The sequence below is a fragment of the Rhinoraja longicauda genome, chromosome 28 (assembly GCF_053455715.1).
Source record: "Rhinoraja longicauda isolate Sanriku21f chromosome 28, sRhiLon1.1, whole genome shotgun sequence".
In the NCBI taxonomy this organism is placed as follows: domain Eukaryota; kingdom Metazoa; phylum Chordata; class Chondrichthyes; order Rajiformes; family Arhynchobatidae; genus Rhinoraja; species Rhinoraja longicauda.
This window is the reverse complement of record NC_135980.1, coordinates 30,498,611-30,561,110: the sequence shown is the minus strand read 5'-3', so window position 1 is coordinate 30,561,110 and position 62,500 is coordinate 30,498,611. Positions and strand designations below refer to the sequence as shown.

Sequence of the window (62,500 nt, the reverse complement as noted above, 5' to 3'; positions counted from 1 at the left end):
CAGCAGCAATCAGCAGCAGCAGCAATCAGCAGCAGCAGCAGCAATCAGCAGCAGCACCACCAAGCTGTGTTGCTTGGGAAGTATTGTGTGGGGATAGTAAGGAGTAAGACCTGTGTGATCTCCCGGACAAGTTTCGATCGCCTAGCTTGGGGTCGGAGAGGAATTTCCCGGATTTTTTTCTCCCAAATTGGCCTGGGTTTTTTATCCGGTTTTTCGCCTCTCCCAGGAGATCACTCAGTTCTTTTGGGTGGGCGGTTGGAACGGTTGGAGTAGCGGCCGGGCGGTAGGTTTAGTAACCGAGCACGGGGTTTGTTTGGGGAGTATGAGTGCCAGGGCAGTTTTTTGTTCTGGGTGTCGGATGTGGGGAATCTGGGAGTCTGATAGTCTTCCAGACATCCACATCTGCGCCAGGTGTGACGAGATGGGGCTCCTAAGGGACCGTATTAGGAACCTGGAGCGGCAGATTGATGACCTCCGTCTGATCAGGGAGAGTGAGGAGGTTATAGATAGGAGTTACAGAGAGGTGGTCACTCCAAGACCACGGGACGTAGACAAGTGGGTCACTGTTAGACAATAGACAATAGACAATAGACAATAGGTGCAGGAGTAGGCCATTCAGCCCTTCGAGCCAGCACCGCCATTCAATGCGATCATGGCTGATCACTATCAATCAGTACCCCGTTCCTGCCTTCTCCCCATACCCCCTCACTCCGCTATCCTTAAGAGCTCTATCCAGCTCTCTCTTGAAAGCATCCAACGAACTGGCCTCCACTGCCTTCTGAGGCAGAGAATTCCACACCTTCACCACCCTCTGACTGAAAAAGTTCTTCCTCATCTCCGTTCTAAATGGCCTACCCCTTATTCTCAAACTGTGGCCCCTTGTTCTGGACTCCCCCAACATTGGGAACATGTTATCTGCCTCTAATGTGTCCAATCCCCTAATTATCTTATATGTTTCAATAAGATCCCCCCTCATCCTTCTAAATTCCAGTGTATACAAGCCCAATCGCTCCAGCCTTTCAACATACGACAGTCCCGCCATTCCGGGAATTAATCTAGTGAACCTACGCTGCACGCCCTCCATAGCAAGAATATCCTTCCTCAAATTTGGAGACCAAAACTGCACACAGTACTCCAGGTGCGGTCTCACCAGGGCCCGGTACAACTGTAGAAGGACCTCTTTGCTCCTATACTCAACTCCTCTTGTTACGAAGGCCAACATTCCATTGGCTTTCTTCACTGCCTGCTGAACCTGCATGCTTCCTTTCATTGACTGATGCACTAGGACACCCAGATCTCGTTGAACTCCCCCTCCTCCTAACTTGACACCATTCAGATAATAATCTGCCTTTCTATTCTTACTTCCAAAGTGAATAACCTCACACTTATCTACATTAAACTGCATCTGCCATGTATCCGCCCACTCACACAACCTGTCCAGGTCACCCTGCAGCCTTATTGCATCTTCCTCACAATTCACACTACCCCCCAACTTAGTATCATCTGCAAATTTGTTAGGGGGGGCAAGGAACAGAGACAGGGACTAGGGAGCACCCCGGTGGCTGTACCCCTTGGAAATAAGTACTCCTGCTTAAGTATTGTTGGGGGGAACAGCCTACCTGGGGGCAGCGACGGTGCCCAGGCCTCTGGCAAGGAGTCCGGCCCTGTTGCTCAGAAGGGTAGGGAAAGGAAGAGGAGAGCGATAGTAATAGGGGACTCTATAGTGAGGGGGTCAGATAGGCGATTCTGTGGACGCAGTCGGGAGACCCGGATGGTGGTTTGTCTCCCTGGTGCCGGTGTCCGGGATGTGTCTGAGCGTGTCCAGGATATCTTGAAAGGGGAGGGAGAGGAGCCAGAGGTCGTGGTACAAATAGGTACCAACAATATAGGTAGGATAAGGGAAGAGGTCCTGAAAGGAGAATTTAGGGGGCTAGGAAGAGAGTTAAAAAAAAGGACTTCCAAAGCAATAATCTCAGGCTTACTGCCTGTGCCACGCGATAGTGAGAATAGGAATGGAGTGAGGTGGAGGATAAATACGTGGCTGAGGGACTGGTGCAGGGAGCAGGGTTTCAAGTTTCTGGATCATTGGGACCTCTTCTGGGGGAAGTATGACCTGTACAAAAAGGACGGGTTGCATCTGAACCTGAGGGGAACCAATATCCTGGCGGGGAGATTTGCTAAGGTAATTGCGGAGACTTTAAACTAGTACGGTTGGGGGGAGGGACTCAAACACAGATAGCTAATAGGCAGTGTGTGAGGCAGGAGGCAGAAAAGGGAAACACTCAGACCCAATATGTAGGAGAGAAAGAAGGGAAAAGAAATAAACTGAGAATAAGAAATGATGGGTCCCTTAAATGTGTATATTTTAATGCTAGGAGCATTGTAAGAAAGGTGGATGAGCTTAGAGCCTGGATTGACATCTGGAAGTATGATGTTGTGGCGATCAGTGAAACATGGTTGCAGGAGGGTTGCGATTGGCAATTAAATATTCCAGGATTTCATTGTTTCAGATATGATAGAATCGGAGGGGCAAGAGGTGGGGGTGTGGCATTGCTTGTCAGGGAGGATATCACAGCAGTGCTTTGGCAGGACAGACTAGAAGGCTCGATTAGGGAGGCTGTTTGGGTGGAACTCAGAAATGAGAAAGGTTTAGCAACACTTATAGGGGTGTATTATAGACCGCCAAATAGGGAACGAGTATTGGAAGAGCAAATATGTAAGGAGATATCAGATATTAGTAGTAAGCACAGAGTAGTGATTGTGGGTGATTTCAATTTTCCGTATATAGACTGGGAATCACATTCTGTTAAAGGACTGGATGGTTTGGAGTTTGTAAAATGTGTGCAGGATAGTTTTTTGCAGCAATACGTAGAGGTGCCTACCAGAGAAGGGGCAGTGTTGGACCTCCTGTTGGGAAATGAGACGGGTCAGGTGACGGAGGTATGTGTTGAGGAGCACTTTGGGTCTAGTGATCATAATGCCATTAGTTTCAATATCATTATGGAGAAGGTCAAATCTGGACCAAGGGTTGAGGTTTTGGATTGGAGAAAGGCTAATTTTGAGGAGATGAGAAAGGATTTAAAAGGAGTGAAATGGAAATTTTTGTTTTATGAAAAGGATATAATAGAGAAATGGAGGATATTTAAAGGTGAAATTTTGAGAGTACAGAGTCTTTATGTCCCTGTTCGGTGGAAAGGAAAGAATAATAATTTGAAAGAGCCGTGGTTTTCCAGGGAAATTGGACACATGGTTCGGAAAAAGAGGGAGATATACAATAAATATAAGCGGCAGGGAGTAAATGAGGTTCTTGAGGAATATAAAGAATGTAAAAGGAATCTTAAGAAGGAAATTAGAAAAGCAAAAAAAAGATATGGCAAGTAATGTAAAAGTAAACCCCAAGGGGTTCTACAGATATGTCAATAGCAAAAGGATAGCGAGGGATAAAATTGGTTCATTAGAGAGTCAGAGTGGACAGCTATGTGCTGAGCCGGAAGAAATGGGGGAGATATTAAACAATTTCTTTTCTTCGGTATTCACCGAGGAGAAGGATATTGAATTATGTGAGGTAAGCGAAACAAGTAGAGTAGTGATGGAAATTATGAGGATTAAAGAAGAGGAGGTACGGACACTTTTGAAAAATATAAAAGTGGATAAGTCTCCAGGTCCTGATAGGATATTCCCTAGGACATTGAGGGAAGTTAGTGCAGAAATAGCAGGGGCTATGACGGAAATATTTCAAACATCATTAGAAACGGGGATGGTGCCGGAAGATTGGCGCATTGCGCATGTTGTGCCTTTGTTTAAAAAAGGTTCTAAAAGTAAACCTAGCAATTATAGACCTGTTAGTTTGACGTCTGTGGTGGGAAAATTAATGGAAAAGATACTTAGGGACAATATATATAATTATTTGGATAAACAAGGCCTGATTAGAAACAGTCAACATGGATTTGTGCCTGGAAGGTCATGTTTGACTAATCTTCTTGAATTTTTTGAAGAGGTTACCAGGGAAATTGATAAGGGCAAGGCTGTGGATGTTGTCTATATGGACTTCAGTAAGACATTTGACAAGGTTCCACATGGAAGGTTGATTAAGAAGGTTAAATCGTTGGGTATTAATAGTGAGGTTGCAAGATGGATTCAACAATGGCTGAATGGGAGATACCAGAGGGTAATGGTTGACAATTGTATGTCAGGTTAGAGGCCAGTGCCTAGTGGAGTACCCCAAGGATCTGTGTTGGGTCCACTGTTGTTTGTCATTTACATTAATGATCTGGATGATGGTGTGGCAAATTGGATTAGTAAATATGCAGATGATACTAAGATAGGTGGAGTAGTTGATAGTGAGGTAGATTTTCAAAGTCTACAGAGAGATTTAGGCCTTTTGGAAGGGTGGGCTGAAAGATGGCAGATGGAGTTTAATGCTGATAAATGTGAGGTGCTGCATTTTGGTAGGACAAATCAAAATAGGACGTACAGGGTAAATGGTAGGGAATTGAGGAATGCAGTGGAACAGAGGGATCTGGGAATAACTGTGCATTGTTCCCTGAAGGTGGAATCTCATGTGGATAGGGTGGTGAAGAAGGCGTTTGGTATGCTTGCCTTTATAAATCAGAGTATCGAATATAGAAGTTGGAATGTAATGTTAAAATTGTACAAGGCATTGGTGAGGCCGAATCTGGAGTATGGTGTGCAGTTCTGGTCGCCAAATTATAGGAAGGATGTCGACAAAATGGAGAGGGTACAGAGGAGATTTACTAGAATGTTGCCTGGGTTTCAGCACTTAAGCTACAGAGAGAGGTTGAACAGGTTGGGTCTTTATTCTTTGGAGCGTAGAAGGTTGAGGGAGGACTTGATAGAGGGACGGACAGAGTTGACGTGGGTAGGCTTTTCCCTTTGAGAGTGGGGAAGATTCCAACAAGGGGACATAGCTTCAGAATTGAGGGACAAAAGTTTAGGGGTAACATGAGGGGTAACTTCTTTACTCAGAGGGTGGTGGCTGTATGGAATGGGCTTCCGGTGGAAGTGGTGGAGGCAGGCTCGATTTTATTATTTAAGAGTAAATTGGATAGGTATATGGATAAGAGGGGATTGGAGGGTTATGGTCTGAGAGCAGGTAGATGAGACTAGGTCAGAGAGAGTGGTCGGCATGGACTGGTAGGGCCGAACGGGCCTGTTTCCGTGCTGTAGTTGTTATATGGTTATAGGTTATATCTATTGAAACGTCACCCATTCTTTCTCTCCAGAGATGCTGCCTGACCTGCTGAGTTACTCCAGCATTTTGTGATACTTTCGATTTGTACCAGCATCTGCAGTTATTTTCCCACATAACAGACTGAATAATAAATATTGCTCAAGGGCAAAATAAAGATTCTTAGTTCATCCAGCCCATTCAATCAATCACGGTAAACATCTCATGTTTCGCTTGGCCAGCTCACAGTGGTACCATTATTGATTTCTCTAACCCCGACATTCCCTCTCTCTCTGCCCCCTCCCCCACCAGTCACACCAGCTTCTCGTTCTCACCCAGCAAACAGCTACCAAAGTTACCTTTACCATCGTTACTTTTTGCATATCATTCATTCATTTGTTCTATATCTCTCTCTACATCCCCATATATATATACCTCTCATTTCCCTTCCCCTGACTCTCATTCTAAAGAAGGGTCTCGACCCGAAACGTCACCCATTCCTTCTCTCCAGAGATGCTGCCTGTCCCGCTGAGTTACTCCAGCTTTTTTGTGTCTGCCTACACTTCCTTCCTACACATGGCGAACATGTGGGTAAGTTCACTTCAGATTCTGCACACAAACTGACCCTGCTAAACCAGCCTTTGTCGTTTAACCCTTTCAGCCCCGGTGTCATTCTGGTAAATGTTCATAGGTTCTAGGAGCAGAATTAGGCCACTCGGCCCATCAAGTCTACTCCGCCATTCAAGGGAATCATAGTCTGTGTTACACACCCGATCAAAGAGGCCATCCTGTGAGCTTTAGACTTTGGAGATACAGCGTGGAAACAGGCCCTTCGGCCCTCTGAGTCCATGCTGACCAGCGATCACCCCGTACACTAGCACTACCCTATACCCCAGGGACAAGGTCACGAGCGATAGGAGCAGAATTAGGCCATTCGGCCCATCAAGTCTACTCCGCCATTCAGTCATGGCTGATCCATCTCTCCTTCCTAACCCCATTCTCCTGCCTTCTCTCCATAACCCCTGACACCCGCACTAATCAACAATCTATCTCTCTATTTACAATTTTTACCAACGCCAATTAATCTACAACAAACCTGCACGTCTTTGGAATGTGGGAGGAAACCGGAGCATCCGGAAAAAACCCACGCAGGTCACGGGGAGAACGTACAAACTCTGTACAGACAGCACCCATGGTCAGGATTAGTGTGCGGGGATCGCTGGTCGGCGCGGACCCGATGGGCCGAAGGGCCTGTTTCTGCGCTGTACCTCTACACTAAACCAAACTAATCAACAGTATCACAAAATGCTGGAGTAACTCAGCGGGACAGGCAGCATCTCTGGAGAGAGGGAATGGGTGACGTTTATCGTCGAGACCCTGCTTCAGACCGATCAATACCAATCTTCACTGGACAGTGGACAGGAGGCCCACCTACCCCATCTAGTGGTGGCTCAACATGTTGCACCCTCTGGACCTGCAAGTTGTGTCTTGGTCAAAGATGAGCACGTACATAGAAACATAGAAAATAGGTGCAGGAATAGGCCATTCGGCCCTTCGAGCCTGTCCGCACCGCCATTCAATATGATCATGGCTGATCATCCAGCTCAGTATCCTGTACCTGCCTTCTCTCCATACCCCCTGATCCCTTTAGCCACAAGGGCCACATCTAACTCCCTCTTAAATATAGCCAATGAACTGGCCTCAACTACCTTCTGTGGCAGAGAATTCCACAGATTCACCACTCTCTGTGTGAAGAAATGTTTTCTCATCTCGGTCCTAAAAGACTTCCTCCTTATCCTTAAGCTGTGACCCCTGGTTCTGGACTTCCCCAACATCGGGAACAATCTTCCCGCATCCAGCCTTTCCAACCCCTTAAGAATTTGATATGTTTCTATAAGATCCCCCCTCAGTCTTCTTTTCTCTTACATTCCATTTGCAACTCCGGAGGAAGCCCTGATAGTCATAGAGTGACACAGCGTGGAAACAGGCCCTTCGGCCCAACTCGCCCACACCGGCCAACAATGTCCCAGCTACACTAGTCCCACCTGCCCGCGTTTGGCCCATATCCCTCCAAACCTGTCCAATCCATGTACTTGTCTGTTTCTCAAACGATGGGATAGACTAGACAATACAATACAATACAATACAATATATCTTTATTGTCATTGCACCCAGGGGTACAACGAGATTGGGAATGCGCCTCCCATACGATGCAATAATTTAAGTAATTAACAGCAACCCAACGAAACAAAACAGTTGGAACAGTTTTTAGACAGGGTAAAGTGCAAGTTGATCTATGCGTTGTGGCCATCCGGCTCAGCAGGACCGGTTCATAGCAGCTATGGCCCTGGGGATGAAGCTGTTCCTGAGTCTGGAGGTGCGGGCGTAGAAGGCCTTGTATCGTCTGCCCGATGGAAGTAGTTCGAACAGACTGTTGCAAGGGTGTGAAGAGTCTTTGTGGATGCTGGTGGCTTTTCTGAGGCCTCAACTACCTCCTCTGCCAGCGCGTTCCATACACCCACCCACCACTCTACTCCCTAGTGTTTGAGGCTCATTGAGGAGGCGCTGTGAACTGTTTGCGTGCTACTGTGTTTCTTTTTTTTTTTCTCCATTGGAACCTAATCAGATGTGCAGCACTTTGGTCAACGTGGGTTGTTTTTAAATGTGCTATACAAATAAAATTGACTTGACTTGACTTGACCCTTTGTGTGAAAAAGTTACCCCTCAGACTCGTATTCTTGATAGAAGGCACAACATGACCAGACCCCTGTCTAAATGAAGCCTGAACCAGAGGCCCCATCTTCCCTCACTGCCAAATGTGAAAGACAACAAACCCTTGCCTGAAGAGCTGGGGCTGCATCATTAGTGATTGGAGCAGAATTAGGCCATTCGGCCCATCAAGTCCGCCCCGCCATTCAATCATGGCTGATCTATTTCTCCCTCCTAACCCCATTCTCCTGCCTTCTCAGCCGCACTAATCAAGAATCTATCTATCTCTGCCTTAAAAAATATTCATCGACTTGGCCTCCACAGCCGTCTGTGGCAAAGAATTCCACAGATTCACCGCCCTCTGACGAAATAAATTCCTCCTCACCTCCTTTCTGAAGGTACGTCCTTTTATTCTGAGGCTGTGCCCTCTTGTCCTGGACTTGATCCAACACAGCTTGGTGGGGGAACAACTCTGCCCATTAAATTGCAGAGTTGTAGATGTAGTCCAGTCCGTCACACAGACCAGGCTCCCCACCATTGACTCCATCTACCACTTGACTCTCGCTTAGAAAAGCAGTCAACATGATCAAAGGCCTGTCCCATGTCGGCCATTCCTTCTTCTTCCTGCTCCCGTCTGCCAGAAGGTACAGAAACCTCAAGGCTTCTTCCCCTCTGCTATCAGGCTTCTGAACGGTCCTAACATAAGCTCGGAAAATGAACTGCAGATGCTGGTTTAAATAGAAGGTAGACACAAAATGCTGGAGTAACTCAGCGGGTCAGGCAGCATCTCGGGAGAGAAGGAATGGGTGACTTTTCAGGTCGAGACCCTTCTTCAGACTGATGTCAGGGGAGGGGGAGGGACAAAGATAGAATGTAGTCGGAGACGGGAAGACTGGTGGGAGAACTGGGAAGGGGGAGGGGATGGAGAGGGAAAGCAGGGACTATCTGAAGTTGGAGAAGTCAATGTTCATACCGCTGGGGTGTAAACTACCCAAGCGAAATATGAGGTGCTGTTCCTCCAATTTGCGCTGGGCCTCAGTCTGACAATGGAGGAGGCCCAGGTCAGACTGGGAGGGGGAGTTGAAGTGCTCCCATAAGCTAGGGTGCTGGTCCAGTCACCTCTACCCCATGGTGGACATGGAGCTTTGGCTGAGTAACTGCGCTACAATGCTGAGAACTACACCCTACATCTTCCCCTTTGCTCTATCTATTGCACTTGAGTTTGCTACTGATTGTATCTATCTGTGGTATCACAACATGATGGAGTAACTCGGCAGGTCAGGCAGCATCTCTGGACAATCTCAGCTCCTGAGATGCTGCCTGACCTGCTGAGTTACTCCAGCATTCCGTGATACCTTCGATTTGTACCAGCATCTGCAGTTATTTTCCTTACAGTATCTATCTGTGGTATACCTATTCACAAAATGCTGGAGTAACTCAGCAGGTCGGGCAGCATCACAGGAGAGAAGGAATGGGTGACGTTTCGGGTCGAGACCCTTCTTCAGACTGATATTTCTGATCTGTTTGGATGGAATGCAGAACAAAGCTTTTCACTGTAGTTCAGTGCGTGACAATAATAATAAACCTCAACAGTTTCTTCCCGGCTGTTATCAGGAAACGGGCCCATCCTATCACCAACCTGACCTCCCATCTACCTCTTTGGAGACCCTCGGACTATCTTTGATCAGACTTTACCTTGCACTAAACATTGTGGCCATTATCCAGTATCTGTACACTGTGGATGGGCTTGATTGTAATCTTGTACAGTCTTTCCACTAACTGGTTATCACGCAACAAAAGCTTTTCACTGTACCTCGGTACACGTGACAATAAACTAAATTAAACTAAACTAAAGTTAGGGCGGCACGGTAGCGCAGCGGTAGCGCAGCGGTAGAGTTTCTGCCTCACGGCACCACAGATCCAGGTTCCATCCTGACCACAGGGTGCTGTCTGTACGGAGTTTGTACGTTCTCCCCGTGACCTGCGTGGGTTTTCTCCAAGATCTTCGGTTTCCTCCCACACTACAAAGACGTCCAAGATTGTAGATTAATCGGCTTGGTGTAAATGTAAATCGTCCCTAGTTTGTGTGTAGGATAGCGTTAGTGTGCGGGGATCGCTGGTCGGCGCGGACCCGGTGGGCCGAAGGGCCTGTTTCCGCGCTGTATCTCTAAACTAAACTAAACTAAACAGCTTTTGACTGTACTCTGGTGCACGTGACAATAAACTAAACTGGTTCTCTCTACAGTAATGCCAACATTTCCTCTTCAATTAACATTACTGAACAAAATGACCTGATTTTTATACAAGGTAGACACAAAATGTTGGAGTAACTCAGCGGGTCATGGCAGTACATCTGGAGAGAAGGAATGGGTGACGTTTCGGGTCGAGACCCTTCTTCAGACGGATTCACCCATTCCTTCTCTCCTGAGATGCTGCCTGACCCGCTGAGTTACTCCAGAATTTTGTATCTACCTTCGATTTTAACCAGCGTCTGCAGGTTTTTTTCCTGCTGTGATTTTTATACAAATTGGCTCGTGTTTGTTTCTGAGTAACCAATTAATTTGACTGGGCGGGACATCGGCGATATTAAACACAATACACATTAGCTGCATACTTAGAATAATTTAATTTGGCACTAATTTAGAAACTGTATAAACTTCTACTAAAAATAATTGCAGCTAGAACAGACGGCAACTCTTCCGCAAGTGGGGGGGGGGGTGGGGAGATGGAGGAAGTGTGTCTGGTTTATACTGGCTAACGACAGTCACGACCTGGAGTTTCCACACACTGGCCTCCTCCACACAGGCTCCGGCCCCACCTCAACACGGAGGCTACTGTTCATCCTCTGGGTATGGGTCACAGGGCTCCACCAGCGGCCTCTTCCCGCTCGACGATTCGGTCCCCTCTATCTCGCCCGCCTTCTCTGACGGGACCTGAGGAGGCAGAAAGGACAAATGGACGTGCGTTTACGGGCGCAGCGGTAGAGTCGCCATCTTGGAAAACATAGAGAAATAGGTGCAGGATCAGGCCCTTCGAGACAGCACCGCCATTCACCAGTGATCATGGCTCATCATCCACAATCAGTACCCCGTTCCTGCTTTCTCCCCATATCCCCTGATTCCGTTAGCCCGAAGAGCTAAATCTAATTCTCTCTTGAAAACATCCAGTGAATCGGCCTCCACTGCCTTCTGTGGCAGAGAATTCCACAGATTCACAACTCTCCGGGTGAAAAGGATTTTTCTTCGTCCCGGTCCTAAACGGCCGACCCCTTATTTTTAAACTGTGTGACCCCTGGTTCTGGACTCCCCCAACATCGGGAACATTTTTCCTGCCTCTAGCCTGTCCAATCCTTTCAGAATTTGATATGTTTCTATAAGATCCATCTCTCATCCTTCTAAATCCCAGTGAATTTCCAGTGAAGGTTATGGGGAGAAGGCAGGAGAATGGGGTTAGGAGGGAGAGATAGATCAGCCATGATTGAATGGCGGAGAGAATTTGATGGGCCGAATGGCTTAATTCTGCTCGTATCGGCTTCTAACCTCACAGCGCCAAAGACCCGGGTTCGATCCTGACTACGGGTGCTGTCTGTACGGAGTTTGCACGTTCTCCCCGTGACCTGCGGGGCCTTTCACCAGGAGCTTCCGTTTCCTCCCATGTTCTAAAGACGTACAGGTTAATTGGTTCTGGTAAAAATTGTGAATTGTCCCGAGTGTGTGTGTGTGCAGGATAGTGCTTGGGTGCAGGGATCGCTGGTCGGTACGGACTCGGTGGGATGAAGGGCCTGTTTCCACGCTGTATATCTAAAGTAAAGTAAACTAGACCACAGGCCCAGCGCTGTAAATTGCTGATCATACATTAGACCGATGGATTAGTCTGCTGTCCAACCTTCACTGTCTCTGACTCTGGGAGTGTTGGACAGGGCACTGCAGAGGGCAAGTGGTGACCTGGAGCTCACTCACCTGGTGTTTCAGGTAGGAGAGGAAGGTGTCCCAGCCCACAGTGAGAACGTTCACGTACAGGACACGATACTTTGGAGACAGGAAGTAGAAGTTGATTATCTGTGCAGCAGGCCAAACCATCCAGTCCATCTACAGCACAAAGGGGGAAGTGAGATATTAGCTCCACACCAGGGGAGCCCCCCCACACACGCCCTCCCCCCTCCACACACGCCCTCCCCCCTCCACAACCCCCCCCCACACCAGAGGAACCCCCCACACACGCCCTCCCCCCTCCACACACGCCCCCCCCCACACACCAGGGGAACCCCACGCCAGCCCCCCCTCCAAACCCCCCCCACACACGCCCCCCCCTCCACACACGCCCCCCCCTCCACACACGCCCCCCCCCCTCCACAACCCCCCCCCACACCAGAGGAACCCCCCCACACACGCCCTCCCCCCTCCACACACGCCCTCCCCCCTCCACACACGCCCCCCCCCACACCAGAGGAACCCCCCACACATGCCCTCCCCCTCCACACACGCCCCCCCCACACACCAGGGGAACCCCACGCCAGCCCCCCCTCCAAACCCCCCCCACACACGCCCCCCCCTCCACACACGCCCCCCCCTCCACACACCTCCCCCCTCCACAACCCCCACACCTTCAACCCCCCCCCCACACACGCCCTCCCCCCTCCACACACGCCCCCCCCCCTCCACAACCCCCCCCCACACCAGAGGAACCCCCCCACACACGCCCTCCCCCCTCCACACACGCCCCCCCCCACACACCAGGGGAACCCCACGCCAGCCCCCCCTCCAAACCCCCCCCACACACGCCCCCCCCTCCACACACCTCCCCCCTCCACAATCCCCACACCTACAACCCCCCCCCACACCAGGGGAACCCCCCCACACACGCCCCCCCCTCCACACAGCCCCCCCTCACCCCCCCCATCCCGACACCAGCCCCCCCACACACACCCCCCCCTCCAAACACCAGCCCCCCCCACCTACACCCCCCCCCTCCACAACCCCCCCTCCACACCAGGGGAACACCCACACCTGCCTGCCCCCACAAACAACCCCCTCTCAACACCCACCCACACCAGCCCCCCTCTTCGACACACCTCCCCCCCCACACACACACCCCCACGCCAACCCCCCCTTGACACGCCAGCCCCACCCCCACGCCAGCCCCTTCCCCCCACGCCAGGGCCTCCCACAACAGCACACCCAACCACTGCACCCGTGTCGAAGACAGACACAGGGTGCTGGAGTAGCTCGGTGGGTCAGGCAGCACGTCTGGAGAAAAAGGAATAGGTGAGAGGGTTGAACGTGGATCTCCGGCGCTGTGCGGCAGCAGCAGCTCTATCGTCACGCCACCCAGCCGCCATCTTCAAAGGACAGGAGCTCTTGATTCCATGACTGTACCCGATAAAATTCCCAGAACTTGCTGCGGAATTCCCTCATGCAGTTCATGGCACTTTGTCCTTCCAACATTCCCATCCCTGCAAGGACACGTGGAAACATTCATTGTCACCGCACACACTGACACCACCCTACACACACTGACACCACCCTACACACACTGACACCACCCTACACACACTAACACCACCCTACACACACTAACACCACCCTACACACACTGACACCACCCTACACACACTTACACCACCCTACACACACTAACACCACCCTACACACACTAACACCACCCTACACACACTAACACCACCCTACACACACTAACACCACCCTACACACACTAACACCACCCTACACACACTAACACCACCCTACACACACTAACACCACCCTACACACACTAACACCACCCTACACACACCTAACACCACCCTACACACACTAACACCACCCTACACACACTAACACCACCCTACACACACTAACACCACCCTACACACACTAACACCACCCTACACACACTAACACCACCCTACACACACTAACACCACCCTACACACACTAACACCACCCTACACACACTAACACCACCCTACACACACTAACACCACCCTACACACACTAACACCACCCTACACACACTAACACCACCCTACACACACTAACACCACCCTACACACACTAACACCACCCTACACACACTAACACCACCCTACACACACTAACACCACCCTACACACACTAACACCACCCTACACACACTAACACCACCCTACACACACTAACACCACCCTACACACACTAACACCACCCTACACACACTAACACCACCCTACACACACTAACACCACCCTACACACACTAACACCACCCTACACACACTAACACCACCCTACACACACTAACACCACCCTACACACACTAACACCACCCTACACACACTAACACCACCCTACACACACTAACACCACCCTACACACACTAACCACCCTACACACACTAACACCACCCTACACACACTAACACCACCCTACACACACTAACACCACCCTACACACACTAACACCACCCTACACACACTAACACCACCCTACACACACTAACATCACCCTACACACACTAACACCACCCTACACACACTAACACCACCCTACACACACTAACACCACCCTACACACACTAACACCACCCTACACACACTAACACCACCCTACACACACTAACACCACCCTACACACACTAACACCACCCTACACACACTAACACCACCCTACACACACTAACACCACCCTACACACACTAACACCACCCTACACACACTAACACCACCCTACACACACTAACACCACCCTACACACACTAACACCACCCTACACACACTAACACCACCCTACACACACTAACACCACCCTACACACACTAACACCACCCTACACACACTAACACCACCCTACACACACTAACACCACCCTACACACACTAACACCACCCTACACACACTAACACCACCCTACACACACTAACACCACCCTACACACACTAACACCACCCTACACACACTAACACCACCCTACACACACTAACACCACCCTACACACACTAACACCACCCTACACACATTAACACCACCCTACACACACTAACACCACCCTACACACACTAACACCACCCTACACACACTAACACCACCCTACACACACTAACACCACCCTACACACACTAACACCACCCTACACACACTAACACCACCCTACACACACTAACACCACCCTACACACACTAACACCACCCTACACACACTAACACCACCCTACACACACTAACACCACCCTACACACACTAACACCACCCTACACACACTAACACCACCCTACACACACTAACACCACCCTACACACACTAACACCACCCTACACACACTAACACCACCCTACACACACTAACACCACCCTACACACACTAACACCACCCTACACACACTAACACCACCCTACACACACTAACACCACCCTACACACACTAACACCACCCTACACACACTAACACCACCCTACACACACTAACACCACCCTACACACACTAACACCACCCTACACACACTAACACCACCCTACACACACTAACACCACCCTACACACACTAACACCACCCTACACACTAACACCACCCTACACACACTAACACCACCCTACACACACTAACACCACCCTACACACACTAACACTATCCTACACACACTAGGGACAATTTTTACATTTATACCAAGCCAATTAACCTACAAACCTGCACGTCTTTGGAATGCGGGAGTAAGCCGAAGATCTCGGGGAAAACCCACGCAGGTCACGGGGAGAACGTGCAAACTCCGTACAGACAGCGCCCGTAGTCGGGATGGAACCCGGGTCTCCGGCGCTGCATTCGCTGTAAGGCAGTAACTCTACCACTGCGCCACCGTGCCGCCCAAGTCAATATTCCAAGTCACTTATCCTTCCTCTCCCAGTCCCCACAACAGCGAATACTTATAGAGTCACAGAGTGATACAGCGTGGAAACGGCCATCGGCCCAACATGTCCACACCGACCAACATGTCCCAGCTACACAGGTCCCACCTGCCTGCGTTTGCCCCATATCCCCCCAAACCTGTCCTATCTAACTGTTTCTTAAACATCAGTCTGAAGAAGGGTCTCGACCCGAAACATCACCCATTCCTTCTCTCCCGAGATGCTGCCTGACCCGCTGAGTTACTCTGGCATTTCGTGTCTATCTTAGGAGGGATATGGATCAAGTGCAGGCAGATCGGATCAGTTTCACTCGGTGTCATGTAATAAAAAAGGAACTGCAGACGCTGGTGTACACCAAAGACAGACACAAAGTGCTGGAGTAACTCAGCGGGACGGGCAGCATCTCTGGAGAGAAGGAATGGGTGACGTTTCGGGTCGAGACCAGACTGAGTCTGTAGAAGGGCCTCGAATCTGAAACATCCCCCATTCCTTCTCGCCCGAAATGCTGCCTGTCCCTCTGAGTTGCTCCAGCATTCTATGTCTGTCTTCGGTTGAAACCAGCATCTGCAGTTCCTCACCACACATTCAATCCTGACCCTGTCTCCATTTCCTGGGATCAGGCTGGGGGAATGGAGGGAAGACCATGTAATAGGAAAGATATTGTCCCTCCCAACTCCATTCTCCTGCCTTCTGTCCATAACCTCTGAGACCCGTACTAATCAAGAATCTGTCTATCTCTGTCTTAAAGATATTGTCAAGCTTGAAAGGGTTCAGAAAAAATTTACGAGGATGTTGCTAGGACTAGAGGGTGTGAGCTCCAGGGAGAGGTTGAGCAGGCTGGGTCTCTATTCCATGGAGAGCAGGAGGATGAGGGGAGATGTTATAGAGGTGTACAAAATCATGAGAGGAATAGATCGGGTCGATGCACAGAGTCTCTTGCCCAGAGTAGGGGAATCGAGGACCAGAGGACACAGGTTTAAGGTGAAGGGGAAAAGATTTAATAGGAATCTGAGGGGTAACTTTTTCACACAGAGGGTGGTGGGTGTATGGAACAAGCTGCCAGAGGAGGTAGTTGAGGATGGGACTATCCCATCGTTTAAGAAACAGTTGGACAGTTACATGGATAGGACAGGTTTGGAGGGATATGGACCAAGCGCAGGCAGGTGGGACTAGTGCAGCTGGGACACTGTTGGCTAGTGTGGGCGAGTTGGGCCGAAGGGCCTGTTTCCACGCTGTATCACTCTATGACCAGGACTCTCTGGGCCCCAAGGTAAGGCGATAACTTACCGGAGAAATAGATGAGGCCGAAGATGGGTGAGGCGATGAGCTGGTCGAGCAGGACCTTCTTCAGCACCAGAGTCATGCCTCGCCCTGGGAAGCGACTGTCCAGCGCCTTGTACCAGAAATGGCTGAAGGGGCCGATTAAACATCCCGTGACAAACATGCGCCCTGCGGGAAGAGGAAGGGGCAGAGAGCCATCAGAGCCGAGAGAAAACACGGGCCAGAAGGGTCTCGACCCGAAACGTGGCCCATTCCTTCTCTCCATGGATGCCGCCCGTCCCGCTCAGTGACACAGGACAATATACAGACGGCCGATTCATCGACAAAAAAGCCCGCGACGTCGTTGGGAGGAAATGGAGAACGAGCAAACTCCACACAGACAGCACCCCACGTCAGGATCGAACCGGGATCTCTGGCCCTCTGAGGCAGCAGCTCATAGAAACTTAAAAAATAGGTGCAGGAGTAGGCCATTCGGCCCTTCGAGCCAGCACCGCCATTCAATATGATCATGGCTGAACATCCACAATCAGTACCCCGTTCCTGCTTTCTCCCCATACCCCTTGATTCCGTTAGCCCCAAGAGCTAAATCTAACTCTTTCTTGAAAACACCAGCATTCTGTGTCAATCTTCGGCTCCAATACCCTTCTGGTATTTATTTAACTCTCAGTTTCCGGGCATCACCAACATTTATTGCTCAATCCAAATCTCCAGTGGGCTGGTGGTGACACAACACAAGATGCAAAACTCTGAACCAAAGGTGTTAAAAAAAGAACTGCAGATGCTGGTTTATACCCAAGACAGGCACAAAGTGCTGGAGTAACTCAGCGGATCAGGCAGCATCTGTGGAGAACATGGATAGGTGACGTTTCACAAAGTGCTGGAGTAACTCAGAGGGTCAGGCAGCATCTGTGGAGAGAAGGAATGGGCGACGTTTCGGGTCGAGACCCTTCCTCAAACATGTTAGGGGAAAGGGAAACGAGAGATATATCATCAATATTATTTTATCTTATATATAATAGAAGAAAAAATATAATATAAAATAAAATAAGATCATAAGGGATAGGAGGAGAATTAGGACATTCGGCCCATCAAGTCTACTCCGCCATTCAATCAAGGCTGATCTCTCTCTCCCTCCTAACCCCATTCCCCTGCCTTCTCCCCATAACCTCTGACACTCGTACTAATTAGCAATCTATCTATCTCCCCCTTAGAAATATCCAGACTTGGCCTCCACAGCCGTCTGTGGCAAAGAATTCCACAGATTCACCACCCTCTGACTAAAGAAATTCCTCCTCATCTCCTTCCTAAAGGAACGTCCTTTAATTCTGACGCTGTGGCCTCTGGTCCTCGACTCTCCCACTAGTGGAAACACTAGTTTCTAATTCTGAAGAAGGGTCTCGACCCGAAACGTCACCCATTCCTTCTCTCCAGAGATGCTGCCTGACCCGCTGAGTTACTCCAGCATTTTGTGTCCGCCTAGTGGAATCTCCCTCACCACATCCACTCTATCCGGGCCTTTCACTATTCGGTAAGTTTCAATGAGGTCCCCCCTCGTACTCCTGATCTCCAGCGCGTACAGGCCCGGGGGTTACGGGGAGAAGGCAGGAGAATGGGGTTAGGAGGGAAAGATAGAAGATTCAATTTATTGTCACGTGTACCAATTAAGGTACAGTGACATTTGAGTTACCACACAGCCATGCTAAGTGAAAAGCAACAAGACACAGCCACATAAAGTAACATTCAACATAAACATCCACCTCAGGGGATTCCACATTCCTCACTGTGATGGAAGGTAATAAAGTTCCATTCAGTCAGAGAGTTGTGAATCTGTGGAATTCTCTGCCTCAGAAGGCAGTGGAGGCCAATTCTCTGAATGCATTCAAGAGAGAGCTAGATAGAGCTCTTAAGGACAGCGGAGTCAGGGGGTATGGGGAGAAGGCAGGAACGGGGTACTGATTGAGAATGATCAGCCATGATCACATTGAATGGCGGTGCTGGCTCGAAGGGCAGAATGGCCTCCTCCTGCTCCTATTGTCTATTGTCTAAAGTTCAATCATCTTCCTCTTTGTTGACCCGCGGTCGGGGCTGTTGAACCGTCTGCAGTTGCCGCTGCCGACTGCCCGAAGCTCTCGCGTCAGGGCGATCAGCCACGATTGAATGGCGGAGTAGACTCGATGGGCCGAATGGCCAAATTCTGCTCCTGGGACTTATGAAGATACGTTACAACGGTGGCGAAGCTCCAGAGGCCCGTTGCTTACCTGTGCGAGACCATTCCCGCCTGTGGATAGAGTCCCGTCGGAGTTCCCGGGTCTGTTGGATGATGTCTCCGGTTGCCATCAGACCTCCGCAGCTGACAGTGTTGGTCAGCAGCAGGTACCGGCTGCTGAACAGGGGCTTCCAGTAGCCGATGAGGCGGATAAAGAGTCCCGGGTTTCGGGGCACTGACATCCTTGGCACCAAGTGGAGTTTGGGGGGTTGGAGGGAGTGGGCAGCAAATCTGAAGACCCAAAGAGAACAGCCTCAAGCCCTTGCCTCCACGGCCAATCGTTCAAGCTTATCTCCAAGGGATATCTCTCACTTCCCACACATTCTTCCAGCCTCCATTTTGAGCTCTTCAATGTCACCCTGAATCTTTGTGCCCGTATATAACATGAGAAATTGTGACCAGCAAAACCCTGGCGACAACTGTTAACAGCATAAACCACAGATTACAATCTGGCCTTGACAACTTTAGCAGCTGCAAAAGGCAGATCCATACATTTAATATTTAATCTGCATCGGGAATTATTGCTTGCAATGAATGAGCAGGCAATTTAAATTCTTTCTGGCTGATAACCTTTCCCCACTTTGCCAAACACATTCAAGGTGTGATCCTGTGGAAATCTTGCTCTCAGATGCAGTGAAAATTCTAACAATGGCAAATTTGAATCACACCTGGGCCCTGTCAAAAAAGTGTGCTCCCCCTCTGTCTCTTTCTGAAGGTTGTACCTGAACAGTTACAAGAGAATCAGTCTGAGGAAGGGTCTCGACCCGAAACGTCGCCGTTCCTCCTCTCCAGAGATTCTTGCTGCCTGTCCCACACTGAGTTACTCCAGCATTTTGTGTCTATCTTCGATTTAAACCAGCATCTGCAGTTCTTTCCTGCACAGTGACAAGAAAGCCTCACACTGAGGGTCTGTCAATCTAGGCTGAAGAAACAGGAGCTAAACTCTGAGCCTCAATGCACCGCCTCTTCACCTATTTGTGTTACTTTCTTTCCGCCCCTCCCTCCTTCCCTCCCTCCCTCTTTCCCTGCCTCCGTTCACACACCTGCCTGGCCCACCCGTCACCTCCCTCCCATCCTCTGCCCCTGAATGCTTTCCTCACACCTCTGTATCCCACTGTTTACTTCAGTTTCTAACTTGGGTCTCCCTGTCCCAAATACATATCCCTCACCTTTTACCTACACCTGTGTGTAGGAATTCCTATTTCAGACCCACGTGCCCTGAATCCCAGGACTTTGACCTTCTCCCTGCCTCTCCCTGCCTCTCCCTGCCTCTCCCTGCCTCTCCCTCCCTCCCTCCCTGGTCTAAGAACCCACTTCTATCCTTCTCACTTCCCCTCTGCCCCTCAATCACAACCTCCAAGCCACCGATTGTCACCCTGTATATTCTCTGCCTCTCTCTCTCTCTCTCTCTCTCTCTCTCTCTCTCTCTCTATCTCTCTCTCTCTCTCTCTCTCTCTCTCTCTCTCTCTCTCTCTCTCTCTCTCTCTCTCTCTCTCTCTCTCTCTCTCTCTCTCTCTCTCTCTCTCTCTCTCTCTCTCTCCTTACTTTTCTTTATTCCTCTGACTCTTTTTTCTTTTCTTTTCTCCCCCTCCTTGCTTCCTCTTTCTTTCCCCCTCTTCCCCCCTCTCTCCTCTTCCCCCCTCCTCCTCTCCCCTCTTCCCCTCTCTCCTCTCTCCCCCCTCCTCCTCCCCCTCTCTCCTCTTCCCCCTCTCTCCTCTCCCCCCCTCCTCTCCCCCCTCTCCTCTCCCTCTCTCCTCTTCCCCCTCTCTCCTCTTCCCCCTCTCTCCTCTCCCCCCTCCTCTTCCCCCTCCTCCTCTCCCCTCTTCCCCCTCTCTCCTCTTCCCCCTCTCTCCTCACCCCCCTCTCCTCTCCCTCTCTCCTCCCCCTCTCTCCTCCCCCTCTCCCTCTCTCCTCCCCCTCTCCTCTCCCCCCTCTCCTCTCCCTCTCTCCTCTGTCCCTCCTCTGTCTCTCTCCTCCCCCTCTCCCCCTCTCCTCTCCCTCTCTCCTCCCCCTCTCTCCTCTCCCCCTCTCCTCTCCCTCTCTCCTCTCCCTCTCTCCTCCCCCTCTCCTCTTCCCCCTCTCTCCTCTCCCTCTCTCCTCCCCCTCTCCTCTCCCCCCTCTCCTCTCCCCCTCTCCTCTCCCTCTCTCCTCTCCCCCTCTCCTCTGTCTCTCTCCTCTCTCTCTCTCTCTCTCTCTCTCTCCCTGTGTCAGAACCCCCCCACGTGTTTCCCAACCCAGAAGTGCGCGCCCCAGTGTAGCGAGTTCTCGGCGCGGTGACGTCATCCCGCGCGGATTGACGTCGGGCTCGCCCAATGGGAATCCGGGGTTCGCAATGGGCGGGACCGCCGTGCATTATGACGTCATTGGCTATTCTGCATAAATTAATATTCAAATCAGCGACGTCCCCCAAGGTTGTCAAGTCAAGTCAATAGACAATAGGTGCAGGAGGAGGCCATTCGGCCCTTCGAGCCTGTACGCACCGCCATTCAATGTGATCATGGCTGATCATTCTCAATCAGTACCCCGTTCCTGCCCTCTCCCCATACCCCCTGACTCCGCTATCCTTAAGAGCTCTATCTAGCTCAGAGAATTGGCCTCCACTGCCTTCTGAGGCAGAGAATTCCACAGATTCGCAACTCTGACTGAAAAAGTTTTTCCTCATCTCCGTTCTAAATGGCCTACCCCTTATTCTTAAACTGTGGCCCCTGGTTCTGGACTCCCCAAACATTGGGAACATGTTTCCTGCCTCTAACGTGTCCAACCCCTTAATAATCTTATATGTTTCGATAAGATCCCATCTCATCCTTCTAAATTCCAGTGTATACAAGCCTAGTCGCTCCAGTCTTTCAACATATGACAGCCCCGCCATTCCGGGAATTAACCTAGTAAACCTACACTGCACGCCCTCAATAGCAAGAATATCCTTCCTCAAATTTGGAGACTGAAACTGCACACAGTCAAGTCAAGTCAAGTTTATTTGTCACGTACATATACAAGACGTGCAGTGAAATGAAAGTGGCAACGCCTGCGAATTGTGCTAAACTACAAAACAGAATAGAAAAAAAAATTTAACACAAAAAATAAATTAATACAGTAAATTAAATTAGTCCCTGGTGATATAAGAGTTAACAGTCCTGATGGCCTGTGGAAGAAACTCCGTCTCATCCTCTCTGTTTTCACAGCGTGACAGTGGAGGCGTTTGCCTGACCGTAGCAGCTGGAACAGTCCGTTGCTGGGGTGGTAGGGGTCCCCCATAATGTTGCTGGCTCTGGATCTGCACCTCCTGATGTATAGGTCCTGCAGGGGGGCGAGTGTAGTTCCCATGGTGTGTCCATCCCTTGGCCATGTGGGGGGGTTGGGGGTTGGGGTTGGGGGTTGGGGTTAGTGTTGGGGTTGGGGGTTGGGGTGGGGGTTGGGGGTTTGGGGGTGGTGGTTGGGGTTGAGGTTGGGTTGGGGTTGGGGTGGGGGTTGGGGGTTGGGGTTTGGGGTTTGGGGTTTGGGGTTTGGGGGTGAGGGGTGGGGTTGGGGTGGGGGTTGGGGTGGGGGTTGGGGGTTGGGGTTGGGGTTGTGGGTTTGGGTTTGGAGTTTGGGGGTTGGGGGTGAGGGGTGGGGTGGGGGTTGGGGGTTTGGGGGTGGTGGTTGGGGTTGAGGTTGGGTTGGGGTTGGGGGTTGGGGTTTGGGGTTTGGGGGTGAGGGGTGGGGTTGGGGTGGGGGTTGGGGGTTGGGGTTGGGGTTGTGGGTTTGGGTTTGGAGTTTGGGGGTTGGGGGTGAGGGGTGGGGTGGGGGTTGGGGGTTTGGGGGTGGTGGTTGGGGTGGTGTTGGGGTGGGGGTTGGGGTTGGGGGTTGGTGAATTAATGTATTGTGTTGTAATTGTAATTGATTTACTAGCCAAGTATGTAAAAACATACAAGAATAAGAAGGGCCTCGAGCCAACCAGTCACCCATTCCTTCTCTCCAGAGATGTTGCCTGACCCGCTGAGTTACTCCAGCATTTTGTGTCTAGCTTCGATTTAAACCAGCATCTGCAGTTTTCTTTCCTACAGATTTAATCGGGGGACAGTCAGACTGGTTGGAGAATGAGGAAGGGGAGGGATGGAGACGGAGAGAAAGCAAGAGTTACTTGGTTAGAGAAGTCAATATTCATACTGCAGGGGTGTAAATGATGATATCAGACTTTGCTCAGACCACATCTGCAACACTTCGTGTATGATTTTGGTCTTCTTTCCTGAAGTTCACTGAACCTGCTACAGAGGGAGTGCTGCTGTAGCGACCATAGAGAATGGTCCAGGTCGTCGAACCCTCGGATTGGCCAGCGAGGTCACGTGGGAACGCGACCATGAGGATTGGTCCAGCAAACGACATCGCTGATTGGCCAGCGATGTCAGGTGCGCGTTTGGCGCCCGTTTTAGCCAGTTTGGCGAAGTCTTCAAGGAAGACAGTAAGTTTATATTGGTTGTCCTGTAACTTGTTGTTTTGATTCTGTATTCGTGTATTGCGGCTGCAATAAACTTCGTCTACAACTAGCAAGTTTCGGACTCGCCATATTGGTGACCCCGAACGTGATCTGGACGATCACCAACTGAGCAGGAACCCGACGCCTCGTTGACGATGACCGAGCAGGGCACACCGGAGTCAAGCGCGGCAGGCGTTCATCTTCCGTTATTTTGGACGTACGCACCGCAAGCTTGGTTTATCCACGCCGAGGCTCAATTCCACATAAAGAAGGTGTCGGACGATTCCACGAAGTACTTCTACCTCGTCAGCGCTCTATCGCCGGACACAACCAAGCGCATGATGCGGTTTATCATAACTTCACCTGCGGAAGACAAATACGAAACCATGAAGAAGGCATTACTGCGAACCTTCGGGTTAAATAAGCATGGTGGTGCGGCAAAACTTCTGCACCTACCGGAGCTTGGAGACCAACTGCCTTCCGTCCGCATGGCTGAAATGATGGTGCTAGCCGGTGAGCATACGGATTGCCCGATGTTTGAACAGGCATTCCGCGAGAAACTTCCCGAGGATGTCAGACTGCTGCTTACGGATTGTTCTTTTAAGGACCCCGAAGCATATGCAGCGAAAGCGGACGCGCTCATAGCGGGAAAAAACAAGGCCAGTGATTCCATCAACAAAGTCTCGACATCGGTGACCACGCCACAGCGACGGAAAGATGGCGCCACGTCTCCCGCCAATTCCCCGAAAGCCCGCCAAAAAGATCCGCACAAGCGCGGCTGGTGCTATTATCACCTACGATGGGGTAACGAATCCCGCAACTGTCGTTTGCCTTGTACCTTCGCGGGAAATGCCTCGGCCGATCGTACATAGGGGCAGTTACGATTGGCCAGAACCGGCGCCTCTATGTCCATGATCGATTCACAGACACAGAATTTTTGGTAGACACCGGAGCCATCGTCAGCATAGTGCCGCCGACCGACCTCGAAACCAGATCGGGTAAGACAGGTCCCACCCTCATCGCGGTTAACGGCAGCCCAATTCGCACTTTCGGCACACGGAAGATGTCCCTTGCTTTAGGCCTCCGCACGTACGAATGGCCATTCATCATAGCCGACGTCAAACAAGCGATCCTGGGCGCAGATTTTCTCTGGGCTTTTTCACTGGTTCCTGATGTCCGCGGTAACGACCTCCGACCCGCTGCTGAAGACGAGCACGTCGCTCCGGCAATCGCCTCCTAGCCCAGCCCTACTGTCCAGGCCGTCGTCGCGGCCCCCGACTCGTATGCTGCGATTCTGGCAACGTTTTGCTCGTCCAACGTTTTGACGCACCTTCAGCTAAGCACGGTGTAGTCCATCACATCCGCACTGAAGGCCCTCCCGTTTTCGCTCGGGCCAGGAGACTACCGCCAGACAAACTGGTGGTGGCACGGGCGGAGTTCAGGAAGATGGAGGAAATGGGAATTGTTCGTCAGTCCGACAGCCCGTGGGCCTCGCCGTTACACATGGTCTCCAAGGCATCTGGGGGGTGGAGGCCATGTGGCGATTATCGGCGTCTCAATGCTGTCACCACGGCTGATCGCTACCCCATACCGCACCTACAGGACTTTTCATCTGGGCTGGAAGGAGCGGTGGTGTTTTCCAAAATCGATTTGGTGCGAGGATACCATCAGATTCCGGTGCGACCGGAGGACATACAAAAAACTGCAACTATTACTCCGTTCGGGTTGTTTGAATGGTTGCGTATGCCTTTCGGTTTAAAGAACGCGGCACAGGCTTTCCAGCGACTGATGGACCGCGTGGGCAGGGGTTTACCCTTTGTGTTTATTTATTTAGACGACATCCTGGTAGCCAGCCCCTCAGTGCAAGAACACCAGGCCCATTTGCGGACCGTGTTCCAGCGGCTCCAAGACCACGGGCTCATTATTCAACCCTCCAAATGTCAATTCGGCCTGCCTGCTCTCGATTTTCTAGGTCACAGAATTACCTCTGCCGGCGCTGTCCCTTTGCCAGAGAAGGTGGAGGCTATCCGGGCTTTCCCCAGGCCTACCACAGTAAAAGGGCTGCAGGAGTTCGTCGGCATGGTTAATTTCTACCATAGATTCGTTCCGGCAGCGGCGCGAGTCCTGCGCCCACTTTTCCAATGCCTTGCAGGTAATCCGGTAGAGTTGTTGTGGTCCCCGGCCGCAGAGTCGGCTTTTACGGCAGCTAAGGCAGCCTTGGCAGACGCCACCATGCTGGTCCATCCGAGCCCCTCCGCCCCCACGGCCCTGACGGTTGACGCCTCTGACGTGGCGGTGGGCGGGGTTCTGGAGCAGCAGGTTGGTGGCCGTTGGCAGCCTTTAGCGTTTTTCAGCCGGCAACTAAATTCGGCCGAGCTGAAATATAGCGCATTTGACCGAGAGCTTCTAGCTCTCCATTTAGCTGTCCGTCATTTCAGGTACTTCCTCGAGGGCCGCCCATTTGTGGCATTTACGGACCACAAGCCATTAACATTTGCTTTTTTGAAATTGTCTGACCCATGGTCGGCCCGCCAGCAGCGGCACCTGACTGCTATCTCAGAATTTACCACAGATGTCCGTCATATCGCGGGTAAGCTGAATGCCGTTGCTGACGCCCTGTCTAGACCTGCTTTTCCCCCTATTTCGGCGGTGGACTGCGAAGTGGATCCCCAGGAGCTCGCGGAGGCACAGCTCCTGGCGGATACCGTTTCGACATACCAGTCCACCACTTCGGGATTGAAGTTGGCCCAGGTAGCTTGTGGGTCGGAGGGCACGAAAGTCTGGTGCGATGTTTCTCTTCCTCGTCCTAGGCCGGTAGTACCGCCCTCCCTTCAGCGCCGGGTTTTCGATGCTATTCATGGGCTAGCACACCCGTCCATCCGCTCCACCTCTGCCTTGGTGGCAGCGAGGTTTGTCTGGCATGGCCTGCGGAAACAGGTAGCGGGATGGGCACGTTCCTGCGTGCCCTGTCAGACCGCTAAGGTCCAGCGCCACGTCCAGCCCCCCGTACAGGATTTCGAAGTCCCGGCTTTTCGTTTTTTCCACATCCACGTGGATTTGGTCGGGCCTTTGCCTTCCTCCCGGGGCTACACCCACCTCCTCACGGTGGTGGATCGGTTCACCCGGTGGCCAGAGGCTTTCCCATTGTGTGATATCTCGTCAGCGTCTTGTGCTAGGACTTTGGCCCTTCACTGGGTAGCTCGTTTCGGGGTCCCGGCAGTTATTACAACTGACAGAGGACCACAGTTCACTTCGTCCCTCTGGGCCGCGCTGGCGGAACTGTACGGGTCCAAATTGCAACCCACAACTGCATATCACCCCCAGGCAAATGGACTCGTAGAAAGGTTCCACCGCCAACTTAAGGCGTCCCTCTGTGCAAGGCTTGAAGGCCCAGACTGGGTAGACCAACTCCCTTGGGTTCTGTTGGGCATCCGGACGGCTCCTAAGCCAGATCTCGGTGCGTCGTCCGCAGAGCTGGTATATGGCTCGACCCTTCGAGTACCTGGAGATCTGTTTCCGGACACTTCAGCCCTGCTCCCTACAGTCCCATCAGCGTTAGCAGCTCTCCGGGAACGGGTGGGCTCCCTGGCTCCAGTGCCGACTTCACGTCATGGGTGTCCCATGGTACATGAACCGTCTTCCCTGAAGGACTGTGAGTTTGTTTTTTTGCGTAAAGATGCCCATCGCGCCCCGTTGCAGAGGGTCTATCAAGGGCCGTTTCGGGTTTTACGTAAGGGAACGGCTACTTTCACCTTAGACATGGGCGGCAAGAGTGAACTCGTCTCGGTGTCCCGGCTCAAACCTGCCCATTTGGACCCAGATCAACCAGTCCTGGTCGGTCAAACCCCTAGAAGAGGCTCAGGTGCGCGTTTGGCGCCCGTTTTAGCCAGTTCGGCGAAGTCTTCAAGGAAGACAGTAAGTTTATATTGGTTGTCCTGTAACTTGTTGTTTTGATTCTGTATTTGTGTATTGCGGCTGCAATAAACTTCGTCTACAACTAGCAAGTTTCGGACTCGCCATACTGCAAAGATTTACCAAACCAGTTCCTGGGATTGGCAGATCTGCCAAATGAATTGGTTAGCTGACAACTGTTCTCCAGAGGGGAGAGGGGAGGGGGAGAGAGAGAGGAGAGGGTGCTGCACCAATGCAGGAGAGGTTTAGGCCCGACGGGTTCACTTGGTCTAGTTTTTATATAAATCTGTGCTTTGTATGCCAATGTCCTTTCTGTTTTAAATTGTATCTTTGTTTAGACATGTGTTGACAAAATGCTGGAGTAACTCAGCAGGTCAGGCAGCATCTCAGGAGAGAAGGAATGGGTGACGTTTCGGGTCGAGACCCTTCTTCAGACATGTTTAGACATGAGTCTGAAGAAGGGTCTCGACCCGAAACGTCACCCATTCCTTCTCTCCCGAGATGCTGCCTGACCTGCTGAGTTACTCCAGCATTTTGTGAATAAATCGATTTGTACCAGCATCTGCAGTTATTTTCTTATATATGTTTAGACATGTGTTTGTTTTGATTTCATTCTGCATTCAATTGCATGAAAAGTGCAATATAAATAAAAGTTATTATGTTATTATCATAATATTCCATCTTGGTAAGGCTTCGAACATTCTGTTAATACTCCGTCACTGAACTCTTTGATCCACAAATTCCCAAATTCCCAGCCTGAAATCCACACATCGCTCCTGCATCCTCTGCCTGTTGATCTAACAGCTTAAATTCACGTGTGGGAATGATGTCTAGGTGGCAGTGTTGCACAGTTAAATCCCACAGTATCCATCAACGTCCTTGGTCTGTTAACCCTAAACGGTTGTAATCATTTGCCAGGGATTGCTGCTTTGAAAATCACAAACGCCACTTACAGCAAGGAAAAAGGCACAGAAGTGCAATGGGGACAATCAGCAAGAAAGTGAAAGAGAAAGAAACTGAGACAAAAATAGAGATGAAGATTGAGAGAAGATAGAAAGACACAAAATGGAAGATAGAAGGGACTAGGAAGAATAGAAGGGCAGCATCTCAGGAGAGAAGGAATGGGTGATGTTTCGGGTCGAGACCCTTCTTCAGTCTGAAGTAGGGTCTTGACCCGAAACGTCACCCATTCCTTCTCTCCTGACCTAGATGCTGCCTGACCTGCTGAGTTACTCCAGCATTTTGTGAAATAAATGCCTCCGATTTGTACCAGCATCTGCAGTTATTTTCTTACACTAGGAAGGTTAGAAGGGTCGCGAACAGAAACGTCACAATTCCTTCTCTCCAGAGATGCCGCCTGTCCCGCTGAGTTACTCCAGCACTTTGTGTCTATCTTCGGTGTAAACCTGCATCTGCAGTTCCTTCCTAGACACAAAATGGAGGTGGGAGATAGGTAGGGATGCCAACTGTCCCGTATTAGCCGGGACATCCAGTATTTTGGGCTAAATTGGTTTGTCCCGTACGGGACCGCCCTTGTCCCTTATTAGTCCCATTGTCCTGTATTTGGGAGTGAGGAAGTTGGCAACCTCTACAGATAGGCAGGGCAGCAGAAAGAGATGCAGAGGGGAAGAGTAGGATGAGAACCTGTATTGGAACAGTCCGTTTCAACTTGCAGATGGGAATGGTAGTATAGATTCAACGTGACCCTGCACCCATTCACTGTAACACTCTGACATTCCCTCAGCACTCCAGTCTCACATCGATAAGGGCCCAGCCCACCACTGCCACACACCTGCCTTCCCAAACCCATCAGTGTTTCACTCTGACACACCGCACAACTGATTGTAACACTGCTGTGTAAAACTGGAACCTTCACCAGACTGAAGAGCAAAGATACTAGAGGAGCAGGATGGACCACTCCGTTGAAATCGTCTATACTGAAGCGTAGTGCGCAAAGGAGCCATTTTAGTAAGCAAACCCCGCCGTTCGCTCTGCCTCTCGCAGTGTAACCAGTGTTTGGGGGAACAGTATGTGTGATGACACCATTAAAATGCAGAATATATCTCATCTATCAACTCACAGATGTTAGTTATTTTTCCTTTTAAATGTTTCTGCAAGTTTCTGCCGACTAAAATGGCGCCGTGACCTACTACGGATTTTAGGGTCGAGTTGTCTATCTTGCTCCTCTAGTATCTTTGGTGAAGAGAGACACAAAATTCCGGAGTAACTCAGCGGGACAGGCGGCGTCTCTGGAGAGAAGGAACGGGTGATCAGCCGTGATCACATTGAATGGCGGTGCTGGCTCGAAGGGCCAAATGGCCTCCTCCTGCACCCATTTTCTCTGTTTCTATGTTTCCAATATGATCACCCCTCGTCCTCCGGCACTCCAAGGAGTTTTCCATCTCCCTGTAAGAAGCTGATGTATACCTCAGTGCAACACTGGCTGGTATACAGTGTAACACTGGCTGGTATACTCCAGTGTAACACTGGCTGGTATACTCCAGTGTAACACTGGCTGGTATACAGTGTAACACTGGCTGGTATACAGTGTAACACTGGCTGGTATACAGTGTAACACTGGCTGGTATACAGTGTAACACTGGCTGGGATACAGTGTAACCCTGGCTGGTATACAGTGTAACACTGGCTGGTATACAGTGTAACACTGGCTGGTATACAGTGTAACCCTGGCTGGTATACAGTGTAACACTGGCTGGTATACTCAAGTGTAACACTGGCTGGTATACTCCAGTGCAACACTGGCTGGTATACAGTGTAACCCTCGCTGGTATAGTCCAGTGTAACCCTGGCTGGTATACAGTGTAACACTGGCTGGTATACAGTGTAACACTGGCTGGTATACAGTGTAACCCTCGCTGGTATACAGTGTAACACTGGCTGGTATACTCCAGTGCAACACTGGCTGGTATACTCCAGTGCAACACTGGCTGGTATACTCCAGTGCAACACTGGCTGGTATACTCCAGTGCAACACTGGCTGGTATACCCCAGTGGAACAGTGCCTGGTACAAGCAGCATACTCTCTTGCCCAGTCTTTTTGTGTGTTGCCTTTGTCCTGTCGAGAGTCACTTCCTTCAGCATCGTTCCTGCTTCCTCTCATTGTCAGGGGGACGTCTCCGCACCTCGCAGTCAAACTGTCAACGTTATAAACGAGGGCCCTTCCTGTGGCATGCTGGGAGGGAGAAGCTCGTTTACTTCTGGCCTCTGGAGATCCACGTCTGGCAGGAAAGGTGGGCGACAGGCGGACAATAGGAAAAGGACACTCATGTTTACACTCGGCGGGAGGCGGACACGGCAGAACGACTGAGTCCACTCACCAGTGGAGGTCGTCCAGTGGCGGTCCCATCCCACCCATCCTGCCCACCGGAGCCGAGGCAGACCTTCCCCAGGAGCGGGCAGGGCCGGTCAGCGATCTCCAGCCATGGACCACAACAGCTACTCAATGAAGAAACTGGGCTACCAGGCCAAGGACCAGCACAGGCCCAAGTCCAACAACTGCAGCTTCTACGTCAGGTACTGCCTGCTGTGCACTAGCATCATCCAGCTGCTGATCATCCTGGGGCTCGTCCTCTTCATGGTCTATGGCAACAACCACAGCAGCCAGCAGTCCCACCTCAAGAACACTCACAACCAATCCGTCCAGTTCATGGAAGAAATCAGGAAACTGCAACATTTCCAGGGCATCCAGACGAGGGTTCTGAACATGTGCCAGTACAGGAAGGGCAATCTGACCGAGCGGCTCAACAAGGTGACCGACAATCTCCGCACCTGCGTCAAGCCCAAGGCAAGTCCCACTTTACTCTTGACTTTACAAGGATTGTAGCAGCCTGGCCATCCACCAGCCAGGGTAATGTGTATCGCACATAGACACAGAGTGCTGGGGGAACATAACATGAAAGTGGTGCAGTAATTAATGCCTGGGGTAGACACAAGATGCTGGAGTAACTCAGCGGGTCAGGCAGCATCTGTGGAGAACATGGACTGGGTACGTTTCACAGAGTGCTGGAGTAACTCAGCGGGTCAGGCAGCATCTGTGGAGAACATGGACTGGGTGGCGTTTCACAGAGTGCTGGAGTAACTCAGCGGGTCAGGCAGCATCTGTGGAGAACATGGACTGGGTGGCGTTTCACAGAGTGCTGGAGTAACTCAGCGGGTCAGGCAGCATCTCTGGAGAGAAGGAATGGGTGACGTTTCGGGTCGAGACCTTTCTTCAGAGAGACTCTTTTTAGTTTTTACTTCAGTTTAGTTTAATTTATTGTCACTGATACCAAGGTGCAGCGAAAGGCTTTTTTGTTGCGTTCTAACCAGTCAACGCGAAGACTGTACGTGGTCACAATCGTGACACCCACAGTGTACAGATACAGTATAGAGGGAATAACGTTTCGTGCAAGGCAAAATCCAGTTTAGTTTAGTTTCATGTGTACAGTGAAAAGCTTTTTTCGTAGCGTGCTATCCAGTCAGTGAAAATATTATGTTGAAAGACTGGAGCGACTAGGCTTGTATACACTGGAATTTAGAAGGATGAGAGGAGATCTTATCGAAACGTATATGATTATTAAGGGGTTGGACACGTTAGAGGCAGGAAACATGTTCCCAATGTTGGGGGAGTCCAGAACCAGGGGCCACAGTTTAAGAATAAGGGGTCGACCATTTAGAACGGAGATGAGGAAAAACATTTTCAGTCAGAGAGTTGTGAATCTGTGGAATTCACTGCCTCAGAAGGCAGTGGAGGCCAATTCTCTGAATGCATTCAAGAGAGAGCTAGATAGAGCTCTTAAGGATAGCGGAGTCAGAGGGTATGGGGAGAAGACAGGAACGGGGTACTGATTGAGAATGATCAGCTATGATCACTTTGAATGGCGGTGCTGACTCGAAGGGCCGAATGGCCTCCTCCTGCACCTATTGTTTATTGTCTATTGCTATTATACACGATTGCAATCAAACCATCCACAGTGTACAGATACAGGATAAAGGCAACAACGTTTGTTGTCCCCTTTATCCTGACACGGTGGCACAGCGGTAGAGTTGCTGCCTCACAGCGCCAGAGACCCGGGTTCCATCCCGACTACGGGCGCCGTCTGTACGAAGTTTGTACGTTCTCCCCGTGACCTGCGTGGGTTTTCTCCAAGATCTTCGGTTTCCTCCCACACTCCAAAGACGTGCAGGTTTGTAGGTTAATTGGCTTGGTGTAAATGTAAATTGTCCCTGTTGTGTGTAGGATAGTGTTAGTGTGCAGGTTGATCACTGGTCGGTGCAGACTCGTTGGGCCGAAGGGCCTGTTTCCGCGCTGTACCTCTAAACTAAGCCGTCCACAGTGAACAGATACGGGATCAAGGGAATAACGTTTAACGGAAGTCCAGTTTAGTTTTGTTTAGTTTCACGTGTACAGTGAAAAGGTTTTGTAACAGATGCTGGTACCAATCGAAGGTATTTATTTCACAAAATGCTGGAGTAACTCAGCGGGTCAGGCAGCGTCTCGGGAGAGAAGGAATGGGTGACGTTTCGGGTCGAGACCCTGCTTCAGAGTCTGAAGAAGACCCGAAACGTCACCCATTCCTTCTCTCCCGAGATACTGCCTGACCTGATGAGTTACTCCAGCATTTTGTGAAATGAATACCTTCAGTGAAAAGGTTTTTTGTTTCCTGGTATCCAGTCAGTGAAAATACTGCACATGGTCACAATCGAGCCGTCCACAGTGTACAGATACGGGATCAAGGGAATAACGTTTAGTGCAAGGAAAAGTCCGAATAAAGATAGTCCGAGGGTCTCCAATGAGGTGGACGGGAGGTCAGGACCGTTCTCTAGTTGGCGAGAGAGAGGATGGTTCTTTCTCTTTTATTCTTGAAATAATTAAAATTGTGCGGGATCTCCAGGTGGTGAACAGGTTTACACCAAGCACAGGAGCATGAGGGTGACCTTGTAGAGATGTACCAACTCATGAGATGACTAGATAAGGGGAATGCACTGAGACTTTACTTTAAACCTTAGACTCTGGAGACACAGAACAGAAACAGGTCCTTCAGCCCAACGAGTCCGTATTGACCAGCGATCAATCCGCACACCAACACTATACTACGCACAAAACGCTGGAGTAACTCAGCGGGTCAGGCACCATCGCGGGAGAGAAGGAATGGGTGACATTTCGGGTCGAGACCCTTCTTCAGACTGATGTCATGGACATTCCCCCTCCCTTGACTCTCAGTCTGAAGAAGGGTCTCGCCCCGAAACGTCACCCATTCCTTCTCTCCCGGGATGCTGCCTGTCCCGCTGAGTTACTCCAGCATTTTGTGAAATAAATACCTTCGATTTAAACCAGCATCATATCATATCATATCATATATATACAGCCGGAAACAGGCCTTTTCGGCCCTCCAAGTCCGTGCCGCCCAGTGATCCCCGCACATTAACACTATCCTACACCCACTAGGGACAATTTTTTTTACATTTACCCAGCCAATTAACCTACATACCTGTACGTCTTTGGAGTGTGGGAGGAAACCGAAGATCTCGGAGAAAACCCACGCAGGTCACGGGGAGAACGTACAAACTCCTTACAGTGCAGCACCCGTAGTCAGGATCGAACCTGAGTCTCCGGCGCTGCATTCGCTGTAAAGCAGCAACTCTACCGCTGCGCTACCGTGCCGCCGTGCTACCGTGCCAGCATCTGCAGTTTTTTTTCTCCTACTATCCTACGAGGGACAATTTACAATTCTATCGAGGCCAATTAACCTACAAATCTGTACGTGGGAGGAAACCGGAGCATCCGGAGAAAACCCACGCAGGTCACAGGGAGAACGTACAAACTCCGTACAGACAGAGCCCGTAGTTGGGATGGAACCCGGGTCTCCGGCGCTGCATTCGCTGTAAGGCGGCAACTCTACCGCTGCGCCACCGTGCCGGGCGCAAGTCTTTTCCCAAGAGAACCAGACGACATTGGTTTATGTTGGGGTGGGGGTGGGGGGAGGGAAATATTTAAACAGGTACCTGAGGTGTAACATTTTTTACACAAAGGGTGGTGGGTGTACGGATCGAGCTGCTGGAAGAGGAAGTTGAGGCAGGGACTATCACATCGTAGAAGAAACTTTTGGAGAGGTTCATGGACAGGATAGGTTTAGAGGGACATGGGCCAAATGTGGGCAGGTGGGACTAGTGCAGATGGGACATGTTGGTCAGCGTGGGCAAGTTGGGCCGAAGGGCCTGTTTCCGTGCTGACCCAATGAAGTGAGTTGCCAGGGGACTTGATTTAAAATCAGCAATTGGTGAAAGGCAAGCTTGTAAAGATATTTTCACTCAAAATATGTCAAAGGCTTTGAACTTTAAACTTTGGAGACACAGCATGGAAACAATAGACAATGGACAATAGGTGCAGGAGGAGGCCATTTGGCCCTTCGAGCCAGCACCGCCATTCATTGTGATCATGGCTGATTATTCAAAATCAGTAACACGTACCTGCCTTCTCCCCATATCCCTTGATTCCGCTAGCCCCGAGATCTCTATCTAACTCTCTTTTAAATTCATCCAGTGAATTGGCCTCCACTGCCCTCTGTGGCAGAGAATTCCACAAATTCCACAACTCTCTGGGTGAAAAAGTTTTTTCTCACCTCAGTTTTAAATGGCCTCCCCTTTAATCTTAGACTGTGGCCCCTGGTTCTGGACTCCTCCAACATTGGCGGCACGGTAGCGCAGCGGTAGAGTTGCTGCTTTACAGCGAATGCAGCGCCGGAGACTCAGGTTCGATCCTGACTACGGGTGCTGCACTGTAAGGAGTTTGTACGTTCTCCCCGTGACCTGCGTGGGTTTTCTCCGAGATCTTCGGTTTCCTCCCACACTCCAAAGACGTACAGGTATGTAGGTTAATTGGCTGGGTAAATGTAAAAATTGTCCCTAGTGGGTGTAGGATAGTGTTAATGTACGGGGATCACTGGGCGGCACGGACTTGGAGGGCCGAAAAGGCCTGTTTCCGGCTGTATATATATGATATGATGATATGATATGATATGATATTGGGAACATTTTTCCTGCATCGAGCATGTCCCATCCTTATATAATTTTACATGTCTCTATAAGATCCCCTCTCATCCTTCGAAACTCTGGGATTTCCCCAGGGCAATGTTGTTATTTTAAAGGTGCTGTAGAGAAGGCAGGTTTCCTGTTGATCCTGAGGCATGTTCTATTATTTCCAACTCTGACTGTTCTTCTCTGTTCCTGCTTCCTCTCACAAGCCTCACACCACCTCTCTCTCTCTCTCTCTCTCTCTCTCTCTCTCTCTCTCTCTCTCTCTCTCTCTCTCTCTCTCTCTCTCTCTCTCTCTCTCTCTCTCTCTCTCTCTCTCTCTCTCTCTCTCTCTCTCTCTCTCTCTCTCTCTCTCTCTCTCTCTCTCTCTCTCTCCCTCTCCCCCTCTCCCCCTCTCCCCCTCTGGCTGGGTGAGGTCACGTGGGGCGCGGGGCGGTGACATCACCCTTTGTCCCGTATTTGGGAGTGAGGAAGTTGGCAACCCTCTACTACCCCACTGCACATCTCTCTTGTCTCCCGAAAAATGTTCAGCTTCCCTTTCCAATAACATGCATGGTATTTACAGCATGGAAACAGGCCACTCGGATAGCACAACAGCCCCAGAGACACGCCAGTGCAGTCTGAACACTCGCCTCAGTGCGCCACGATGCTAGGCGGCCACCAGGGTTGCCAACCGTCCCGTATTAGCCGGGACATCCCCTATTTCGGGCTAAATTACTTTGTCCATAGGTTCACTAGGTTAATTCCTGGGATGGCGGGACTGTCGTATGTTGAAAGACTGGAGCGACTAGGCTTGTTTACACTGGAATTTAGAAGGATGAGAGAGGATCTTATCGAAACGTATAAGATTATTAAGGGGTTGGACACGTTAGAGGCAGGAAACATGTTCCCAATGTTGGGGGAGTCCAGAACCAGGGGCCACAGTTTAAGAATAAGGGGTCGGCCATTTAGAACGGAGATGAGGAAAAACTTTTTCAGTCAGAGAGTGGTGAATCTGTGGAATTCTCTGCCTCAGAAGGCAGTGGAGGCCAATTCTCTGGATGCATTCAAGTGAGAGCTAGATAGAGCTCTTAAGGATAGCGGAGTCAGGGGGTATGGGGAGAAGGCAGGAACGGGGTACTGATTGAGAATGATCAGCCATGATCACATTGAATGGTGGTGCTGGCTCGAAGGGCCGAATGGTCTATTCCTGCACCTATTGTCTATTGTCCCGTACGGTTGCCTAGCAACCCGCCTCCCGGCCCGGGCGGCCGCCATTGGTGGAGCGGGAGCACGTGGCCGCTGGCTGGGTGAGGGCACGTGGGGCGCGGGGCGGTGACATCACCCTTTGTCCCGTATTTGGGAGTGAGGAAGTTGGCAACCGCTGGGCAGGAACCACACTGAGAGGTTGTTGTGCACTCACTGATAATAACACTGGTGTCTTTTGGTCCACAGAATGGCAGCAGGCACCAGTTCGTTTCTTATTATCACGGTAAGTCGTAGGTTTGGGGGGGAAGACTTTGCCTTGGTTTAGGTCTTAAGGTCGTCAGGGAGTTTAGAAGAATCAGGGGGGGACCTCATTGAAACATTCAGACTAGTGAAAGGCTTGGGTAGAGTGGATGTGGAGAGGATGTTTCCACTAGTGGGAGAGTCTAGGACCAGAGGGCACAGCCTCAGAATTAAAGGACATTCTGTTAGAAAAGAGATGAGGAAACACTTCTTGAGTCAGAGGGTGGTGAAGCTGTGGAATTCTTTGCCACAGACGGCTGTGGAGGCCACAAGTCAGTGGATATTTTTAAGGCAGAGATAGAAAGATTCTTGATTAGTCCAGGTGTCAGGGGTTATGGGGAGAAGGCAGGAGAATGGAGTTAGGTGGGAGAGATAGATCAGCCATGATTGAATGATGGAGCAGACTTGATGGGCCGAATGGCCTAATTCTACTCCTATCGCTTATGACCACAGAACGGGGTACTGATTGAGAATGATCAGCCATGATCACATTGAATGGCGGTGCTGGCTCGAAGGGCCGAATGACCTCCTCCTGCACCTATTGTCTATTGACCTCATGACAGACACACAATGCTGGAGTAGTTCAGTGGGTCAGGCAGCATCTCTGGAGGGAAGGAGTGGGTGATGTTTCAGGACTAACTTCAAGTAACCCTTGCGTTCCTTTCCTCTCTGTCCCTCCCCGTCCTAGTTCTCCAACTTGTTTCACTGCCCCCCTGATTAAATATTACCGACTGTATGTCACGTTGTCACCTTCTCTCAGCTAACAATGATGCGTTGTTAGATCGTTGTTACATCTCCTTTGATCTGTGTTTTCACACCTTACCCTTTCATGCCTCTGTGTCCCCCACTCTCCCCTGACTCTCAGTCTGAAACATAGAAACAGAGAAAATAGGTGCAGGAGGAGGCCATTTGGCCCTTCGAGCCTGTACGCACCGCCATTCATTGTGATCATGGCTGATCATCCACAATCAGTAACCCGTGCCTGCCTTCTCCCCGTACCCCTTGATTCCACTAGCCCCTAGAGCTCTATCTAACTCTCTTTTAAATTCATCCAGTGAATTGGCCTCCACGGCCCTCTGTGGCAGAGAATTAATTCCACAAATTCACAACTCTCTGGGTGAAAAAGTTCCTTCTCACCTCAGTTTTAAATGGCCTCCCATTTATTCTTCTGTAGAAGGGTCTCGACCCAAAACGTCACCCGTTCCTTCTCTCCGGAGATGCTGCCCGACCCCCTGAGTTGCTCCAGCACTTTGTGTCTGTCATAAGGTCAATAGACAATAGACAATAGGTGCAGCGTTGACTCCAGCATTTTTGTGGTCTTGCCAGCTAATGTTGCCTGTTGTTCCCACGCCAGCAGAGAACACGATTGGGGCGAAACAGGGCATGTTGCCAGTGAACTACACCATCGTCCTAAAGCAGCTGTCAAAGCTGAGAGACGACCAGGAGCTGAGTGAAGCCAAGCAAAGGTTGAACGAGACGAGACTGAACAGCCAGAAGAGAGAGCTGTTGAAACAGATCCAGGACCTGAAGGGCAACTGCACATCCATGAGCCGGGACTTCCAGGCCGCGATGGACACCGTCAGGGCCAATTACGAGGCGGGTTTCAGAGGCTTAACTGGCGGGTTGGGCTACCCCTACAACGCTGGTCTCGACCGGCAACTGGACAGGATCAAAGCCAACTGCACCCCGCTCTCCCTGAACTTCCAGGCGGACGTCCAGCGCAAGCTGCTCCGCTTCGACGCAGACGTGAAGAAGATGTGGCAGGAGAGCGGAGAGCAGAAGCTGAGGGCGGACACCCTGGAGATGATGAACAACGACTGCAAGCAGGAGGCCGACAGGAAGGCCGAGCAGTTCTCAAAGAGGGAGTCGAAGCAGCAGCAGGACACGGAGAGGGTCCTGGCAGAGAGGGTGGCACTGCTGCAGGAGAGGAACAGCCTGAGGAACCAGCTAACCGCCCTGACCTCCAGCAACCCACACCTGAACAGCCCAGCCAGGCAGGGAAGCACCAAGCCAGCAACACCCACCTGCAGAGCTCAGTTGGTGAGTGTGTGTGCACTAGTGCGTGTGGCAATGTGTGTGTGTGTGTGTGTGTGTGTGTGCACTCGTGTGTGTGGCAATGTGTGTGTGTGTGTGTGCACTAGTGCGTGTGGCAGTGTGTGTGTGGATATATGTCTATGTGTGCGCTTGTGTGCGCATGACGATGCATGTGCACTTGTGTGAGTGTGGATGTGTGTGTGTGTATACGTGTGTGTGTGTGTGTGTGTGTGTGTATGTTTGTGTGTGTGTGTGTGTGTGTGTGTGTGTGTGTGTGTGTGTGTGTGTGTGTGTGTGTGGATGTGGGTGTGGTGTGTGGTGTGTGTGTGTGTGTGTGGATATGTGTTTGTGTGCGTGTGTGTGTGTATATGGATATGTGTTTGTGTGTGTGTGTGTGTGTGTGGATATGTGTGTGTGTATATGTGTGTGTGTGTATGTGTGGATATGTGTGTGTGTGTGTGTATATGGATATGTGTTTGTGTGTGTGTGCGTGTATGTGTATGCGTGTTTTTGTGTGTGTGTGTGTGTGTGTGTATATGTGTGTATGTGTGTGTGTGTATGTGTATGCGTGTGTGTGTATGTGTGTATATGTGTGTGTGTGTGTGAGAGTGTGTACGCGTGTGTGTGTATGTGTATGCGTGTGTGTGTGTGTGTGAGGTGTGTGTGTGTATATGTGTGTGTGTGTGTGTGTGCATATGTGTGTGTGTGGCATCTCTCCGTGTGTGTGTGTGTGTGTGTGTGTGTGTGTGTGTGTGTGTGTGTGTGTATGTATGTGTGTGTGTGTGTGGTGCATACATGCATGTTGATGCGTGTGTGTGTGTGTGTGTGTGGCATCTCTCCGTGTGTGTGTGTGTGTGGTGCATACATGCATGTTGATGCGTGTGTGTGTGTGTGTGTGTGTGTACGTGTGTTAACTCCACAGCCCGGCTGCTTAATCGTGTGCTGTGTTTAGAGCCAGCGGGTTTAGGAACATTCCCTGCTCCTCCACAGGTACCAACCCCACACCCTCACAGACATATCTACACCAATGGTGGAAAGCTGGAGTTCAGAAGTCCAAGAGGCCAGAATTGGAGAAGGTTGGAGATGGTGTGGGTGTTGTGGGAATGTGGGATTGCAGGAGGTGTGTGTGTGTGTGTGTGGGTGTGGGTGTGGGTGTGGGTGTGTGTGGGTGTGGGTGTGTGTGGGTGTTGTGGGAATGTGGGATTGCAGGAGGTGTGTGGGTGTGTGTGTGGGTGTGGGTGTGTGTGTGTGTGGGTGTGGGTGTGTGTGGGTGAAGGTTGGAGATGGTGTGGGTGTTGTGGGAATGTGGGATTGCAGGAGGTGTGTGTGTGTGTGTGTGGGTGTGTGTGGGTGTGGGTGTGGGTGTGGAGATGGTGTGGGTGTTGTGGGAATGTGGGATTGCAGGAGGTTACAGAGACAGGCGCTGTGGGTGGGGTTGCCAACTGTCCCGTATTAGCCGGGACATCCCGTATTTTGGGCTGAATTTGTTTGTCCCGCACGGGACCGCCCTTGTCCCGGATTAGTAGGGTTGCCAACTTCCTCACTCCCACATACGGGACAAAGAGTGATGTCACCGCCCCGCGCACCACGTGACCTCACCCAGCCAGCGGCCACTTGCTCCCGCTCCACCAATGGCGGCCGCCCGGGCCGGGAGCACGGTGGGCGCCGAAGGGCCTGTTGCTGCCTCACAGCGCCGGAGGCCCAGGTTCGATCCCGACTACGGCTGCTGTCTGTATGGAGTTTGTACGTTCTCCCCGTGACCGTGTGGGTTTTCTCCGGGTGCTCCGGTTTCCTCCCAAACTCCAAAGACGTGCAGGTTTGTAGATTAATTGGCTTGGTGTAAATGTAAATTGTCCCTAGTGTGTGTAGGATAGTGTTAGTGTGCAGGGATCGCTGGTCGGTGTGGACCCGGTGGGCCGAAGGGCCTGTTTCCGCGCTGTATCTCTAAACTAAACTAAACTGAACTCTCCCGGATTTATGCAGGAAGGAACTGCAGATGCTGGTTTACACCGAAGATAGACACAAAGTGCTGGAGTAACTCAGCGGGACAGGCAGCATCTCTGGAGAGAAGGAATGGGTGACGTTTTGGGTCGAGACCCTTCTTCAGACCGTTTTGGTTCTGGAGAATGGTGTGGACCCGTCACGTCACCCATCCCTTCTCTCCAGAGATGCTGCCTGTCCCGCTGAGTTACTCCAGCACTCTGTGTCGAGCTGCTGGATTTATCCCTGGCAACCTCATGTCCTGGCTCGGGAATCTAATAATTGAGGAAACATTCTCTCCAACTTCTGGCCCGTTCCAGGTTTGAATGTGGAAACATCCTCTGTCCCGGCACAACTTCCTTCCCACTGATGTGGAGCTGGCTTGGAGTTTGATCGCTTCGGTTCCCTCTGAGCTTTCCCAATTGCTTCCTGGACAATATAATTTCTTATTAATAAACTAATTATCAAGGGCAGCACGGTGGCGCAGCGGTAGAGTTGCTGCCTCATGGCGACAGAGACCCGGGTTCCATCCTGACTACGGGTGCTTGGCTGCGCGGAGTTTGTACGTTCTCCCCATGACCGCATGGGCTTTCAATAGACAATAGACAATAGACAATGGGTGCACTGAGCTGGTCAGTGGTTTGGTGTCCATGAACTCATAAGTTCCAGCAAAAGAATTAGGTCATTCAGCCCATCGAGTCTACGCCGCCATTCAATCATGGCCGATCGATCTCTCCCTCTCAAACCCATTCTCCTGCCTTCCCCCCATAACCCCTGACACCCGCACTAATCAAGAATCTGTCTATCGCCACCTTAAAAACATCCACTGACTTGGCCTCCACAGCCTTCTGTGGCAATTAATTGCACACATTCACCACCCTCTGACTAAAGAAATTCATAGAAACATAGAAACATAAAAAATAGGTGCAGAAGGAGGCCATTCAGCCCTTTGAGCCAGCACCGCCATTTATTGTGATCATGGCTGACCGTCCACAATCAATAACCCGTGCCTGCCTTCTCCCCATATCCTTTGATTCCGCTAGCTAGCCCCTAGAGCTCAATCTAACTCTCTTAAATCCATCCATTGATTTGGCCTCCACTGCCCTCTGTGGCAGAGAATTCCACAAATTCACAACTCTCTGGGTGAAAAAGTTTCTTCTCACCTCAGTTTTAAATGGCCTCCCCTTTATTCTTAGACTGTGTGGCCCCTGGTTCTGGACTCCCCCAACATTGGGAACATCTGTCCTGCATCTAGCTTGTCCAGTCCTTTTATAATTTTATACGTTTCTATAAGATCCTCCTCATCTCCTTTCTAAAGGTACGTCCATTTATTCTGAGGCTGTGCCCTCTGGTCCTAGACTCTCCCACTAGTGGAAACATCCTCTATGCATCTTTTCCACACAGAGGGCGGTGGGTGTGTGGAACAAGCTGCCAGAGGAGGTAGTTGAGGCTGGGACTATCCCAACGTTTAAGAACCAGATGGACAGGACAGGACAGGTTTGGAGGGATATGGACCAATTACAGGCAGGTGGGACTGGTGTAGATGGGACATGTTGGCCGGTGTGGGCAGGTGGGACTGGTGTAGATGGGACATGTTGGTTGGTGTGGGCAGGTTGGACTAGTGTAGTTGGGACATGTCCAGTGTGGGCAGGTGGGACTAGTGTAGCTGGGATATGTTCGCCGGTGTGGGCAGGTGGGACTAGGGTAGCTGGGGCAAGTCCGGTGTGGGCAGTTGGGACTAGTGTAGATGGGGCATGTTGGCTGGTGTGGGCAGGTGGGACTGGTGTAGATGGGACATGTAGGCCGGTGTGGGCAGGTGGGACTAGTGTAGATGGGGCATGTTGGTCGGTGTGGGCAGTTGGGACTAGTGTAGATGGGGCATGTTGGCTGGTGTGGGCAGGTGGGACTGGTGTAGATGGGGCATGTTGGTCGGTGTGGGCAGGTGGGACTAGTGTAGATGGGGCATGTTGGTCGGTGTGGGCAGGTGGGATTAGTGTAGATGGGGCATGTTGGCCGGTGTGGGCAGGTGGGACTAGTGTAGATGGGGCATGTTGGTCGGTGTGGGCAGGTGGGACTAGTGTAGATGGGGCATGTTGGCCGGTGTGGGCAGGTGGGACTGGTGTAGATGGGACATGTCCAGTCTGGGCAAGTTGGGCCGAAGGGCCTGTTTCCACGCTGTATCTCTCTGTGACTCTATCCAGCCAAACCTTCGCTCTGCCTCTGCTCCCTACATCAAAGGTCATCTTTATTAATAGCATGGGAAGCGGGTGACTAAGTGTTGCCGCCCAGGGCAGGCGGTGGATCCAGGATCCAGACCCTTCGTCCTTTACTCACCCCTGGAGAGGCAGTGTTCAATGCCTCCGCTTCCTCGTCCACGGCTTGACGCCCAATTTGTAAACTTCCTGCTTCCTCTTGCTCGTGGTTGTTTAGCTAACCCCTGACTGTCTCCTTGTTGACTTAACACGACCTTCCCCATGTGTTGATGGCAGACGGACAGTCACTTCAAGTCACCCGCCGCCTTGACACGCCATTCTGTACCTCAGCTCAGCCAGTGGCCCACACCAATCTCCTCCTGTCCCAAGACAGACACAAAATGCCGGTGTAACTCAGCGGGTCAGGCAGCGTCTCTGGAGAGAAGGAATGGGTGACGTCTCGGGTCGAGACCCTTCTTCAGACTTGTGGTAAACCAACCCAGGCCTGAATCAGTCCTGTCCCACAGTAACAGCGGTCTTTAGAGATACGTCGCGGAAACAGGCCCTTCAGCCCATCGAGTCCGCACCGACCAGCGATCCCCGCACACTAACACTATCCTACACACACCAGGGACAATTTACAATTCTACCGAAGCCAATTAACCTGCAAACCTGCACGTCTTTGGAGTGTGGGAGGAAACCGGAGCGCCCGGAGAAAACCCACGCAGGTCACGGGGAGAACGTACAAACTCCATACAGACAGCGCCCGTGGTCGGGATGGAACCCGGGACTCTGGCGCTGTGAGGCAGCAGCTCTACCCGCTGCACCACCGCGCTGGTCGTGCCCATTGCTGTCCCGTACCAAGCCAAGACCTGGTCAACACAAGTCATATGGGTTCTAATGGATTATTTTGTATCTACACAGGATACGATTGCTCATTTGTCTTTGATATTGGACGTGAAGAACCGAATTATAACCGGTAAGGAGCTGGAAGATTGTGCAGCTACAGTGCGGACTCACACACGTTTACCCACACGTGATTTACACCTACATGAGTAGTTCCTAAACTCCGTACAGACAGCACTCGTAGTCGGGATGGAACCCGGGTCTCTGGCGCTGTGAGGCAGCAGCTCTACCCGCTGCACCACTGTGCCACCCCTGATGTACCAATGTGGCTTCATATCTACACACCTCAGCGATGTTAGTCTTCAGCAAGGAAGGCCAGTCCATCTGGCCTCACATTTTACAAACATAGAAACATAGACAATAGGTGCAGGAGGAGGCCATTCGGCCCTTGCAGCCAGCACCGCCATTCACTGTGATCATGGCTGATCATCCACAATCTGTACCCCGTTCCTGCTTTCTCCCCATACCCCTTGATTCCATTAGACCCAAGAGCTAAATCTAACTCTGATTTTGAGATAGATTCACAATTACACTCCCGTTCCACATTTTGGCACATCAATTTGCACGCACTTGCATTGGTGAACACACACTTGCATTCACACCGCGCATGGATTGAACGCAATTCACATCCGAGAAAGAAAATCACACGTGGGCTTACTGGGTAGTGGGGAGATATCCAGGCACATTTAGACACAAGCACTCATACATGAACAACACATATCAACACACTTAAACACGCAACACTATGCGTACACACACCCATAACACACACAGAGACATGCACGCATACCACACACACACACACACACACACACACACACACACACACACGCACACACACACACACACATGCAAATGCACACACACACATACACACACAAAACACACACACACACACACACACACACACACACACACACATGCAAATGCACACACACACATACACACACAAAACACACACAGAAACACAACACACACACACAGAAACACAACACACACACACACACACGCACACAGAAACACACACACACAGAGAAATACAGACAGACACACACACACACACACACACAAAACACACACACACAGAAACACAACACACACACACACACACGCACACAGAAAAACACACAGAAATACAGACACACACACACACACACACAGAAACACAACACACACACACACACACACACACACACACACACACACACACACACGCACACAGAAAAACACACAGAAATACAGACAGACACACACACACACACACACACACAGAAACACAACACACACACACACACACACACACACACACGCACACAGAAAAACACACAGAAATACAGACACACACACACACACACACAGAAACACAACACACACACACACACACACACGCACACAGAAAAACACACAGAAATACAGACACACACACACACACACACAAACACAACACACACACACACACACACACACACACACACACACACACGGAAACACACACAGAATCACATGCATACGTGCACATTTTGGTGGGAGGAGGAGTGGGTGGAAGGGCAGGAGGGGAGGGGGAGGAGGGAGGGGAGGGAGGGGAGGGGGGAGGAGGGTGGAGGAAGGAGGGGAGGGGGGAGCAGGAGAGGGTGGAGGAGGAGGGGAGGGGGGAGGATATACAATTCTAATTTTGTGCATTATCTATCCTAGAAAAGGATGAGGTGACTGAGGGTCTGAGGAAGAAGCTGAAAGTGCAAGAGAGGGACTGTTCATTGCAGATGGAGCAGCAGAAGTTGTTAGCTTGCAGGTAAACCTTGTGGAAGCAGGGCTTCCCATCCTAGCGATAGACCTCTCATCTCTGGTCACCGTCTACAACCGGACTCCGTAACAACCTCACGCTGTTATCGGGCAACTGAACCAACCGACCAACAACCAGAGACCAGTAGATAGAGCTCTTAAAGATAGCAGAGTCAGGGGGTATGTGGAGAAGGCAGGAATGGGGTACTGATTGTGGATGATCAGCAGTGATCACACTGAATGGCGGTGCTGGCTCGAAGGGCCGAATGGCCTCCTCCTGCACCTATTGTCTTTCAGATCTGGGAAGAAACTGGAGCTCCTGGAGAAAATTTGAGGAGGATGTTCTTGCTATTGAGGGCGTGCAGCGTAGGTTCACTAGGTTAATTCCCGGAATGGCGGGACGGTCGTATGTTGAAAGACTGGAGCGACTAGGCTTGTATACACTGGAATTTAGAAGGATGAGAGGAGATCTTATCGAAACATATAAGATTATTAAGGGGTTGGACACGTTAGAGGCAGGAAATATGTTCCCAATGTTGGGGGAGTCCAGAACAAGGGGCCACAGTTTAAGAATAAGGGGTAGGCCATTTAGAACTGAGATGAGGAAAAACTTTTTCAGTCAGAGAGTTGTGAATCTGTGGAATTCTCTGCCTCAGAAGGCAGTGGAGGCCAATTCTCTGAATGCATTCAAGAGAGAGCTAGATAGAGCTCTTAAGGATAGCGGAGTCAGGGGGTATGGGGAGAAGGCAGGAACGGGGTACTGATTGAGAATGATCAGCTATGATCACATTGAATGGCGGTGCTGGCTCGAAGGGCCGAATGGACTCCTCCTGCACCTATTGTCTTTCGGATGTGGGAGGAAACCGGAGCACCGGGAGAAAACCCACGCAGGTCACGGGGAGAACGTACAAACTGCGTACAGACAGCGCCCGTAGTCGGGATGGAACCCGGGTCTGTGGCGCTGTGAGCCAGCAGCTCTACCCGCTGCGCCACCTCATATTTCTCTGTTTTGCAGGGCCTTGGGATAATTCGTGTGAAGATGCCGTTATCTGCATGAAGTCAAAGACCAAAACCTCGACGGTGACAACGCATCCAGTGGAATCCTCTTACCCCGTCTCTCGTGAAACACCCTCCAATCCATGCCTTCCTGCCTTGTGCGGACTGCAAGGTCTCCCCACTCCTACTCAACGTAATCTGCTGGCAATCTAATCATCCGATCAATCAACGAGTGTTGTAGGAAGCAATTGCAGATGCCGGTCTACACGAAGACAGACACGAAAATGCCGGAGTAACTCAGCGGGTCAGGCAGCATCTCCGGAGAGAAGGGATGGGTGACGTTTCGGGTCGAGACCGTTTTGGGAACCTGATGAAGGGTCTCGACCTGAAATGTCACCTATTCTGGCGCTGAATTACTCCAGCAGTTTATGTCTATCTTTCGGCTGTATGTTAATCATCGATTACCCCGTGACACGAATCCCACGTGAAAGTTCCCATTCCTTGCTTCCTTACGAAGTGTAAGAAAATAACTGCAGATGCTGGTACAAATCGAAGGTATTTATTCACAAAATGCCGGAGTAACTCAGCAGGTCAGGCAGCATCTCAGGAGAGAAGGAATGGGTGACGTTTTGGGTCGACACCCTGAGATGCTGCCTGACCTGCTGAGTTACTCCAGCATTTTGTGAATAAATACCTTGCACATTCGTAGACTCTTTATTTTATAGAGGGCCAGTTAGCCCACAAAACCCACACGTTGTTTAGACGAGGGAGGAAAGCAGAGCACCTGGGGAAATCCCGGTCACATGAGGATCGTACAAACTCTGTACAGACAGCTCCCATAGTCAGAATCAAACCTGTGTAGGAAAGAACTGCAGATGCTGGTTTAAACCGAAGATAGGCACAAAATGCCGGAGTAACTCAACGGGTCAGGCAGCATCTCTGGAGAGAAGGAATGGGTGGCGGTTCGAGTCCGGGCCTACAAATTTAGCCCAATGTCCCGGCTAATACGGGACAGTTGGCAGCCCTACATTGGCGTGATGGGCCGAATGGCGGCTTCAGAGCTGGGAGTGTTCCTGCTTCTGTATCAGAGCAATGGAAAGCCAGGGGTTAATTTTACACGTGACGTTTCTGTCTTTATTCGGATGCAATCAGCACTTGAGAACAGAAACACAGGACCATGATTGATCCAAACTCGGACCCTGCCAATAAAAACATCCTGTCACAAACCTTCCTCCCAACATGCCAAGAATGAGAAGTCTAAACAGTCACGATAGGTAGACACAAAACGCTGGAGTAACTCAGCGGGTCAGGCAGCATCTCTGGAGAAAAGGAATAGGTAACCTTTTGGGTCACCCACGAAACGTCACCCATTCCTTCTCTCCAGAGACGCTGCCTGTCCCGCTGAGTTACTCCAGCACTTTGTGTCTGTCTTCGGTGTAAACCAGCTTCTGCAGTTCCTTCTTCAACAGTCACGATAGGTTCATCGGCAGTCAGGATGGGCAATGCTGGGCTCAGGGTTACTGTATCTGTGCCCAGAGTCACACGTATCTGCCACAGACCCTCGGTGACTCCAACACTGGTGGGCCACAGACTTCCCTGAATCTGGAGGTGTGCATTTCCACACTTCTGTACCTCTTGCCCGACGGGAGAGGGGAGAAGAGGGGAGTGGCCGGGGTGAGACTGGTCCGTGATGATGCTGCTGGCCTTGCCGAGGCAGCGTGAGGTGTAGATGGAGTCAATGGAAGGGAGGATGGTTTGCGTAGGAAGGAACTGCAGATGCTGGTATCAACCGAAGATAGACACAGAAAGCTGGAGTAACTCAGCTGGGCAGGCAGCATCTCCGGAGAACATGGATAGGTGACGTTTCACAGAGTGCTAGAGTAACTCAGCGGGACAGGCAGCATCTCCGGAGAGAAGGAATGGGTGCCGTTTTGGGTTGAGACCTTTCTTCAGTTTGTGTGATGGTCTGGGCTGCGTCCACAATTCTCTACGATTTCTTGCGGTCTTGTATGGAGCTGTTCCCAGACCACGCTGTGATGCATCCCGCTAGAAAGCTTTCCACGGGGCATGTGTAGAAGTTGGTGAGAGTTGTTGGGGACTTGCCGAACCTCATGTCTCATCTCGGAAAGTTTCTGATGTGGGAGTTTTGCAGGCATTAGGATAATAGGATTCCAGTGAGTGTAGGAGAAAAAACTGTAGATGCTGGCTCAGCAATTCAACTCCCCCTCCCATTCCCAATCTGACCTTTCTGTCCTGGGCCTCCTCCATTGTCAGAGTGAGGCCCAGCGCAAATTGGAGGAACAGCACCTCATATTTCGCTTGGGTAGTTTACACCCCAGCGGTATGAACATTGACTTCACCAACTTCAGATAGTCCCTGCTTTCCCTCTCTCTCCATCCCCCCCCCCACCTTCCCAGTTCTCCCACTAGTCTTCCTGCCTCCTACTACATCGTATCTTTGTCCTGACCCCTCCCCTGACATCAGTCTGAAGAAGGGTCTCGACCCGAAACGTCACCCATTCCTTCTCTCCAGAGATGCTGCCTGACCCGCTGAGTTACTCCAGCACTCTGTGAAACGTCACCTATCCATGTTCTCCACAGATGCTGCCTGTCCCGCTGAGTTACTCCAGCACTCTGTGAAACGTCACCTAGCCATGTTCTCCACAGATGCTGCCTGACCCGCTGAGTTACTCCAGCTTTGTGTGTCTGCCTTCCAATGAGTGTGCTGTCTGCGTTAATTTGCTTTTGTTGTTCGAGGAAGGATTTCCTGTGAAACATTTGTCTAATTTGCAATCCCTTAGGTATGAGAGGAGAACGTTAAAGTGTAAAATTAGACGGACAATTCCTTCTGCTTTAAAAATAGCTATCAGAAACAAATATCAACATGGGATGTTTCACCTGGGGGTTTAAACCTCATAAATATTAACTATTAATGTCATCCAAAGGTATTAACCAACAAACATTAACTAACAAATGTTAATTAAAGGGTATTAATCAATAATGGATCTTAACCAGTTTTTTATTCATAGTCATAGAGACATAGAGTGATACAATGTAGAAACAGGCCCTTCAGCCCAACTTGCCCACACCGGCCAACATGCCCCATCTACACTTATCCCACCTGACTATGTTTGGCCCATATCCCTCAAAACCTGTCCAATCCGTGTACCTGTCCAAATATTTTTTAAATGTTGTGATAGAACCTGCTTCAACTACCTCCTTTGGCAGCTCGTTCCATACACCTACCACCCTTTATATAAAAAACTTGCCCCTCAGGTTCCTATTAAATCTTTTCCCCCTTCACCTTAAACGTGTCCCCTGGTTCTTGATTCCCCTACTCTGGGTAAATGTTTGTGCATTTACCCGATCTATTCCTCTGATGATTTTAGATTTTTTTAGATTTAGAGATACAGCACGGAAACAGGCCCTTCGGCCCACCGGATCCGTGCCGCCCAGCGATCCCCGCACATTAACACTATCCTACACCCACTAGGGACAATTTTTTTTACATTTTCCCAGCCAATTAACCAACATACCTGCACGTCTTTGGAGTGTGGGAGGAAACCGAAGATCTCGGAGAAATCCCACGCAGGTCACGGGGAGAACGTACAAACTCCGTACAGACAGTGCCCGTAGTCAGGATCGAACCTGATGCTGGCTCGAGGGGCCGAATGGCCTACTCCTGCACCTATTGTCTATTGTCTAACATCTTTCCCACACCAGGGTGACCAAAACTGAGCAAAATACTCAAAATGCGGCCTCACCAATGTCTTGGACAGCTGCAATATTCTTTACGTTCATTCTTAGGATGTGGCAAAGTTGACAAGGCCAACAATTATTGACTATATCTCTGGATACCCTCAACATAAAGTGGCAGGTTGTCTTAAACGTGTAAAAGGACTGGACATGCTAGATGCAGGAAAAATGTTCCCAATGTTGAAGGAGTCCAGAACCAGGGGCCACACAGTCTAAGAATAAATGGGAGGCCATTTAAAACTGAGGTGAGAAAAAACGTTTTCACCCAGAGAATTGTGAATTTGTGGAATTCTCTGCCACAGAGGGCAGTGGAGGCCAATTCAATGGATTGATTTAAGAGAGAGTTAGACAGAGCTCTAGGGGCTAGCGGAATCAAGGGATATGGGGAGAATGCAGGCACAGGTTACTGATTGTGGATGATCAGCCATGATCACAATGAATGGTGGTGCTGGTTCGAAGGGCCAAATGGCCTCCTCCTGCACCTATTTTCTATGTTTCTATGTCTTCTAGAACTGCTGCAGTTCCACACATGAAGGTCTTCCCACTAACATTTGCTAACCAAAGGTTATTAACTGATGGTGTTAACTAGTATATATAGTCTCCTAGTTACTGACTATTCTAGAGGAAACTCCAATGAGTAGGAACACCTCTCTGATCCTCTGACTGGATTGCTGAGTCAAGTTCTTATTTACAATTATAAGATTATATTCTAGGTAGCTCTTTCTTTAGTTTTTAGAGACGCAGCGCAGAAACAGGCCCTTCGGCCCACCGGGTCCGCACCGACCAGCGATCCCCGCACTCTAACATTATCCTACACACACCGGGGACAATTTACAATTTTACTGATGCCAATTAACCTACAAACTCCTGCACGTCTTTGGAGCGTGGGAGGAAACCGGAGTGCCTGGAGAAAACCCATGCAGGTCACGGGGAGAACGTACAAACTCCGTACAGACGGCGCCCGTAGTCAGGATGGAACCCGGGTCTCTGGCGCCGTGAGGCAGCAACTCCACCGCATGCCGCCTGTTTCTCCACTGTATCACTCCACGGTCATGTATTAATTGCATATATTCACAATATTTTATTTCGAACAGCAATATTATTACTGTTAGGTATTAGCTTGCTGTACTAGTCGTGAATTCATACGTTAATAGTCGAGAGTATATGTTCCCCTCCCCACTGACCCTCTCCCTACCTCCCCTCTCCCAATCTGTTCATTCCCTGCTTCTAATAAACAGCACTTACTACGGAGTCTCTCGATGGTGCTGGGACCTCAGGTAGGGTTGCCAACCGTCCCGTATTAGCCAGGACATCCCGTGTTTTGTGCTAAATTGGTTTGTCCCGTATGGGACCGCCTTTAGTAGGGGGTTGCCAACTTCCTCACTCCCAAATACGGGACAAAGGGTGACGTCATCGCCCCGCGCACCACGAGACCTCGCCCAGCCAGCGGCCACGTGCTCCCGCTCCACCAATGGCGGCCGCCCGGGCCAGGAGCACGTGGCCGCTGGCTGGGCGAGGTCTCGCGGGCACGGGCCCCAGAACCAGGGGCCACGGTTTAAGAATAAGGGGTAGGCCATTTAGAACGGAGATGAGGAAAAACTTTTTCACCCAGAGAGTTGTGAATCTGTGGAATTCTCTGCCTCAGAAGGCAGTGGAGGCCAATTCTCTGAATGCATTCAAGAGGGAGCTAGATAGAGCTCTTAAGGATAGCGGAGTCAGGGGGTATGGGGAGAAGGCAGGAACGGGGTACTGATTGTGGATGATCAGCCATGATCACATTGAATGGCGGTGTTGGCTCGAAGGGTCGAATGGCCTCCTCCTGCACCTATTGTCTATTGACTAATGTCTATTGTCCCCTTGTTTTGGAGTGAGGAAGTTGGCGATTCTAACCTCGGGTTTAGCTATGCCTGATGTTTGTAACAGTCGCTGGGTAAGTTTGGCTACCTGCTGCCTTCATGCATTGTACTGTTCAAACCCAAGACATAATAAACAAATGGTCAGCATGCTTGTCTGCTGTGGAGTTCCTCGCAGATACAGGCCGAAGGGCCCGCTCACACACCCGGGAACTATGTCAGCCTACAAACACGTCCCTGCTTCGGGACGATCGGAATTGGTTCACAAATAAGAGGACTGGACTGATCACCACGTCAATGCCACAGGGAGGAACTGCAGGCGAAGATAAACACAAAATGCTGGAGTAACTCAGCGGGTTATGTAGAGTTAGGGTCGCCAACTGTCCCGTATTAGCCGGGACATCCCGTATTTTGGGCTAAATTGGTTTGACCCGTAAGGGACCGCCCTTGTCCCGTATTAGGCCCGGGGGCCTCTGTAGGCCCAGACACTGTAGACCCGGACACTGTAGGCTCGGACACTATAAGCCTGGGCACTGTAGGCCTGGGCACTGTAGGCCTGGGCACTGTAGGCCTGGACACTGTCGGCCTGGGCACTGTCGGCCTGGACACTGTAGGCCTGGGCACTGTAGGCCTGGACACTGTAGGCCTGGGCACTGTAGGCCTGGACACTGTAGGCCTGGACACTGTAGGCCTGGACACTGTAGGCCTGGGCACTGTAGGCTTGGGCACTGTAGGCCGGGGGCCGCTGTAGGCCCGGACACTGTAGACCCGGACACTGTAGGCCTGGACACTGTAGGCCCGGACACTGTAGGCCCGGACACTGTAGGCCTGGACTCTGTAGGCCTGGGCACTGTAGGCTTGGGCACTGTAGGCCTGGGGGCCGCTGTAGGCCCAGACACTGTAGGCCTGGGCACTGTAGGCCCGGACACTGTAGGGTAACGGAGTGTGTTCGGGGAGCGGGGCCGAGTGTGTTTGCCTAACGGAGGTTGCTTAGCAACCTGCCTCCCGGCCCGGCCTGGGCAGCCGCCGTTGATGGAGCGGGAGCACGTGGCTGCTGGCTGGGTGAGGTCACGTGGGGCGCGGGGCGGTGACGTCACCTTGTCCCGTATTTGGGAGTGAGGAAGATGGCAACCCTATGTATGGTCTTTCCGCTGACTGGATGGCACGCAACAAAAGAGGCTTTTCACTGTACCTCGGTACACGTAACAATAATGAACTAAAGTAAAATAAACTGAAAGGGTCTCACCCCAAAACGTCACCCATCCCTTCTCTCCAGAGATGCTGCCTGACCCACTGAGTTACTCCAGCATTTTGTGTCTATCTTGGGTTTCAACCAGCATCTGCAGTTCCTTCCTACTCAAGTGTACAGAAATAGTCCACTGAGCCCGCATGCAAGGGGCGCCAACACACACACGTACACGTAACATACAAACAAACAATAATCGTGCAAAAGGACAAAACCAATGCCCCCAAGTCGATGTTGTTCAGAGCTTGTTTGAGGTTGTAATGTTTAATAGCCTGATGGCTGTGGGGACGAAGCTGTTCCTGAACCTGGACGTGACAGTTTTCAGGTTCCTGTACCTTCTTCCCGATGGCAGGGGTGGAACGAGAGTGTGGCCAGGGTGGTGTGGGTCAGTGAGAGTGTGGCCAGGGTGGTGTGGGTCAGTGAGAGTGTGGCCAGGGTGGTGTGGGTCAGTGAGAGTGTGGCCAGGGTGGTGTGGGTCAGTGAGAGTGTGGCCAGGGTGGTGTGGGTCAGTGAGAGTGTGGTCAGGGTGGTGTGGGTCAGGGTGGTGTGGGTCAGTGAGTGTGTGGCCAGGGATGTGTGGGTCTCTGATGATGACTGCCTTTTTCTTCTTAAGGGGTCGGACGGGCTAGATGCAGGAAGATTGTTCCCGATGTTGGGGAAGTCCAGAACAAGGGGGTCACAATTTAAGGATAAGGGGGAAGTCTTTTAGGACCGAGATGAGAACGTTTTTTTTCACACAGAGAATGGTGAATCTCTGGAATTCTCTGCCACAGAAGGTAGTTGAGGCCAGATCATTGGCTATATTTAAGAGGGAGTTAGATGTGGCTCTTGTGGCTAAAGGGATCAGGGGGTATGGAGAGAAGGCAGGTACGGGATACTGAGTTGGATGATCAGCCATGATCACATTGAATGGCGGTGCAGGCTCGAAGGGCCGAATGGCATACTCCTGCACCTATTTTCTATGTTTCTATGTTTCTATGTTTTTGAGGCAGTGATTCCTGTAGATCCCTTTGATGGTGGGGTGGTCAGTACCCGTGATGGGCCGGACAGTGTGGGGTGGGGAGGTCAGTGATGGAGCGGGCAGTGTGGGGTGGGGAGGTCAGTGATGGACCGGGCAGTGTGTGGTGGGGGGTGGGGGGGTCAGTGATGGGCCGGGCAGTGTGTGGTGGGGTGGGGAGGTCAGTGATGGGCCGGGCAGTGAGTGGTGGGGTGGGGAGGTCAGTGATGGGCCGGGCAGTGTGTGGTGGGGGGTGGGGGGGTCAGTGATGGGCCGGGCAGTGTGTGGTGGGGGGGTCAGTGATGGAGTGGGCAGTGTGGGGTGGGGAGGTCAGTGATGGGCTGGGCAGTGTGTGGTGGGGTGGGGAGGTCAGTGATGGGCCGGGCAGTGTGTGGTGGGGGGCGTCAGTACCCGTGATGGGCCAGGCACCTTTTGCAGTCTCCACTGCTGGGCCACATGGATGGACGTAAGCCCTCCAGACCCTGATGTCACAGTGGCTGCACCGTGCCGTCCAGGGAGATAAGAAGTCCCAAGCTCATCCAGAAGCTGACAGCTCGATGGGAGGGGAGACAATCCCCAGGGATCGTGGGGAGATGCTAGATCCCTGCGTTTGATGCGGGAACAATGGAACGCAACCTTGGGCAGTGGCCAACATCAACATTCCCAAGAACATATCGCTTCCGGATGTCAATGTTTATTGAAAGGTAAACAACACCTCCCGCCCTGCGAAGGCGAACTGTGAGCAGCCACCGGTTCATGAGATGCTAAACAAACATACACTGTCTCGCTGGGACTGTCTCAGCCTCTCGCAGATCCGAGACCGTCGCAGGTCCTGTTCCCCCGAGAGCAGAACAGGAAGAGGTGAGTGGACTGGAGGATGTTCTGGTTTAGCAAACAGTTGTAATCAGCCAAGGCTTTGTCCACTTCACTGCTGGTCAGGGAGCCACTGGAGATGGTGAGGGCGAGACAACACGAGCAGCTGCAATTAACAACAGATAGAGCAACACTTAAAGGACCCAAACATCTCCTTAAGATGTGCAGGAAGGAACAGCAGGCGCTGGTTTAAACCGAAGATAGACCCATAAAGCTGGAGTAACTCAGCGGGACAGGCAGCATCTCAGGAGAGAAGGAATGGGTGGCGTTTCGGGTCAAGACCCTTCTTCAGACTGCTGAAAGGGTTTGGTCTAGTTTAGTTTAGTTTAGAGATACAGCTTGGAAACAGGCCCTTCAGCCCACCGTGTCCGTGCCGACCAGCACACTAACACTATCCTACACACACGAGGGACAATTTTACATTTATACCAAGCCAATTAACCTACAAACCTGCACGTCTTTGGAGTGTGGGAGGAAACCGGAGTGTGGGAGGAAACCGGAGCGCCCGGAGAAAACCCACGCAGGTCACGGGGAGAACGTACAAACTCCGTACAGACAGCACCCGTAGTCAGGATGGAACCCGGGTCTCTGGCGCCGTGAGGCAGCAACTCTACCGCTGCGCCACCGTGCCGGCTCTGAAGAAGGGTCTCGACCCGAAACGTCACCTATTCCTTTTCTGCGGAGATGTTGCCTGACCCGCTGAGTTACTCTGGCCTTTTGTGTCCTGGCTGGGCCGGAAGCACGTGGCCGCTGGCTGGGTGAGGTCACGTGGGGTGCGGGGCGGTGACGTCACCCTTTGTCCCATATTTGGGAGTGAGGAAGTTGGCAACCTCTTTAACACAATGCCATCTAAATGGAAGATATTGTGTCTCTGTGGCCATGCATGGCTATGATTGAGACACTGTGGGGTCTAACATATCGAAACATATAAGATTATTAAGGGGTTGGACACGCAAGAGGCAGGAAACATGTTCCCAATGTTGGGGGAGTCCAGAACCAGGGGCCACAGTTTAAGAATAAGGGGTAGGCCATTTAGAACGGAGATGAGGAAAAACTTTTTCAGTCAGAGAGTTGTAAATCTTTCGAATTCTCTGCCTCAGAAGGCAGTGGGGGCCAAGTCTCTGAATGCATTCAAGAGAGAGCTAGATAGAGTTCTTAAGGATAGAGAAGTCAGGGGGTATGGGGAGAAGGTAGGAACGGGGTACTGATTGTGGATGATCAGCCATGATCACGGTGAATGGCGGTGCTGGCTCGAAGGGCCGAATGGCCTCCTCCTGCACCTATTGTCTATTGTCCGTCAGTTCCATTGAATTCTTTGTTGCTTTGCTCCAATGTTAAAGTCCACATCCAAACAGTGCCACAAGGGGGCAGCACCCACCAACCGTTCCAACCCAATGGTCCAATGTTGTTTTATTTGCCAAAGATGTAACTGCACGGTGAAGTTATTTTTGCGTGAATCACACATGTGGGCGCCGCCATCACTCAGAGCCCGGTCGGCCGGCGTGCTCCATCTACCGGGGTAGTCCCCGCGAACCCACGTCTCGCTCCTCCTCCCCTCCTCGACCGGCCATCTTTGTGTCCTGGGTCATAAGGTCATAGGTGATAGGAGCAGAATTAGGCCATTCGGCCCATCAAGTCCACTCCGCCATTCAATCACGGCTGATCTATCTCTCCCTCCTAACCCCTTTCTCCTGCCTTCTCCCCATAACCCGGACTGATCAAGAATCTATCTACAGTCCGAAGAAGGGTCTCGACCCGAAACGTCGCCCATTCCTTCTCTCCTGAGATGCTGCCTGACCCGCTGAGTTACTCCAGCATTTTGTGATGCCTTTGATTTGCACTAGCATCTGCAGTTATTTTCCTACATGAATCTATCCTATCTCTGCCTTAAAAATATCCACTGACATTCTTCTGCAAAATGTCCTGAGTGTGTGGAATAGTGTACGGGGTGATTGCTGGTGGCGGCAGACTCGGTGCAGTGTGCAGTTTTGGTCTCCTAATTTGAGGAAGGACGTCCTTGCTATTGAGGCAGTGCAGCGTAGGTTCACCAGGTTAATCCCCGGGATGGCGGGACTGTCCTATGATGAAAGATTGGGAAGACTGTTGTAGTCACTTACTGGAATTTAGAAGGGTGAGAGGGGATCTTATAGAAACGTATACAATTATAAAAGGACTGGACAAGCTAGATGCAGGAAAAATGTTCCCAATGTTGGGGGACTGATATGCCCATTATGCCCATTATGCCCATAGATGTATTAATCTCACGACAACCCCCAAGTAATACAGCAAGACACAAAATAATATGATATGCTAAGACAGTTAACGAACACAAATGGCTCCTAAACTTCGACGCCGACCTTGGGTGCTGTCTGTGTGGAGTTTGCACGTTCTCCCCGTGACCGCGTGGGGCGCTCCGGTTTCCTCCCACATCCCAAGGTAGGTTGGCTGACCCTCTGTTAAAAACTGCCCCTCGTGTGTAGAGAACCGACGAGGAAGTGGAATAATGCACTACTAGTGTGAACGGGTGATGGATGGTCGGCATGCAATGGCCGGGCCGAAGGGCCTGTTTCCATGCTGTACCTCTCTAAACACACACGAGGAAAAACCTTTTCACCCAGAGAGTTGTGAATCTGTGGAATTCTCTGCCTCAGAAGGCAGTGGGGGCCAATTCTCTGAATACATTCAAGAGAGAGCTAGATAGAGCTCTTAAGGATAGTGGAGTCAGGGGGTATGGGGAGAAGGCAGGAACGGGGTACTGATTGAGAATGATCAGCCATGATCACATTGAATGGCAGTGCTGGCACGAAGGACCGAATGGCCTACTCCTGCACCTATTGTCTATTGTCTATATGGACTGGGAGGAGCCAGAATGATGAGTATAATTGGGAAAGCAGAGACGTGATGCGTCGGACACGAGAGGAGCTTGGCAAGATACAATTCCTACCAAGTCTATGACGGGACAAATACTAATCTGTTTGTAACACTACTTCAATAAACGACTAATTAAACTGAAACGCCGTGAAGATCTCTCTGTTGTTGTTTGCGTCAAGAAGATGAAAGTAAGACCTGTCTCTAAAGAGTCATTTAAAGTAATAATTGGCTCTGTGAGTGAGACTGCAGCTTGTGAAGTGACTGGAAGGAACAAGGATTGTTTATTGCAAAAACCTTGAAGCCAAAATCGACTGGACGGTCAAGGGATTGTTTTATTTCGCAAGCCTGAGCCGAATGGACAGTCAGGGTGGCTACCTGCGTTAATCTGACTACGGAGATTGAAAGCTTTGTGATCCTTCACACAGGGGATGTGAGTACAGCATTAAGATTTGTTGGAAAAGCTGCTTTTCAGAAGTTGTTTTGGAAAGCTGCTACTGAAAAACTTTGGAATGCCGAGAACAAAGAAGTGACCTTGAGCATCGCAAGATATCAGCTTGTTTTTGAATTCCCTTGAAGAAACGACTTTACGTCTCAACATCTTAAAGGGATAGTGTACAAGTATGCTTGTACTTAGTTCTGATGTTCAGCCACAAGGTGGTGACATCAGGATGGATTCCGTAAGGGAAAAGGGTTTTTCTGCATTTTGTGCAACTTCTACGCTGTCTGTTCGGATAAAAGCTAAGGCAGATCTGGCCGTTGTTGAAGAACAGGTTGTCTGTCTGTGTGGAAGACAAGCATGAGATTGAGGCACAAGGAGAACAATTGGAGGAAGGAATGAAGAGACGAGAGGAAGAACAGAAGATACAGGGAAAGGAAGGGTATCGAGCTGGATTTCCTGACCTGGTAGATTTCATAGAGAAACAAGTGAAGATACTGTCAGATCCACTCTTCGGGAACATTCCGGAAGCTACGCCAGTTGCAACTGACAAAGGCAAGTCTACCTTCGCCGAGGCAAGAGAAAAGCCGCAACCAGCCAGAAGCAGTTTTGCAACGGCCGCAAAACCTGCAGGTGCAAGAAAATCTGACAAGGATTGGACTGGAAGCTGAGCTACCTACCTACCGGCAAGCCACAAGGCTCTCGTTTGTTCTGTAACAAAAGTGGTCCCACACTGGGGCGGTGTTGGCAGATCAAACAGGAAGAGTATAAAGAAAGGGGTAGATTTCTTGAAGGAGAAGGGAATCTGTTTTGGATGTTTGACAATAGGTTACATGAGCAAAGACTGCAAGGGTCGTTCGGCTTGCGAAGAAAATTCATCCCGAAATACTTCATATTGAACAAAAAGACAAAGTGGGCGGCACGGTGGCGCAGCGGTAGAGTTGCCGCCTTACAGCGAATGCAGCGCCGGAGACTCAGGTTCGATCCTGACTACGGGCGCCGTCTGTACGGAGTTTGTACGTTCTCCCCGTGACCTGCGTGGGTTTTCTCCGAGATCTTCGGTTTCCTCCCACACTCCAAAGACGTGCAGGTTTGTAGGTTAATTGGCTGGGCAAATGTACCAAAAAGAATTGGCCCTAGTGTGTGTAGGATAGTGTTAATGTGCGGGGATCGCTGGGCGGCGCGGACACGGTGGGCCGAAGGGCCTGTTTCCGCGCTGTATCTCTAAAAAAATAATCTAGAAAAGACACCAGCACATACAGAACAGAAGGAAAAGGCAAGTGTGAGTGATGCTGTTCTTCCATCTGAAAGGTGAAACCTGCATCTTCTCCATTGACCCAGTACAGGTAAAGAGCCACAAGGGGAGTAGAGTGTCGCATACAAACATTCGCATCTTTGGATCATGGAAGTTCATCGACCTTCTGCAAAGATATCTTGATGAGAAGGGGGAACATTTCAGGACCAAGGACCAAAATTCTCCTGCGTCCCACGAACCAAGTGAAGACTGTGACCAGTTGTTTAGACACGTGGGGGTTGTCGTGAGATGAATGCACTTATGGGCATGATGGGCAAATATGGACTGGCAGGAGCCAGAATGATGAGTATAATTGGGAAAGCAGAGACGTGATGCGTTGGACAGGACAGGAGCTTGGCAAGGTACAATACTTCCCAAGTCTATGACGGGTGAAATACTAATCTGTTTGTATCGCCACTTCAATAATAGACAATAGGTGCAGGAGGAGGCCATTCAGCCCCTCGGGTCAGCACCGCCATTCACCGTGATCATGGCTGATCATCCACAATCAGTACCCCGTTCCTGCCTTCTCCCCATACCCCCTGACTCCACTATCCTTAAGAGCTCTATCTAGCTCTCTCTTGAATGCATTCAGAGAATTGGCCTCCACTGCCTTCTGAGGCAGAGAATTCCACAGATTCACAACTCTCTGACTGAAAAAGTTTTTGCTCATCTCCGTTCTAAATGGCCGACCCCTTATTCTTAAACTGTGGCCCCTGGTTCTTGACTCCCCCAACATTGGGAACATGTTTCCTGCCTCTAACGTGTCCAACCCCTTAATAATCTTATACGTTTCGATAAGATCCCCTCTCATCCTAAATTCCAGTGTATACAAGCCTAGTCGCTGCAGTCTTTCAACATACGACAGTCCCGCCATTCCGGGAATTAACCTAGTAAACCTATGCTGCACGTCCTCAATAGCAAGAATATCCTTCCTCAAATTTGGAGACCAAAACTGCACACAGTACTCCAGGTGCGGTCTCACCAGGGCCCGGTACAACTGCAGAAGGACCTCTTTGCTCCTATACTCAACTTCTCTTGTTATAAACGACCTGGGGCTCGTGTTGTTGGCCTCCCCGTGGTGAGCCCAGTCAGGCGAACGACAACAAACAGAGGCAGCAGAAGCAGAAGCAGCTTCATAATGTCTGCTGCCTCAAACGCAAGAAGAAGTTACAATCGACTAATTAAACTGAAACGTCGTGAGGATCTCTCTGTTGTTGTTTGAGTCAAGAACATCCACTCTACTCCTCGGTGAAGTGGTGACGAGAGGAGAGGACTGGATGGGGAAGATGGAGGTTGCCACTGTGCTTGGGTCTCTGGCGCTGTGAGACACACCGAGCCCCTGCGTGTTTTCCCTACCATGTGCAGGACATGTGCGTGTTACAGCGGGCTGCACGGTGGCGCAGCGGTGGAGTTGCAGCACCCGGGTTCGATCCTGACCTCAGGTGCTGCCCGTGTGGAGTCTGCACGTTCTCCGTTTCCACAGGGCGCTCCGGTGACCTCCCACCTCCCGGTGCGGGTTTGCGGGGAAATCGGCCCTCTGTACCTGGTCCCCCCAGTCCGTGGGACCACTGGTGTGAAGGGGTGACGGATGGTCAGCATGGACTGGGCGGGCCGAAGGGCCTGTATCCGTGTTGTTCATCTCTAACCTGATATGAGGAAAAACCTTTTCACCCAGAGAGTTGCGAACCTGTGGAATTCTCTGCCGCAGGACAAGTGTGAATGGGTTGGCATGGACTCGGGCGGGCCGAAGGGCCTGTCTCCGGGCTGCTTCTCTCAAAGTAGCACGCAGGGTGCCGACATTCCCTCCCCAGCCCCTCTCCCTCATCCCTGCTGGACGCATCTTATCCCAACCCAGCCCGTACTGATCCCACTCTCAACCTTGCTGGCATCTCCCTCTCCTCTCGTTTCTCATCTCGGGTTCGTCCTCTGCCCATCTACACCTGCCCACTAATCAGTCACCAATAGATGCCTCTCACCACTCCATCACACAATAAACATCCTCCTATTCTACCGCATCACCCCTCTCTCCACCTGACACTCGTTTCCTTCATCCACACCCCTCCCTCCCTCCCTCCCTCCCTCTC

At 50.9% G+C, this 62,500-nt stretch overlaps 2 protein-coding genes across 5 annotated transcripts; one reads left to right on the top strand and one right to left on the bottom strand.

Moving 5' to 3' along the window:
• Nucleotides 1-10,506: 10,506 nt before the first annotated feature.
• mpv17l2 (MPV17 mitochondrial inner membrane protein like 2) lies at nucleotides 10,507-20,585 on the bottom strand. Of its 3 annotated transcripts, none has more exons than XM_078423699.1 (6): nucleotides 20,484-20,585; nucleotides 19,307-19,545; nucleotides 17,055-17,216; nucleotides 13,273-13,349; nucleotides 11,857-11,985; nucleotides 10,507-10,830 (listed from the first exon to the last, which is right to left on the bottom strand). In XM_078423699.1, exons 2-6 carry the CDS (start codon nucleotides 19,494-19,496, stop codon nucleotides 10,729-10,731), a joined length of 660 nt encoding a protein of 219 aa, XP_078279825.1. In that variant the 5' UTR covers nucleotides 19,497-19,545; nucleotides 20,484-20,585; the 3' UTR covers nucleotides 10,507-10,728. The 3 variants fall into 3 exon arrangements, with proteins under 3 accessions (XP_078279825.1, XP_078279824.1, XP_078279826.1); XM_078423698.1 differs by lacking the exon at nucleotides 20,484-20,585 and adding an exon at nucleotides 20,037-20,299; XM_078423700.1 differs by lacking the exons at nucleotides 13,273-13,349; nucleotides 20,484-20,585 and adding an exon at nucleotides 20,037-20,299.
• A 10,256-nt stretch (nucleotides 20,586-30,841) lies between these two features.
• On the top strand, nucleotides 30,842-52,292 carry LOC144607052 (uncharacterized). 2 transcript variants are annotated; one of them, XM_078423621.1, is made up of 6 exons: nucleotides 30,842-31,484; nucleotides 37,148-37,184; nucleotides 38,559-39,241; nucleotides 44,332-44,386; nucleotides 46,006-46,102; nucleotides 47,108-52,292. In XM_078423621.1, the coding sequence occupies exons 1-6, from the start codon at nucleotides 31,122-31,124 to the stop codon at nucleotides 47,118-47,120; spliced, it is 1,248 nt and encodes a 415-aa protein (XP_078279747.1). In that variant the 5' UTR covers nucleotides 30,842-31,121; the 3' UTR covers nucleotides 47,121-52,292. The 2 variants fall into 2 exon arrangements, with proteins under 2 accessions (XP_078279747.1, XP_078279746.1); XM_078423620.1 differs by having other exon boundaries at nucleotides 38,556-39,241.
• Nucleotides 52,293-62,500: the final 10,208 nt, after the last annotated feature.

Excerpts from the sequence above, each read along its gene's own strand:
- mpv17l2 (XM_078423699.1), bottom strand. The coding sequence starts at position 19,496 with ATGTCAGTGCCCCGAAACCCGGGACTCTTTATCCGCCTCATCGGCTAC. Across the intron at positions 13,350-17,054 it reads CGGCCTCATCTATTTCTCCG|GGATGGGAATGTTGGAAGGA; the intron begins GTAAGTTATCGC and ends GTGTCCTTGCAG. Across the intron at positions 10,831-11,856 it reads TCTCCTACCTGAAACACCAG|GTCCCGTCAGAGAAGGCGGG; the intron begins GTGAGTGAGCTC and ends CTGCCTCCTCAG.
- LOC144607052 (XM_078423620.1), top strand. The coding sequence starts at position 31,122 with ATGGACCACAACAGCTACTCAATGAAGAAACTGGGCTACCAGGCCAAG. Across the intron at positions 31,485-37,147 it reads GCACCTGCGTCAAGCCCAAG|AATGGCAGCAGGCACCAGTT; the intron begins GCAAGTCCCACT and ends TTTGGTCCACAG. Across the intron at positions 37,185-38,555 it reads GTTCGTTTCTTATTATCACG|CAGAGAACACGATTGGGGCG; the intron begins GTAAGTCGTAGG and ends TTCCCACGCCAG.